The sequence below is a fragment of the Mesoplodon mirus genome (genome assembly GCF_964341445.2).
Source record: "Mesoplodon mirus genome assembly, chromosome: 10".
Lineage (NCBI taxonomy): Eukaryota > Metazoa > Chordata > Mammalia > Artiodactyla > Ziphiidae > Mesoplodon > Mesoplodon mirus.
Window position 1 is genome coordinate 45,067,392 of NC_138986.1, and position 72,089 is coordinate 45,139,480.

Below are 72,089 nucleotides of genomic sequence, written 5' to 3' on the forward strand. Positions count from 1 at the left end.
GCTAATATTTATAACAAATGTATCTGTTTGCCTTTTTATATTTATTTTCTCAACCCAATGTATTAAACTCTGATGAGAAAGATCATAGTACACACAGATGCCCAATAAATATTTGTTGTATGAATGGTAGATAGATAGATACATACATATATACATACCAAATGAACAGAATTGAGGTATTAATAGCTGATATACCACAATTTCTCTGTGAATTAAAAATCAAATTCAATTGCTTTTGCTAGAGACCCTTAAAAAAGATTTTCAAGTTTTGTTAGGGGCCGAATTAGCAGTATCAGATGAAGTTTTCAGATGAAGCTAAGATTTGAAGGCTAAATAAGATTTAGCTACATGAAGTTAAGAGGGAGGGTGTTTACAAACATAGGAAAAGGTTGACCAGAGGTTTTGAAATACAGTCAAGAAACTCTTGGTACCACAGTCCTGTTTACCGCCTAGTGGAAGAGTTGCCCTGCTATTTTATTTTTATTATTACTGTTGTTGTTATATTTGTTTCAATGATTTTCATTTAAGATAAGTGAGTCAGAAGAAGAAACAATTTATGAAGGGTAGCCTGTTTTTCTATTTTGCTTTAAAAATTTTTAAACAAATACACAGAAGATCTTAGTTTTTATCAATAATGTGCTACCCTATCCCTTAACTCCCCAAAAGGAATCACTTGAAAAACCAAACAAAAAACTTTTTTAGACTTTCTGGTGATCATCCATTACTCTAATATAATTTGATCCCTATTTCTGGATCTGCTACCTTTAAATTATCTCTTGACTTCAATCTACTCATCCATCTCTTAAAATTATATCACTATTCTAATTTCTCTACTGATCTGTGCAACCACAAATGATGGACTTATATCTTCATTACATGTCACATCAAACACAGGCAGAATCTTTTGACCCCAGCTTTATTAAAAGAAGCATTAACTTGCATCATCCCTGCCTCCTTTTATGGATCAGTCTCTAACCACTGTAATTTTGTTTTGACACTGCCAGAGATAATAACATTTACATTTTGTCTGGTAATGATAATAAGGGTTTCCTTGCCTTGTCATTAGTTTGATCTTAAAAATTAAAAATCAATGTAAGGGAGATATATTTTATAAATAACTCACCATCCATTCTGCTCTGTCAGTAATCTAGTGGTCCTCACCCCTGCAGCCTTTCTACTGTGGGAGAAAGAGAAGGGCAAATTTCACCAGAAGAAGAGAAAGAAATTACACCTGGGAAGTTCCCATCAGGAAAGAAAATAAAATATAAACTTCTTCCAGGTTAGGAGGAAACTAAAGCAATATTGATAAATATTCAGGTAGTAATCCACAGCATCTGAATTATCACCCCTTTCACTCCCCCTGCACCCTCCACATTTCTCTAGATGTCAAATTCCAGGTTCAGAAGTTTATAAAAACAAACAGGTTTAATAGAAACCTTTTTTTCCCCCTCAAATGTATATTGAAAATCCTGTTCTGTTTTTCATGTACATGCTCCATGAATATTTCTCTCATTTCCAAAATACAGCTGTAGACAATTTCAAGCCCCTTAGAGAAGTACTAGATTCCACATGGTACTGGTGTTGCCATTTACTAGACATGACAAATAAACTACCTAAGCTGGAAGTCTGAAGGGAGATCCACAGAGCTCTGCCCTCTTTCTGCTTAGCCTCAGGTCAGGAAAATACTATTTTTGTTCATCAACTGTTCAGTAGGAGTATACACAGTGTTAGGTGATAAAAAGAAGAGAGATGAACCAAAACAGCATTATCAGAGAGCTAGATGAAAAAAGTGAAGACATAGAAAGTATTACTGATATATTTAACAAGTTTAATTGAAAGGTTTATATTGTAAGTTTTGTTACCTATAAAAAGTAAACATACTTTCTTTGCTAGTACCCACTGACTGCTAATTTTTTTTAAAATCAGCTTTCAGACAATACATGAAACATCAGTAAGCACAAAAAAATCTATTTTGTAGGCCATGTTATTTAAATTAAATGTATTAAAACTAGCAGTTGATGATAAAACTTTATTTTTATTTTTTTGTTTGTTTGTTTGTTTTTGCAGTACACGGGCCTCTCACTGTTGTGGCCTCTCCCATTGCGGAGCACAGGCTCCGGACACACAGGCTCAGCAGCCATGGCTCACAGGCCCAGCCGCTCCTCAGCATATGGGATCTTCCTGGACCGGGGCACGAACCCATGTCCCCTGCATCGGCAGGTGGACTCTCAACCACTGCGTCACCAGGGAAGCCCAAAACTTTATTTTTAATACTGAACGGGAAGGGGAAAAATCATACTCCTTGAAACAACCCCACAGTCTACGAAGAAATCAAAATTGGCATTTACTAAGATTATTTAGAGAAGATGATTTTTTAAACACTACTCATCATTATTTATGAGATATAGTGAAAGCAAATTTATAGTTTTAAATATTTTAATTAATGGAGAATAAAAAATAAATCAATTGAACATTCAATGTAAACTAGAAAGAAAACAATAAAACAAAAATAAAATCAGAAATAATTAGGAGATCAAATCAGCAATCAGTAAATTAGAGAACATTTTATCAATAATTAAATCTAAGACCAAGTTCTATAAAAATTACAGAATATACTAATTTTGGCAAATATAGTTAAGAAAAATGGAGAGAAAATCGAATAAATGATATCCAGAATATATAAATGACTATATATGTATAGACATGGCAGATATTTTCAAAGGTATGAGAATGCTATATATATAATTGTGATAGTAACTTTGAAAAACCTCTGTGAAATGGATAAATACCAGAGAAACTATAAAAAGTCCAAATTGACTAAAGAATTAATAGAAAACTTAAATAGTTGTAGAGTAATAAACATGTAAAATTTTAGAAAAAATTTTTAACGATCTGCCTCCAAAAATAACATCTGGCCCTGACTTATTTGCATAATTTCTAAGAATGTGATTATAAATAATTCCTTTCCTACTGATAGTGTTCCAAAGCATTAAAAAATCCTTGTTTACAAAACTAGCCCAAACTCAAGTCAAAAGCTTGACAAACTTAATAAATGCAGAGATTAACTATAATACAATCTCAATTATATTGGGTTGAACTCTATAAAACTGCTGATAGATATACTTTACCTACAATTATGGCAAATTAATAAAGTGTAACATAATTAAATACAAATTCAAAAATCCTAATTAAATTACTAACAAATAAATCCAGCAGCACAAAGTATAATACATGGTATTCCTTTGTCCATAGACAAACATTCAGATTTTTAAATAATTTTAAGTATATCTTGAATATACACAGGATTTATTTTGTTTTGTCAAACAGTATTTTTTTCTTTTTAGAAGTGCATGTAACACATTAGAGTTTCCTAATATGACAGATATGTCTGGTTTTAATTCTATCACATTGTACACAATCTTTCAATTTGTGGTCTGTATTTTCTTCATCTTGTTTCATTTTGGTATTCCTTATGATAGTTTTATGGTGTTTACTTTTTGTCCTAAAGCCTAACCTTACAAATATAACTTTTTTTTTTTTGTGGTACGCGGGCCTCTCACTGTTGTGACCTCTCCCGTTGCAGAGCACAGGCTCTGGATGTGCAGGCTCAGCGGCCATGGCTCATGGGCCCAGCCGCTCCACGGCATGCGGGATCTTCCCAGAATGGGGCACGAACCCGTGTCCCCTGCATCGGCAAGGGGATTTTCAACCACTGCGCCACCAGGGAAGCCCCAAATATAACATTTTATGATGCCCAATTCTTTAATTGTTGAGAGTATCTGTTGAATCCTTACTGTTAGCAATGATGAAATTAAAATATTCTCATTTCCAATCTCTCATAATTTTTACTACTCAGTAGTTTTTGATTAGTCTCTTTGTATATTTGAATATTCTTATATTTCTATATCATATTTTGTATTTAAAGTATATATTTCAAACTTCAGGGGTAAAAGCTAAAATCAGCATGTTTATATTTCGCCCACACTTTCCTTTTTTCCCTTCTAACTACAAATATATATATATGTACATAATATATTTATAGTGCATATAGTATATATGCATATATCAATATTTTCAGGCTGTATAACATAGTCTATTCCATAACCAAATTTATCACATTTATTTTAGTTTTAGTAGTTAAATGGGTTCATTGTTTACCATGTTTTTTGACCATGGTTTTTGTTTTAAGTCATCTCTTATTTAGTTATATTTCTTCCCCTCACAGTTTTATCAAGAAGAAGAATAAAATGTTATCCAAATGTATATAACTGTTTACATTCTAAGGGCAAAAATCAAATTCTATCTTCATGTATTACACTAAAATGAATTTCAGGCTATTATACTAAAGAGATAAATATAAAAACAAAAAGTTTAATAAATCTTGAAAGAAAATATAGATCAATATTTATTGGGCCCATACATTTCATAGATTTCATAAAATCTATGACAATAAGACAATGGTAAAACTTGTAAGATATTATTATATAAAATTAAAAAAAAACTTTTCCATGTCAGATATTACTTAAACAATTTCAAAAAACAGAGAAAACTGAAATTAAAATATTTACAACAAATACAGATTTAAACTAATGTTTAGAACCTTATAAATAATTGATTCTTATGTTGAGATGTCTTATTGTTAAGATCTTCATTTAAGAGGTCACTTATTCAAGGTTTTAAAGGTCTTAAATAGGTAAAGAAATACATTTCAGACATTACAGATGGAAGGTATAGTTTGAAAAAAGAAAACTACAGCTGGAGTATTTGAAAGAATTTGGAAGGAGATAAAAGACCATAAAAGACTGCCATTGAAAATGGGATAATTTAGAAGTAAGTATGAATATACTCATTAGCTGATTAAAGAATCATTAGAATAGTAATCTGGGTATATTTTGATTTTCAAAACTTACCTAATTCTCCAAGATTTTTATTTTTTTCCTATATTCAAGATTTGAATATTGCCTTGTAAATCTGATTCCCAAAACCAAGCTCATCCAGTTTCTTACAGACCTTCTCCTAGGAGCCATCCATAAAGCTGAATAATATCCTCATTTACTAAACATCTAAACTCAAATTAAAAATATGTGTTAGGATATTCTCCCTGCAATCTTTTCTCCTGAATAAGTACTGGAGGAGAGCATTTTCCAAATAATTACCTTGATAAGATAAATAAGAATAACATAGATTTTCATCCATTCTATTAAAAAAGAATGATGCCCTTTCTGGCTGAGAATCCACTGCCCCAACCATGAAGACACAAGGCAGTTTTCAACCAAATGAAAGAAAAGTAGGAAAGGAAACAGAGCTTGAAAAGTTTCATTACACAGATGCTGATTATCTGAAAGTGCCTAGGGTCAACAGAACCTACTGGCCTGCAATAGCTGAAGATGGAGTGGTTTAATTTGTGGAAAACTATTACACTGTCCATATTGCAAAGGCAAAACCTACTGCCAACAATGGAAAATTCTGCAGGCCATGGCCCTAGCTACTGTTCAGAATACAGTCTGTCACCTAAATAGCGTGTATGACCTTGGGTTACCATCCGTCTTCCTAACCGGCAAGTGGCCCCACTATGAAAAGTGAAACCTTAAAAATAAACATGGATGATGTATTTTATCTGTAGGCAGAAGTGGACACCAAATATCAAACTCTACAACTCTAACATCTACATCTAACATCTAATGTCTACAAAGGGCTTTCCACTCTGGCTTCCTATGTTATAATAATGGAACATTACCTCAAAACTGCAAAATCTTTTAAAGCTTATCCTCTTCTGGGAAGCAATCACTCTTATTTTCTCACAATGAATTTAACATTCATAATAAAGAACGTTTAATTATAGCAGCAGTAACCCATTTGGAATAGAAGTTTGATATCTACCTTTTTTTTTTTATGACAAGCTAGAGCTTCTTGAAGATGTATATTTTTTCTTCCAGAAGATTCAAACAATTCCTCAAATTAGTTTGAATCTTCCGTTAGGATAAAGGTACTTATATAGGTTTGGGAGAAATGGCACTTATATAGTGGCTTCAATTTTACTTTGCCAGATAATGATATAAACCGCAACACATCAGAGAGGATAATGAGCTTCTAGAGCTTTTACCGAAACCTCATGAGCTTAAATCAGATCTCACTGTCTCTAACTCACATCCGAACATTCCACTGGACGTGCAGAAAACTGCTTAAAGACAAAGATGTATGGTTTTGAGGTTTTAAAATCCTTATAATATAGACACATATCACACAGATTTTGACAAGCCTCCCTGGATACCAAAGATGAGCTGTCACTCCCATAGAAAACAAGCTCCAATTACCAATTTCACCAGTAATGTATCTAGCTTATGAAAACATTAACCCAATTCTGTGCATAGCAGTTGAATTCCCACCCCGTCCCCCTCCCGGGGGACTAAAAACTCCCAGAAATGAAAGTTTCTTATGAAAAGCAAAGTAATACTTTTCTATAGCACATTATTTTTAAAATTTTAAGTTATTTTTAGTGATCTAAATGATTCCTATTTTTCACTCATCTTTCCACCCAATCAAAAAAACAAAAAAAATTAAGGGCTTCCCTGGTGGCACAGTGGTCGAGAGTCTGCCTGCCGATGCAGGGGACATGGGTTCGTGCCCTGGTCTGGGAAGATCCCACATGTCGCGGAGCGGCTGGGCCCGTGAGCCATGGCCGCTGGGCCTGCACGTCCAGAGCCTGTGCTCCGCAACGGGAGAGGCCACAACAGTGAGAGGCCCGCATACCGCAAAAAAAAAAAAAAAAAAATTTATATCAGCTTCCTAAACAAAATTTTATGGTAAAACAAGCAACAGAAAACAAACCAGAAGTAAACAAAACCAATCAAACATACACATTAAAAAATGGCAAGAGAGATCACTACATTAAATTGTCACTGTTATACATTTTCAGCAACAAAATTTAGATATTAAGTACCTTTCTGATTCTGAAAAAACACTAACATTGAGATATTTTTATGTACTGTGAAATGTGGGGATTTTTTTCCCCATATTCTTTCAAATGGAGAAATAAAAGGAGAACACAACACACTTTAAAAATGCACCCTGATTTAAGAAAAAGTAACTCAAATGTCAGTTATTGACTTTTGTTTCAGGAGACGGTGTTATCTGCACCAAAATTCCAGGAATTAAAACAGTACCCTCCTAAACAAGACCCTCATAAAACATTAATAGACAGCCCACAGAGGTGTCCAAAGACAGTTTCAAAGAATATAGCTCAGACTATCTAGGATCTCCAAAAAGAGCATCAGATCTGAGAACTAACTCTTTATTGAGGAGAACCTTAATAATCGAGAACCTCAAAACAGTTTGTGCCTAGCCAGGACCAGCTACATAATTCTCTGGGCTTAGTGCAAAATAAACATGTGAGGCCCCCTGTTCAAACACCAAAACACAAAGTTATTTCTTTTTTTCTACTCTCTCTCTCTCAACTTGCCTTGGTTTTTTATTTGCTATTTAAAGTTGAACTTCTTTCACCATAAGGATACTCCCCGGAAGAGAAGACCTTCATAGGAGCCCAGGACCCAGCTGGTGATTTAGCACACTGGACACATGTGCCCAATCACTGCCCTCTCCATGTCTGTACCCAGCCTGCTCCAGGAGTGGAGGGTGAGGGTGGCAGTGGTCCCTGGGAAGGAGCAGTGAGCAGGTGGCTGAGAAGCTGCCACAAGGGCATGGGAGGTATAGGAGCCACAACCCTGTATGAGCTGGGAATCTAGGTCCCCAGCACCAGTGCTTCATTGTCCCATGGGACTCCATGGACAGAACGCAAATCCCAAAATATAATTATTAAGATTTTTGAGATAGTGACCACAGGTATTAAACCTTAAGCCCCTCCTGAGTGTGTGACCTTGTGAGACTGCATTGTTCACGGTCCCAAAAAATCAGCTCTATGTCCAGCCCTAGACCAGAATTTCTCAACCTCAGTGCTATTGACGTTTGGGGCCAGATGATTCCTTTTCGTGAGGAGTTGTTCTATGCATTGCAGGAAGTTTAGCTGCATCCCTCCTGTCTTACCCGGTAGTGTCTCTAGGCACAGTTAAATGTCCCCTGGGGAACAAAATTGTGCCTGGTTGAGAACAAAAGCCTTAGATGAATATCTAGCTATACAAACCCAGGGTGACAACTATGTACTTCTCATATTCCCCTATTGATAGGCAGATAAGGGAGAGATTACAAGATGCACAACTACCTTACGATAATCATTTAGCAGTTACCAGTTAAAGAAAAAGAAGGCATCAAAAGATGGATTGTATCACAGTCTTTAGGTGCTCCGGGCTGACTCCCTACCAGGCCATCTCCTGCCTAGGGCAAGAAGCAGGGGACTCAGCCTTGCAGGAGTGCTTAGGAGATAAGCTCAAAGGACACATTTAACATTCTTCCAACAGAAGGCATACAGTCTAGTTACTATTCTATCCATCTCCTATTTCCTCTGAGATAAGCAATTCTCCCCAAAGTTGTAAGTCTCTTGGGAATTGTTGCTTGGGCTTTGAAGGCTTTGTGGAGTTGACAGCTGTAAAGGAAGATCAGACAGCTGTGAGAGCACCACTGGGTCACTGCCCAGGATGCACAGGATCAGATAAAAGCTGTTTTCTCCTATCAACTTCTGTGGTTGACATACTGATTTTTAGTATATTTTTATATGTTTATTTTCATTGGATCTTCCTAATTTTAAGTAGCCAAGCCCTAGTATATTAGTTGGCTTAATATAATTGGTCAGCAGCTTCTTTACCATCTTGACTCCCTCTTTAATACCTTCCCAGTTCCCGTTCCATTCCTCCCTACCTTCATCCCTGCCTTCCACCCCTCCCAGAGACCCTCTCCACTTAGCAACTCTAGCAACTCTTCTTCCTTCAGGACCAAATCAGGTCCTATTACCTGAGGAAGGGGAAGTGGGTGTTATGGGGAGCAAGTACAACAGAGTCCACAAAACCTCCATTCCAGTCCTGGTCCTGCCATTTTCCTACAAGAGCTGACAGCTGACAAGGATGTACTCAGTGTCACGTGATTCGTACTGCCTTGTCTTTCTCCATGATGTGTCCATGCCAACTGCTTATGCCCACATCTGTTGAACTTCTCTTACTCATCCAGATCCAATGCAGCTTCCTCTCTGAACCTTCTCTGACCATTCCATTCCTCAATAATCACAGCTTTCTCAATTTCATGAGCACACATGGTTTGTACAGTATATGGGGCATATTGCCTGGCACATAGCAGTCAGTCAGTTACCATATTTATTTTAAAATCACCTCACATTTTAAGACAGCATTACCTGTTACAATTTTTTTTGTCATTCTTTCAACAATATTACAACTCTGAGACCAGAAGCTATCTTCCCTCTGCTAAATGAAGAGTGGATAAATTAATACATAATTAGTCACGACTAGAACTCTATTTCTCTTGATCTGTTTCCTTCTCAAACTGAAACAGTTATTACCAAGGAGCTTTTACTCTCTATTCTTATAATCTGTATTAGTCCCTAAACTCAGCTCTTCCCAGGTTCTCTAGATATTTTCCCCAAAGAAGAAATTGAGAATATTGACATTTTCTCACTGCTTCCTACCAAACTACCAAACTACTGACAATTTATCAGCTTTCAGATTGTGTTATATTGGCTAAATAACCATCCTACTGGGGCTATGCCTCTATGTTTATAGTCTAAGTAGCACCTGACAGGCAATAAATATTGTGATTATTATTGTAACAAAACGGGCACAGTTCCTTATGCTCTTACCACAGAATTAATGCACATAAAAGAATTGTTTCTGTCCAACGAGGAGCAAACTTAGAACAATTTTTTGCTATAGGTATTCAGATAAATCTGAATTGCATAAATGATTAATAAAAATGTTTGATTAATGCACTTTCCCCTATATCATAAGAAGGTAAGTATTTACTATAAACATGTCTAAAAAAGTATGCATAGGAAAAATTTATGATGTAATGTAAGTATAAAAGAATTCAAAAATATATTGATAGAGATGTGATTTAAGCTGCATAAACACGGAAGGGAGATGGAAAGAAATTTAAATGTTATAATTAAAATGATTGTCTCTGAATGAGAGAGGTGCCAGCGAGGTTTTCTTTTCTGCTCTTATATGCTTTTCTGTATTTTCTAAAGTTTTATTCAATAATGATTTGTTTTGTTATCAGAAAAACATAAGCAAATCTAACACATGTGAAAAGTCATGACTAACAGAAGAAGGAATGGGAATTTTCTTTTGGTCTCAAAAATATTCTTGAATCCCCAAAGCTAAGGACCATAAATGCTAAGGACTCCTGTATAAAAGGATTTCCAGACACATTTTTAGGACTTGCTCAGAGTGAGCAGAACAGTTCTGCTAGTGAGCAAATATCACCACCACACAACATCCCCACTACCCTAGCCCAGCTTGGGAAAGATGACTACAATAGTTGTTCAGTATTTCAGATTTGTCTGCTCAGGGGTTCAGTGATGTGACTTCCTCCTATCCTTACTTAAATCAAGCAAAAGAACCACCCCCAGAGAACACAGGTGCTGGCAAAGAAGAGGAGAATGGGATCTCATTTTTCAGTTGGATATATATTTACACACTGGATTTGCTTCCCTGTGTTTTCTGCCCATCTAAGCAAAATCAAAGAAGCTGCAGAGATGGCAAGAAGAATAAAGAGAACAGCTGTTGATTTGCCTGAATTCCTTCTCTTTGGCAAGACAGCAGTAGGCGAGATCCCCATAGTTCAAGTGGATGCTACAAAATATGGAACTTGAGCTGCTTGCCACGCAAAGACCCTGACTACAAAACATGTTACAGGATGGATTACCAGGATTTCTCACGGAAAGAAGTTGGGAACACATCGGGACACAGTAGACATTCCCGTGTGAAGACCTGTGAGGGACTTTGATGTTAATTAGCCGGAAGAAGATCACCACAGTAGCAATTAAATGAAAGAATTTTGCCTCCTCCATCCATCTTCCAGGCTCTAATTCTATGAAGGAGAAATAGGGACTCAGAATGGCCTGTTAAATACATTATCTTTCTAAACATAAAGATAGATACATAATGGTTAGATATATAAATGGTTATTTCTTGCAGAGAAACAACATTATACCTAAACTTAGGGGCTTAAAAGAGCAACTACTGTGTTATCTTATCATTTTTTCTGTATTCTAAAATTCTATATTTTAAATGCTATATATAAAATACTGTATCCTAAAATCCAAAATATACTGAATTTCAAAATCCATCTGGCTTCAAGAGTTGTGGATAAGAAATTATGGACCAGTTTGGGATCTTTAAGTCACATCTTTTTAAAAGATATGTTCCATATCTACTATAGATAAGAACATACCAGAGAAAACCCTTCCTTTACCATTCTTTTTGGCAGATGGTTTTCTATTAATTATTTTTCATAATTCATGTTTGTAAGCACCCATTCTACATGTTCTCAGGCATAAAGACAAACAAAAAATGTTCTGTTACTGGTAAGTTCACAGGTCAAGAGCTAAAAAGCAAAGCCTCTGGACAACATATGTCTCCTCAAAAAGCCCTATATAAAGGAAGCATAGTTTTTCTAGGTCACAGCAGAGCCTTTGCTATGTAACACGCTTATGATCTTACAAAAGCATGAATACATTGGACGTTATTTGTTGCCTCATAGAATCAATTGTCTCTTTAAACTGAAGGTAGAACAACATAAGATGAATCAGCTGAGCTAGTAAAAAGTAAAATAACAAGAGTGAAGAAAAATAATGAACAGTTATGGTTCAAGACTGGCAAAATAGTGAGGGAGTAGTCAACCTATGTGGTGCTAATTAAAATCCTTATTTTATTGGAGTATTTGTCATCTCTACACATCAAAGAATAAGTTATGTCTCAAAGGAAATGTTCAACAGATATAGTCAAACTTGGCCAGAAGGAAGAGGAAGTTACTACAGTTAATATAGGCCAGTTTTAATTATGAATATATTTTGATTCTTGCAACACTTGTTGACCTAACTTTGATCACTCTAAAAGAAGTATAAGATATGTAAGATATGCATTTATAAGATATGTTACTTATGCGGTATGATTTGGCCTTTTTTCAGCTTTGTCTGATTGTTCCAGGGATTAATATTAGAATATCACCCAGTCTTTTAAAATTAAGACTAAATATACAAAAAAATCTTTCAAGTGAAGTGATTTTATATAACTAAGACCTACTAAATGAGACTGTAAATGCTGGAAGGGAAGGCCTTGCTATGCTAGTTTATTTTTCTTTTAATGGGAAGAACTTATTTATAATAGATTCTGGGATTTAAAAATTATATTAAACATATAACTAAATTCTCTTAGTAAAGTGGATATTTCAATTAGGGAATATTAGAGAAAAGAAGAAATGAAACAAGCAGCAAAATGACCAAATAGCAGGAATCTTTATGTGTCAATGAAAGACAGACAAGATGGGCTGAAAGAAGAGCAGTCGTGACAGAGTCTATCCAGAACAGATGGACCAGGGAAAGTCCACCTGCACCAGCAGCTTCAGAGGAAACTGATACCCCACTGGATTTTGAATATAGTGTGTTTTAAGCTTCCACTCTTATAGGCACTCAGCAGGAAAGAATTGCCATCAATTCATTCCAATCAGTGTCTCATTCTGGCATGGCTGAAATCTGCCCAATATGGAGGTCCAAAATTTGTAAATAAATGGTTTCAAGATTACACGGGGGTAACATGCAGTGTGAGAACCACGGAATTGTCAGAAATTCATTGAACAAGTAGATTAGGCTTGAAAAAGCTAAATATCATATGGAAGTACCTGCGAAGAGAATACATTTTCAATCCTGAAATAGATTTTTTCCTTCTTGCTTTGTCTCCCATGTCCAAGAAAGAACGTGCTCAAAGGTGCTTGTCAAAGTTTATACTTTAATGAATGCAGAGCAGCCAGGCTTGAAAACGAATTTCTGGATGTGATCCTGGAAGCCTAGTGTGTCGTTCTAATCATATGAGTGGCAGCCAGAAACTTTGGGTTTATCATCTCTTTTGACAAGAACCCATCAATGTGCATTACCTTCTTGCCATCCTGCCTTCATTTCTATCTGTAAGAATACTGTAGTAGACACTATTAGCACAAAAATTACCATTATGCATAATGAGTGCATGAGGGGACATCCAAGTTACTAGAAAGAAATTACTTTTTGGACTGTGAATTTCCTATCATATCTTGGGGACAAATTACAAATGCAAAGATATGACCCCTTATGAGATGCCTGGCATGTTCTCCAGTGTATGTTTAGTCTTTCCTCCTTCAGCCTGCTATCAGAACCAAACTGTAATCAAGGAGACTCAGGTAAGTGGCATTTATTCACTCATCCAATCATGGCTTCTTGACAAATGACAGACTCAATTTTTTTTTTTTTCTTGCAGTTCGCAGGCCTCTCACTGTTGTGGCCTCTCCCGTTGTGGAGCATAGGCTCCGGACACACAGGCTCAGCGGCCATGGCTCACGGGCCTAGCTGCTCTGTGGCATGTGGGATCCTCCCGGACCGGGGCACGAACCCGTGTCCCCTGCACTGGCAGCCAGACTCTCAACCACTGCGCCACCAGGGAAGCCCTGACAGACTCAATTTTATTCCAACAAAGGAAAAGTATGGAAAAGTGTTTAATATGATTGATAGACAATTTATTCCCTCTCTCTTTGCTTTTCAGTAGTCAACACTTTCCATATTATATAAACGTCAGAACTGGCCATTCCTAATGTGAATAAATTATTTCCTATTTCTTAAAATTGTACATTAAGAAAAAATGTTGTTTATGTAATTTTCTTCTATTTCATTAAAATAGTTCTGTACTCTTAAATATTGATATATTATCATAATCAATAATGAACACAATGCCCTAATAAAATATTGCCCTATTAAGTTATTTTAAAATACAGTTTACTTTAGATTCATATAGAAAATCAATTAACAAATTTTTTATTAAAGTAAGTTAAAATATAATGTTCTCTATAGCAAATAAATACAAGAGAGAGAGAAAAAAAGATACAATAAACATTTCTGTGTCATCAAGTGGAAACAAGATAAAAATCTCCTTTTTAGAACTTCCAAGAAGTATGCCCTACCAAAATTAACCCAGAGGTTTTAAGGGGTATTTCTGAATGCCTGGTCCTTCAGAGATGTGGATGATCCCCAGTTGTGCCATGTTCCCAGTGCACTACTAGCAACCCCTCAATAACCCTTCCTCTTTTTGATATCGTAACTCTGAAAGTTGTATTTTATATATACCACTGATGCCAGATTATTTAGACTAGACTAGAACAAATAAACATGTTGCCAAATACCTATATCACTTCATCACCTAAAACAACCAACACAGAAGACTCATATATTGCTAGAATTCTGGTTACTGAATGGTGAAAAATACAAACAGGCATCATACTCACAAGAAGCAATGCTCATGAGGGAATGGAGTTCAAATGGAAAACTTTGTTTAAAGTATTAATAAGTACTCTAATTTCATGTGTGAATATTTGGTTGATGAAATAATATTTTTAGATTACAAATAAATACAAGTATAAAATAAATGTATGTTCATTTTCTATAAAAATCAGTAGGTATAAATCCTCCTTTCTTCATGTGAATGTTTCCAGGCTACATAAATTAGGGTCTATAATCTTTTCAACATGTTTCACAGTCAGTACACTCTTCCAAAAATGAAATTCGCCCAAAATATTGGATGAATAAACAAATTCTAGAATCACTGAGCTTTGACACTCAAATCCTAGTATTTGGTTTCATTCTCATTGCATGCAACAGGGTCCTGGCAGGAAACATCTGACACACTTAGATAGGTTAACTGAGAAAAGTTTGATAAGGAGACGTTTATGTGTGTGGGTAGGTTTCAGGGAAATGGACAGGCAGGGCTGGCTTCAGGGGTGTGCCATCTCTAGTGCTGCATAGGTCCTCACACTTAAGTGCCCTGTGTCTGGTGTAATGTTCTACTGTTGTCATCTTGAAATTCTTAATATTTTTTGAACAAAGGCCCCCATATTTTCATCTGCACTGGGCCCCACAAATTATGTAGTCATTCCTGTCAATAGGAAATAGTGAAGGACCTAAAGGATTCTGCTCCAGATTTCCTTCTGACTCAAGACTGCAATATCAACTCTTCCTTGGGTCTCCAGCCTGCTGCTGACCTGCTCTGAAGATTCTGGACTTGCCAGTCCCCACAATCATGTGAGCAATTCCTTAAATAAAAAATCTAAATAGACAGATATAGAGAGATATATGGATGGATGAATGGACAGACAGATGTAGACAAAGAGAGATATACAGACTTATCTATATCAACACCTCTATCTAACTATCATCTATCTATCTATCTATCTATCTATCTATCTCCATGACAGTTTACTCTCTCTAGTTTCTTGTTCCTTCTTCTTGTTCCTTTAGGGTTATAAATGATAAAGTTTCTTTTTTATATAGTAAGAGAAAGAGAGGCATCCAGGGGAATAAATACCCCACACCTAAGCTTTCTCCACCCTGAAATTTCCCTCTTGGATTCTCTCTTTGCCCTAAGCTGACTGAAAGCCAAAGGACAAAAGAATTTGTTTATGTGGCCCACAAATGCCAGCCTCTTGAAGCACAGAGCAAGATGGAAAAAAGTGGTAATGAATCTAGAGGGCAAAATTATAATACTCATCATCCTAAAATAGTTTTATGATTGTAAAATTCTAAATACAGCTCCCAGTTGATGCAGTACATAGCTTCAGTATAACGGTTGATCTATTATATTCACCTTCTTTTAACTTCATGAGATAGTTGTTATACCCTCTTCACATATGAGAAAACAGAGACTTAAAAAATGTAAGTAATGTGTCCAAAATCATACAGCTAGTAAATGACAGAGCTGGGATTCAAGTATTAATCTGTCTGATCCCAGAAACAGTGGTCTTGGCTACTTTCTAAACTGATGTGGGTATTTTTCTCTGGTGCACTCCTGTCTTCAATACACCCCTTCACACAAAATATTCAATTTATTCCCAATAGCTCCCTTGTATCATATGAACAATATATATCCTACTCCTACAATCTTATTTGACCAGCTTATTCTCTTAGCAGAGGAGGAGGTTGCGAAAAGCTGACCTAAACTGAAGAGACAGAAGAAAAATAAAATAAAATAAAACTAAAGGGGACCAGGAGAAGAACCAGGACCTCTAGACTGTCTTCAAGGATAAACTAAGATTTTACTGCTGGAAATTAATGAATTTACCAAAAGAAAAGAGCAGACTACTAAGTAAATCAAAAGCCAGTTCTTTGCAGAGAAATTACATGCTAGGTAAATTATTAGCTACCTTCTCAAAAAATAAAAATGAAAGCTCAAGAAAAATAGATAAAAATGAGAATGTGGAAATAACCAAAGTCAAAGGGAATTAAAGTAATTATAGGATTTGTTTATATGTATACAAAAAAATTGAAAATCAGAGTTAAATAGATTTTTTCTGTGAAAATATAAATATGCTCATTGTCTTAATGAAAATTTTAATGAATTATTATTTCCAAACATATATCAAGCAATTGTACAGATTAAGTCTTTCAAATGTATGTGGGAAGAAAGGAGAAAATCTCTGTCTCTTGTTTCACCTGTGAACTGCCTGGGTTCAAAACCTATCTTCAACTAGCTTTACTAGAGTTTCCTAACCTCTTTGTGCCTCCATATTATAAGTTGCAAAACGAGGATGCTAACAGTATTTCCTTCATAGGTCTATCATGAGGGTATTTGTAAAGCATTTAGAACAGTACCTGGTACACAGTGATATATAAATTTTTGCTAAATAAAATAACAAAATATTTAACAAATACAATCATTTTTTTAAAACCACTTATCTACAAATATTAATATAAGCATTATAAATAAATATTAGCAAAGCTATTTAATCAAAGCAATAAATGAACAATATACAATGAAAAACAGATTATATATCAGGAATGCAGTGATAATAGTCTAGTAATACAATTTACTAAATTTAAATATTAAATCATATAATCAATTCCATGGATGTTGAAAAGCATTTAATAAAAGCTTCATATTTATTCTAGATGAAAACTCCTAATAAAACATGAAGAATAGACACAATTTTATATATGAATGTATAAATAAATTTAGCATCATTTTAAGGGTCAAATAATAAAAGTAAAATTAGGAACAAGAGAAAGATGTTGTCTTATTTGGTGTTATTCTAGAGATGTGGGCTGATGGAATTAGAATTGAGAAAAAATCAATATGTATAAAATCTTAAAATCGATCTGCATAATGATCATAATTTAGAAATTATATAATGGTATAAAAAGTACCCAATAGAGTCAACTGGGAAAGTGTTACCAAAAAGAGAAAAAAGGCTACAAACACAAAGGAGAAAAAGACATTTAATTGTCTTAACTTTTGTAAACTACTGATTAAAGGACAGTTGGGGTGGGGAACTTAGGTAACTGTAGCAAAGTGACTCCAATGATGTCTCTTCTATTTATTTCCAAAGCCACATTCTGCTGGAGAAGTTTTCCAAATCTCCTGACCAGAGCAATAGGAAGCAAAAAATAATAGGGCAGAAAATCTAGACTCTCCTTCCAGCTTTGCAAACCAGTTATTTGACCACAAAGAAGTTAGAAATTGAACCTCTCCAGGATTCAAAACTCCTCATCTGAAGGTAAGGAAGTGAAGGCACGATGATATGGGTTCTCACATTCCATTTCATATAGATGTAGGAGAGAGAAGACCCATCTTTTCAACATTCCAAAGCTCAGCAAACCATTTGGGTCAGCAATGGAAGCCTACTGTAAGAATAATCATAATGTCTTCATTGAGTAGGGAAGATATGAGGCTAAAAAATATTTAGCAAAATATTGATAATGGTTGAAGCTGAGCAATAGGTAAATGGAGGTTCATTATACTCGTCTCATCATTTTTTGTTTACATTTTAAATGTTTCATCAGCTCTTATGATAAGGGTTCTTATCACAAAGTGATAATAATAATGATAATAATAATAAAAGAAAAAGGGTAGGAGAAAGCTTTTGGAAGAGATGGCTATGTTTGTGGCATAGATTGTGATGATGATTTCACAAATGCATACTTATCTCCAAACTCATCTAGTTGTAACACATTAAATACATATGGCTTTTTCTATGTCAATCATACCTCAAAAGTGGTTTTAAAAATGCTTCATTATAAAAAGTTTTTAGAAACCAAAATTATGTCAAAAAATGTTCCTCTCTCTAATTACCACTCACATAGAGGAAAAAGATTTAAACAATTTTAAAAAGAACAAGTAAAAATCACACTACAGGTAGGTAACACTTTTCAAAAGTTCTCAAAAAGACTCTGGAGAAATAGACATTGTTCACAGAAGAACTCCCTTTGAACTGAGAAAAAACTAATCTAGGTAGAATTAATGCTTTTTAAAGATCAAATTGTCTACATTTTAAAGTGTCCAGAGGAAATAGAAGTAATAATATATTCCTTATATTTCCTTTATACTAATAATCATATTTTTAAGAAAAGTGAGGCTGAAAAGTTATTTTGGTATAATTATAATCAATATAAATTCTAATATTGTGAACTTCATGCTTGCAAACAGAATTTTTTGCTACCATGAATTGTTTTCCAATTTTAAACTGTCTGGATTCATAAGATAACTTTTGGCTGGATATCATGAATTCCTATATTAAGCAAAGAAAAAAAAAGAAGGAATACATATACAGGAAAAAAAAGGTAGGGTCTTTTTCTTTTTTTCTTATTCCTATATTGTTAGGCACTTTACATAAAGTATATCAAAAACAGTCTTTAATCTCATATTTAAGATCAATATAAGAACAAACGTTTGTTGAGAACCTCCTATATTTCCCAAATTCTGTAAGGGTCTATGGAAACTGAAAAGGATGAAAAATGGTTCTTTTCTATGAGAAGCTTATGATCTGGCTGGAGGGAACAACACAACCATAGCTGAAACAATTTGAGAATAGTTCTGTGCTAGAACATGTAGTACTTATGGTAACAGAATGTAGTCTCAGAGCAGAAAAGTGGGGAGTAAGGTCAGTGAGAGAATGGCAAGTGTGGTCTTAGGATATAGCACTTGAGCTAGGCCTGGAAAAGTAAGTGGATCTGAGTGGGCTAAAGGGAAAGGAGGGAGGGGAATGATATTCAGATAGAAGGTAAAGAGTCTGATTTGGGCAGTGTACTGTGGAAATTGTCCAATCTGTAAGTCTAGAATGTTTGGAATGTGAAATGAGATTTTATAACAAGATTCAGCTCATATTATGAGTTAGTCTTTATAATTTAAAAGGAGGTTATGAGGAACATTAGAGCTTAGACACTGGAGTCAACTTGATGTAGGAGTTACATGAAACTTCTTTAAATTCTTAAGCTGTGAAGTAACATGAGGAAAAATAATTTGGTACTCTCTGCCAACTGGATTTAAAGAAAGAAAATCTTAGAGTCAGAGAGATTTGCCTGGGGTCTGTTGTAGCACTCCAGATGATAGAGGGTATAGTGGTTTTAAAATGTGTCCACAAATTCTTTAATATTCCTCCTTTCAAGAGGTAGAGCCTAATTCCCCTCTCTTTTGAGTCAGCTAGACTTAATGATACTCTAAGTGTATTCTAATCAATAGAATACAGTAGAAGTGACAGTACATCACTTCTGAGACTACATCATAAAATGACTGAGTATTCATTCTTGCTTCCTTTTTCAGAGTAGTTAGCTGTCATGTCACGAGCAGCCCTTTGGAGGCCAGCTAGATAAAGAAGCCTCTATCCAACAGCCATGTGAATGATCCTTCTTGAAGCATACTTTCCAACCCCAGTCAAGCATTCAGATGACTACAGCTCCTGCCAATATCCTGACTACAACTTCATGAGTGACTCTGAACCAGAACCAACTAGCTAAGCCACACCCAGGTTCCCAACATTTGGAAATTATATGAGATAATAAGTATTTATTCTTTTAAGCAACTAAGTTTTGGGTAATTTGCTATGCCATAATAGAAACCAATAAAAGAATGAGCTGACAATAAATTGGTTGGTTTTCTGTCACTGTTTGCTTTGGTTTCTAAATTTTTTTTTTTTTTTAGGGAGGAAGAGAAATATGTGTAGTATGTAAGACTTTGACCATTTCAAGTAAAAAGAAAAAAATTCAAATGACTTCTGTAATACAGTAACTTTGGTGAAGTTGGAGGACAGCCTCATTTTAACCTAAAGGGCATATTGTTAAGATCATCACATTCTGGAATATGGTCATAGTTTTGACATTTAAAGACAAAGAGAGATCAGGCACTGAAAAACAAAATCAGGTGATCAATGTAAGTTCCAGAAAAAGAAAAACAAAAACAAAACTCAGCTACAATGGGAGAAACACTCTGAAGAAAGTATGTAAATTTGTCCTTGCTCTGGGGCTCCAGTCCAAAATCTGAAAACATACATGGGAAATAAATTAATAGTCAGATGTGAATTTGGCAAGGATAGGAGTAAAGCAGACATGTCTGATTGAAATGGTGATAGAAACTGAAACTTCAAAATAGACAGGCTGGGGACTTCCCTGGTGGTGCAGTGGTTAAGAATCCACCTGCCAATGCAGGGGACACGGGTTTGAGCCCTGGTCCACGAAGATGCCACATACCGCAAAGTAACTAAGCCCGTGTGCCACAACTATTGAGCCCACGTGTCACAACTACTGACATCCTGAGCCTAGAGCCCATGCTCCGCAACAAGAGAAGCCACGGCAATAAGAAGCCCGTGCACCACAACGAAGAGTAGCCCCCCTCGGCCCAACTAGAGAAAGCCCATGCGCAGCAACCTAGACCCAACACGACCAAAAATAAATAAAGAAATAAAATTGATTCTTTAAAAAGAAAAAAAATAGAGGCTGGCTGCTTTGTGTGACCTCTTCTCTTTGTATTTATTAGCTAAGGTTTCTTTGTCCTAGTCAGTATTGAAAAAATACTTATAATCATGTGTGTCAGTTTCTTAACTGACATGCCCAACAGTATGTAACTTATTTATATTAAGTATCTTTTATGTTGGTTGTTTCTTGATGATATACTATACACCCTAATTCTATTAATAAATAGTCTCAAAAACTAATGGTAGGTAATTTTACTCCTGGAATTAGCACCATGCACTGAGTGTGATATTTTTTTCCCACCTCTATCAAAAGAAAAATAATGCTTTTTATGATATTTGTATGTGTGTATTCTGCAAAATAGACTCAATGGAATTGGGAAATATAGTCAATGGACAGAGTTTGATTTTAAGATCTAGTCTTTCTGCCTTAGTGTCTACAATAGCATAAAAATTTGTACCTTCAAAATAGAAGAATGGTGATATTACTGACAGAAATAAAATAGTTGATATTACAGCCAATTTTAAATGGAAGTAAAGTTGAGCGAAATTTGTTTTCCCCAAAGAGTGTTTCTCAGTATAGTAATACAGTAAGTTAATAGAAATTGTTCATAAATAGACTCTGTAGTCAGAATATATGAGTAGCAAGATCCTGGCAAACACATTTTGGTATGTGACAGACTTGATGATCTTCATGTTAATTTTCATTGCTTGAAACCTATGATAAATTCAGTTAAGTCATACAGATGGAAATAGCAAGAGCACAAGTTGAATCATGAACCTCTAAATAACAGTTTAAACAATACCACAGTGCTCTAAAAAGTTGTAATTATCTTTACTGCACTGATTTTAAAATGAATAAAAACCAAGACACTTTGTGAAATGGATCCATATGTTTCTCCCTACATTCTCTCTAATAAAATTGAATCCCCAAATGAAAATAGCTGAAAGGCATTATCTTATTATTAATCCAATTATATATTAATATATATATATTAATCCAATATGTATATATTAATATTATATATTAATCCAATAATGTGCAAACAGCTTCCTTGTGCCTAGACAAATACAAGTTGTCTGGATTGTGATTATTTTAATGATTCAATAAGTAGGAAAAATTAGAGGGTTAATAGAGTCAGTAGGCAAATGTGACTCTTGCTGTAACAGTCATTTCCCAATATTCTCAGGATATAAAAAGAAAGGCAGTTTTCGTATCTTCCATGGTAAATAATCCTACTAATTAGAAAAGCAATACCCATCACTGCATGCAATAAGCTAAACGAAAGATGAGACATTTGAAATTATAGCAAATGATTAGAAAAAGGCCTCAGGATGAGAAGTAAGATCCAATGTGCCCTGGTGATATATATAATGGAATAATGTGGCTATAAAATGTTCCACCCACTAAATGTCGAAGCATCTGTATTCTATTCAAAATAGTTCCAAATAGTATACAAAAAACACTCTGGGAGATGTGAAGGTAGGGTTGAAGGAATGCTTTCCATCATTGGGCCAAGTAAGAGTGAAGATCGGATTTTATTTAAAACTTTGCTCTGTTCCCGTGATTTTTTTTTGAGTTTCAGTCATGGCAGAAGTAAGTATTTAAAAAGTCACAGTATGGTATTTCCCTTCCTTTGTGAAGTTGAAAGTTCTCTTATAAACATCTAAAATTTCTACTTTTTTCAAATAATTATGGTAATGGAGACCTCTGCAAACTATTTGTAGAGCAACAATTTGGCATGTCCCATACTAATACACAACTTTTACAACTGGTTCTCAAGTTCATTTTTATCCTTATATAAACAATTGGTAGGGTTTTCAGATAAAATGTATGACACCTGGATAAATTTGAACTTTAGATAAACAACACTTTTTTGTTATAAGTATTTCCCCAATATTGCATAGAACATACTTATGTGACAAAAATATTTTTTTATTTATCTTAAATTTGAATTTAATAGTGTCATGTATTTTCCTTTGACAAATACGGTAACACTAACAACTGGCAATGATTTTTACAAATTAATTGAAAAATTAGGGAGTGTAAATAGGATTAATAATATTAGATTAAGTGAAGAGATGAGTAACAGAGTATCAGAAAAAGTATTTTCACTGAATTCTAATAGACAGTAAAATAGCTTTCCCCCCCAAAAAGGAATTTACATGATTGTGAAGTAAATCTTAAAGTATATTGTACAGTTTCCAATTAGGTTAATATAAACTCATTATCTATGTGGTACCTTTCAAATAGGTAGCTCAATTACTTTTTTATAATTCCTTTATTGAGTATAATTCACACACCATAAAATTCACCATATTAAGGTGTGCAATTTAGTGGTTTTAGTATATTTACAAAGTTGTGCAACCATCACCACAATAAATTTCAGCACATTTTCATCATCCCTAAAAGAAAAATAATGCCCACTAGCAGTCACACTCCATTCCTTATACCTGCCCCCAAGCCCAAGGCAAACAATCTTCTTTCTATCCCTATAGATTTGCTTATTCTGGACAATGTATATTAATGGGATCATATGATATGTGGACTTCTGTGGCTTGATTCTTTCATTAGCATATCTTAAAGGATCATCCATGTTGTAGAATGTACCATATCTTATTTCTTTCTATTGTTGAACAATATTTTATTGTATGGATATACCACATTTTATTTATCCATTCATCAGTTAATGGATATTTGGTTGTTTCCAATTTTTAGCAATTGCTAATAATGCTGCCATAAAATTTGCATTTCCATGTTTGTGTGGACCAGTGTTTTCTCTTCAGTTGATACCTAGGAGTGAAATTGCCAGGTCATATTGTAACTCTACAACTGTTCCTTTGAGGAACTGCCAAATTTATTTTCCAAAATGACTGGACCATTTTACATTCCCAGCAGCAGTGTACAGGGTTCCAATTACTCCTCATACTTTCCAACATTTTTTATTATCTCTCTTTTTGTTTATAACCAACCTAATTGGTATGAAATTGTATCTCACTGAGTTTTGATTTGTGTTTCCCTAATGGTTAATGATGTTGAACATTTTTTCATGTGCTTATTAGACATTTGTATATATTTGCTGGAAAATGTCAATTAAAATCTTTTGCCCATTTATTAATTGGGTTGTTTGTCCTTTTATTATTGAGCTTTGTAAGGAAACAGTTTCTCCCTGAGAGACACCAGAAAAAAAAAAAATCTTCCAAACCATTTTAGATCTTTGTGGGAACACATAGGCTGAGGTCTCCGACTCCATCACCCAGGTGATGTCATTGTCTCCTGCAACCTTAATGAATTTATTTATTACTTCTACGGGTTTTTTTTGGTTGTTGTTGAGTCTTTAGAGTTTTCCACATATATGATCATGCCATCTGAAAACAGAGATAATTTTGCTTCTTTTCTGACCTGAATGCATTTTATTTATTTTTCTTGTCTAACTGCTCCAGCTAGGGCCTCAAGTACCATGCTGAATAGAAGTGGTGAGAGCAGGCATCCTTAGCTTGTAACAGATGTTAGAGAAAAAGCTTTTATTTTTTCCCCATGGATTATTATGTTTGCTGTAGACTTTCCTTGTATAGCCATGCAAGCTGTCAAAAATATAGTAAAAGAAACAGCCAAGGAATCAAAAAGGTACACCAGAAAATATCTATTTAAATACAAAAGTAATAGAGGAATAGAAGGAAAAAAGACATAAAATATGGAAAAAACAAATAGCAAAATGGTGAACAAAAATTGTACTTTATCAGTAATTACATTAATTTAAATGGACTAAACAGTTCAATCAAAAGACAGGGATTGGCACATTTCATAAAAAAAAATCCAAATACATGCTGGAGTACAAGAGACATACTTTAGATTCAAAGACAAAATAGGTGGAAAGTAAAAGGAAAGAAAAAGGAAAAAGATAGCTCTGTAAGGTCTGCATCTAAATTCATTTATTTGCATTTAATATCCAACTGTTCCAGCACCACTTGTTGAAAAGGCTATCTTTGCTCCAATGCATTTATTGCCTTTGCTCCTTTGTCCAAGATTAGTTGATTGTATTTATCTGGGTCTACTTCTGGATTTTCTGTTCTGTTCCATTTATCTATTTTCCTATGCTTTCTTTAGTACCACACTGTCTTCTTTTCTGTAGCTTTACAGAAAGTCATGAAGTCAGGTAGTGTCAGTTTTTCAACTTTGTTCTTTTCCTTCAGTATTTTGCTGGCTATTCCAGGTACTCTGCCTCTCCACATAAAGTTTAGAAACAGTTTTTCTATATCCACTAAATAACTTGGGATTTTAATTGGGATTGCATTGAATCTATATATCAAGTTGGGAAAAACTGAAATATTGACAATATTGAGTCTTTTTATCCATAAATATGGAACATTTCTCCATTTATTTATTTCTTCTTTTAGCTCATTCATCAGAGTTCTGTAGTTTTCCTCATATGATCTTGTACATATTTTGTTAGATTGTATATGCATTTCACTTTTGTGTGTGCTAATATAAATGGTATTATGTGTTTAATTTCATATTCCTCTTGCTTACTTATGGTATATAGGAATGTGATTGACTTTGGTATATTAACCTTGTAGCCTGCAACCTTGCTATAATCACTCATTACTTTCAGGAGTTATTTTGTCAACTCTTTTGGATTTTTCTGCATAGGTGATTCTTTTGGATCTTTTGCAAAAAGACAATTTTGTTTCTTCCTTCCCAATCTATATACTATTTTTTCCTTTTCTTGTTTCTTGCATTAGCTAGAACTTTGAGTAAAATGTTGAAAGGGAGCAGTGAGAAGGGACATCCATGTTGTGTAATTGATCTTGGTGGGAAAGCTTTGAGTTTCTCACCATTAAGTACAATGTTAGTTGTTTTTTGTCGATATTCTTTCATCAAGTTGAGGAAACTTCCCTATTTTCCTAGTTTATTGCGAGTTTTTATAATGAATTGGTGTTGGATTTTGTCAAATGGTTTTCTGTATCTATTAATATGATTATGTAATTTTTCTTTCTTAGCCTGTGATGTGGTGGATAACATTAATTGATTTTTCAATGTTAGACCAGCTTTCCATGCCTGGGATAAATCCCACTTTATGGTGGTGTATACAGCTGACCTTGAACAACACAAGATTGTATTGCACAGGACCACTTATATGCAGATTTTTTACAAAAGATATATGGAAACAAATTTTGGAGATTTGCGATAATTTGAAAAAGCTCAGATAAACCATATAGCCTGGAAATATGGAAAAATTAAGAAAATTTTAGGTATGTCATGAATGCATAAAATGTACAGATAGACTTTTTTATTATTTACTACCATAAAATATATACAAATCTAATACAAAATGTTGAAATTCATCAAAACTTACACACACATTTACAGATCATACATGGTATCATTCGCAGTGGAGAGAAATGTAAACAAGTGTAAAGATGCAGTATTGAATTATAACTGCACAAAATTAACTCTGGTACATATTGTACTACAGTAATAATTTTGTAGCCACCTCCTGTTACTATTGTGGTGAACTCAAATGTTGTGAGTATCTGCTTAAATCACTTTGCAATGCTAATCATCTTTTTGTGAACAGTTTCTCTCCAGGAAACTGCCTATCACAGTAAAAATGCATATCTTGTGGTTCTCACGTATTTTTCATTGTGTTTAGTGCAATACCATAAACCTTGAATAATTCTGTGGGACCCATATGAAGTGCCACTAGTGATGCTGGAAGGGCTCCTAGGAAGCAAAATCATGACATTATAAGAAAAAGTTGAATGGCTTGATATGTATTGTAGATTGAGGTCTATGGCTGTGGTTGCCCACCATTTCAAGATAAATGAATCCTATGTAAGGACCATTTTTATAAAAAAAGAAAAGGAATTTCATGAAGCCATCACTGCAGCTATGCCAGCAGGTACAAAAAGCTTGCCTTTTTGGGAAATAACCTTTTATCTCATATTGAAAATGCAGTTTTTATGTGGGTGCAGGATTGCTATAAGAAAGGTATTCCTATAGACTCTAATACGATTTGAGAAAAGGCGAAGTCATTGTATAACAATTTAAAGCAAAAGGAAGGTGAAGGGTATAAAGCCAGAGAACTGAGTGCCAACAAAGAATGGTTTGATAATTTTAGAAAGAGGTTTAGCTTAGAAAATGTCAAGATAACAGGAGAAGCAGCCTCTGCCAACCAGAAGACAGCAGGTGAGTTCCCAGACACCATTAAGAAAATTATTGAGGGCTTCCTTGGTGGTGCTGTGGTTAAGAATCTGCCTGCCAATGCAGGGGACATGGGTTCGAGCCCTGGTCTGGGAAGATCCCACATGCCGCGGAGCAACTAAGCCCATGCACTGCAACTACTGAGCCTGCGCTCTAGAGCCCATGTGCGACAATTACTGAAGCCCACGTGCCTGCTCGCCACAACTAGAGAAAGCCTGTGCGCAGCAACGAAGACCCAATGCAGCCATAAACAAACAAACAAATAAATAAATAAAAAGAAAATTATTTAGGAGAAAGGATATCTGCCTGAATAGGTTTGTAATGCAGACGAAAGCGCCCTATTTTGAAAAAAAAGAAATAGTGCAACAAAAGACATTTATTAGTAAGGAAGAGAAGTGAGCAACAGGATTTAAGGCAGGAAGTGATAGGCTAACTCTACTGTTTTGTGCAAATGCAGTCCAATTTATAATCAAGACTACCCTTATCTATAAAATTGCTTACACCAGAGCCTGGAAAGGAAAAGATAAACACGAGCTACCAGTCCTTTGGTTGTGCAACAAGAAGGCCTGGACAACAAGAACCCTTTTTCTGGATTGGTTCCATCGATGCTTTGTCCCTGAAGTCAGGAATACCTTGCCAGTAAGGGAGTGCCTTTTAAAGTTCTTTTGGTAATGAACAATGGCCCTGGCCACGCAGAACTGCATGAGTTAAACACTGAAGGCATAAAAGTGGTCTACTTTCCTTCAAACATAAAGTTTCTAATTCAGTATCCAGATCACAGGATCATAAAGACCTTAAGGGCTCATTACACAGAGTATTTTATGGAAAGCACTGTCAACACTATGGAAGAGAATCCTGACAGAGAGAACATCATGAAAGTCTGGAAGGATTATATCATTGGGGATGCTAATGTTGTTACAGAAAAAACAGTGAAAGCCATCAAGTCCAAAACAATAAAGTCTGCTGGAGAAAACTGTGTCCAGATGTTGTGTAATGATTTCACAGGATTCTTGACAGCCAATCAGGGAAATCTTGAAAGAGATTGTGGATATGAAAAAAAAAAAAAGGGTGGGTGGCTGAAAGGTTTCAAGATATGGATCTTGGAGAAATTCAAAAGCTAAAAGACACCACATCAGAGGAACTAAACAGAAGAAAACTTGATGAAGATGAGTGTTTCTAAACCAGTGCCAGATGATGAGGAAGAAGAGGTTAGAAGAAGCAGTGCCAAAAACCAAACTGACATTAGACAACCTGGCAGAAAGAAGGGTTCCAATTACTCAAGAATGCTTTTGACTTCCTTTACAACGTAGACCCTTCGATGATGCAGGCACTGGAACTAAAGCAAACCAAACGGTGGAAAAAGGATTGGTACTGGGGTGGGGGAGGGTTGGAGAGAGAGAAATTAGGAGTTTGGGATTAACATATACATACTACTATATATAAAGTAGATAACCAACCAGGACCTACTGTATAGCACAGGGAACTCTACTCAATATTTTGTAATAAACTATAAGGGGAAAGAACCTGAGAAAGAATATATATATATGACTGAATCACTCTATTGTACACCTGAAACTAACATGATATTGTAAATCAACTATACTTCAATTAAAAAAATAAAAACAAAGATAAAAAGCTAAAAAAAAAAAAAAAAGGATTGGTACCATATAGAAACATTTTGGGGCTTCCCTGGTGGCGCAGTGGTTGAGAGTCCGCCTACCGGTGCAGGGGACACGGGTTCGTGCCCAGGTCCGGGAGGATCCCACATGCGGCAGAGCGGCTGGGCCCGTGAGCCATGGCCGCTGAGCCTGCGCGTCCGGAGCCTGTGCTCCGCAACGGGAGAAGCCACAACAGTGAGAGGCCCACATACCGCAATAAATAAATAAATAAATAAATCCTTAAAAAATATTTTAATCCTTGTATGATGGCTGGAACTGGCAAGTAACGTGGGTCTCATTTAAATTGAAAATAAACAGGGAGAAGGACTTAAAGATTTATGTGACATATCCCAGAATTTTCAGTAGCATGTGGAAAAATTAGCTGTAAATATCTAAAAGTTCAGATATTTATTTTTATTTTGCTTCAGTAATTTGCTTCAGAAATTTCTTCAGAAATTTTCTCTGGATTTTGCACATTGGAAATGGGATCTATCTCAGTAAGACTGAAGAAAACTACAAAAATATTTTTGGAGGAAATCTCAGTTTACTATTTCAGATTCTTATTGCTCCTTTATGATGACAATGGGCTGCACAGTTGTGACAGCACATTTTGAACAGTTAGAAAGCAATGACAATGATTTTATGAAGTACAATAACTAAATTTTCTATAAGAGAAGCAGGCATTTTTCCAAGTTTTCCATAAACAGTTTCCAACAATTTTCACTCTGTGGAAATTGAGGATGCACTATAGTATGCAACGGTTTTAGAGTTCATTTTACTCTTGATGATACATTCAGTTTTGCTGTAACTTGAGGTAGTACCTTTCTACACAGGTTAAATTGTGAGGAAATATATAAATCCTGAAATAAATATGGCACTATATCTTAAAAAAAGATACCTGAAATTTACTTGTAGCAGTGAACATAAGAATGTTTTCAGCTTGTGAGTTATTGTTAAATGATGAAATAGGTTTATCTGAATTAGGAGGGAAAGTTGTAACTTCAGATGTGAACAGGTGTCTCAGAGACATGTGGAAACTGGTGGATATTTGAGATCTGCATATGTGTGTCTGTTTTTTTCCTTCACAACTCCATTCAGCTGAGTGCACATTTTGCATTCACCTAGTGTTTCTTGTGGGGGAAACTGTACATAGGCAAATGTGGAATTCATGTTCTGCTCCAATTATTTCTTAATATATCAATTGCTTTGGAACAAATTTGAGTTTCAAAACAAACATCATAACAGAGCTAACCGTATCTGAAAACTTCTACATTAAAAAAAAAAAAGCGGTTGATTGCAGATCCATTGTAGATATATTCTTGAGTAAGGAGACTGAGCAAATAAGCCCATCTTTTATAGTTGGCAATCCAGGGGCTGTTTGGAAGTCATTTGAACTGACACAGTTGAGGTGGCAAAGATATGTTATGGATCTGTTGAAGAAACTGAAAATGTGCTGCATGAGAGAACAGCTACAGCATTTGTAAGCCTCGGAGAAAAACACTTGCCCTTGCCCAGTCAGCTTTACAATACAGCCATTCTTGTACTCCATTAAGCCCTGGGTTATATATATATATATATATATATATATATATATATATAACCTAAACATTGATAAAGTCTTTTTTCCTTGTGCTAAGGTAAATATAGATAGCTATTATTTAAATTATTTCTTGGAGAATAATTTAAGGAAAGCTGATTTCATTTCATGCCACCTGCCTGTCTCACTAGTTAATATGTTCCTCTGTACATAAGTTACATGAAAACAGAACCAAAACTTTAAGGGTATCTAACTGCAGAGTGTCCATGATGTCTTCATTTGCATAATTTCATATTCTTGAAGATTTTATTTACAGAAGTAAATATGAAAGGGGGGGTATAAGATTGATATGAGGATGTTATGCTTTAAAATTGTTCCTTTTTTCATAAATAGAATATTTATTTTTAAGTCTTTGGCATAACATCATTCAAATGTTTCTTCATTTCTGTCCTATCTTACATATAGTTTTGTGTCTTACTCAGTAAGTCATATCTTACTTCAGTATTTTTTTAAATCTTTTTGTTATTGGTATTTGAATAAAGGTATGAGATATTTATTACTTTCAATTATTCCTATGGTCCTTTGACTAAATGTTTGCAAGCTGCATTCAAGTCTAAGTCCTTGAATATTTGATACTTTTAAATGAGACTTAAAGAAGGTATTATATTTTCTGTATTTTATTTATATTTTTCTATTTATTATATATAATTTATCTATATATTATAAATATATAATGTCTATAATTTTGTAATATATTTAATTATTTATACAAGATATATATACAATTTGGAAGAGGTGAGCCACAGGTATTTTTCAAGGATTTTTACAGTGACATCTTTACAATTTAATACATAAAAAGCAAAACTTCAGAGATTATAGAATGTGCCTGCTATCTAAACAAACAGGAAAAATGTTTTTTAAAACTTTGGTTAGATTTTAATGGTTTCTATACCAAGAATCATGCTATTGCCCCCTTGGTTCCTTGAAATTTGGAGTGAAAGAAGTAATTTCATGGTACTAGGTGTTAGAAGCTGCCAGATGTACCCACCATTCAGTCTTTCTTTTCTTGACTAAACTTCAGGCAAAGAGAATTATCCAAATTCTATTCCTTAATCATTACTGGGAAAATTTCAGCCCAAGTATTAGACTTGTAGGTAAAATTGCAGGTGCAGGCATTCTTTGGGTGTTTTGTTCCCTTCTGTAGCCCATGATTATAGCTGGCCTTGGACTTTGCTCCCTCATATTAGAATAGGTTAAATTATGCTATCAAGTAGCCTAACAATGAACTCATGGCCCTAGCATAATAGCACTATAGTTCCTCACATGTCCTGAATGTAAATTGGATTTCCAACAGAAGTTTCCTTCTTAAAAACAAGATTTTACCTTATCAGCCTTTTAAGTTTTCTTTAACTCATACCTCATCTACTAATTTTAGGAGTTCATTTCAAATTGTTAGTTCTTATACCATCCCTATATCCTACTTTGGTAATATTCAGATATTTTTGCCTAAAGAACTTCAAAGGTATATTTTGTCCATAATTTTAGTATTTTTAGATAAATTCAGAACTCGGAATTTTACAATATTAATCTTAATTTACAGTAAATGATTTTATTTTATCTAAAATTATTATTTACAGACAACTAACTCAAGGATTAAAACAGAGCTATGCTCATCACCTTAGGCTTCATGCAAAGATCTCAGTTCAAAAGCACTCAAATTCCCTAATTCTGTATTAAGATTTTTATTTACATAACAAACTCAAGGGATATATGAAATCAAATTCAAGTGAATTACCAAACGAATGAACTTCACCATAATACAGTAATTATTAAGCTGGTTAAATTATTCCATTAAAAATAGTTAAACAATAAAACCTGGTATGAAACTAGTCACCTAAAACAGAATCTACCTAAAATTCTCACACTGACAACATCAGAGTATTCCATGACACTCTCAATATCTACACGGAGCACATTCTGGCAGAATCTCACACTGACAGAAATTTTATCTGAAACTGATTACTAATTTCATAACCAAACATTGGGTGTAACTCTTTATTAGAAGCTGCATGCTCACAGGTACTAGAAATTTTTTTCTGAAATAAAGCTTAATATACTTAAGTCTGATTTTATTCTAGCATTGATATTTTGACAAAAGATAAACAAAAAATATTTCTTTCCAAACACTGTTTCAGGACATATTAGTCACGCAGTTTATTTACTAAAATTCAGATTTTATTGTCGTTTTCCTGAAACATTATTTGTATTATTTCATGTTTCTTTGTATCAAATATTTCTGATACTTCTTACATGAAAGAGTCAATAAAACTTGGCACCACCAGCATTACCCTTCTTCCTAAATTATGTTTGCATTTCTCAAGTTCTAGGTTACTGCCTATTCTATCCAGTCATTCATTCACTTATTCATCCATGTTTTAAAACAAGTATTTATTTAGTATCTACCATGTATGAGATAAATGTTATAGGTGTGAAAAATCAGGAAGACTAAGCCACTAATTTCAAGATGCTCAGAAGAGAAAGGGGAGAAAGACAAGTAAAAAGAAGATAAAGATACATATGATACATGTTAAAATAAGCCTAAACATAAGAAACTATGAATTTCCTGGAGTAAATTACACTGGGCTAAGTCCTGTAGTATTAATAGGAGTTAGCCATGTGGAAAGCAAAGGGGTACTGGGGGAAAGTACCAGGAATTTAAAGGACAATCAGTACATGAAGGTGAATGATGAGTGAGAAAAGTAGCACAGGAAGATGGGATAAGGGAAGTGATGAGCAAGGAGGCTGGAAAAATGCCGAGATAAGACCAAGAAGCATGTGCCCAAAGTCCAATGAGTCACCAAGAATTTCAAGAAGTGTCTTCATTAAATCTTTAGTTTAGAAAATTATAAAAGTACAGAAGACAATCTGAAATATAACACTAGTAAATTGTGGATATAATTAGGAGGCTGTTTCAATCATCCAGAGCAAAAATATTATGAGAAGCTGAACTAAGAGAGTGAAGTGGGAATAGGGACAACAAACAGACTTTAGCAATATCACAGAGATGATTTGTATTTGACTTGTAGCTCATTTAGAGATAAGCGATGGAGTAGCGAGTCCAGGTTGGCTTTCAAGATTCTGCTTTTAACATTAAAAGCACATTAGACATACATGAAAAGGAGCAAATTTAGACAAGAAGAAAATCAGTGTGGTTTCTACGTGCAGTTTTGGGTGTCTATCTTATATATGTTTAGAGAGTTGGACATGCTGATTTGAAGCTAAGAGAAAATTGGATTAGTGATATAGATTTGGGAGTAATTTGCCCAAAAATGGTAATTTCAGACTTGGGAAGAGGTGACCAGGAAAGTTGAGATTCAAAAGTTGCCACGCAGGTTTTTTGAGTCAGTAGGGTGTTTATTAAATATCTGCATTTAAGCATTCTTTTATGGGGCAGGTCCTCTCTAACTGTCCCAGCTCTCACCAGGAACCATCAAGGTAAACATAGTACAGCCTGCTCTACTCCCTTGTGTTAACCAGCTTGGCCCCTAAAGGCAATTGATTGCAAAACCCAAGGTAGATAACAGAAGAAAGGATTGATCTCAGAAAAATATCAACATTTCTGGACAGATGAAGATAATCACGTGAATGATAGTGAAAGGGATCTACAGAGAAAGAAAAGAAGATTCAGAATAACTTTACTTGTATTGGTATTCTTCAACTGATTTTCTCCCCAATTGCTGTGTCTATTCTCATATATATTTAATTTACTAAATAAAGAAAATACCTCCTATTTTTCTCAATATTAGGGATATCCTCCCACATTTTTTTCACTAATGGTTCCAAGTTATTTAGGAAAATCATAGAATAAGATTTGAGATACCAAGATTTTAGTGTAGTGTTCTCCTTCATTTTGTTTGTTCCCCTCTTTCTTTTTTTATTTTGGAGAGTACCTATTATTAAGGTGCCTGACATATAGAAGTTTCTAAAAACATGTTTATTCTTTTCTTCACATAGCATAATTTTTTTTGCATAAAGTTGGGAATGCAAATGTGTTTAGTAACACCCTCTACCTCATTAATGGCAAATTTTTATAAAACTGAAGGAAAATTAAAAGGAGAAAGGGCTGGAATAGAGAGATAATCATTGTTTATTCTTGAGAGGCAGTTTAAACTGAATTTTTTTACTAGAAAGGAAAAATTTGTGGGAGAATTTTAGTGAGGAAGAACTAGCCCCATCTGATATTAAAATGTATGGTGAAATAACAGAAGCTACTTGGACTGGAGAGAGAACATATAAATTAACAGAATAAAATAAAAAGCTCAGAAATAAATCCATATATATATATATATATATACACACACACACACATACATATCCCTAACATACAAATATGACATTTAAGGACAGGGAAGTTGCAAAGGTTTCAGGAACCTAATAAAGTTTCCAGTTATTGTTATTGGACTAAAATTCTTGCTATTATTAGATAGTGCTATAAACTTCCCATTATCTTTCTGTATGTATCCCTAAATAATGTACAAATAACGAAAAATACCATTACATAAACATTTTAAAACTGGAATTATAAAAGGCACCATTTACATGGTGAAAATGTAAATAAAGTACTGGATGAATAATTTTTAGTACTAGTTTTTAGAAGAAACATGGGATTAGTTAACCACAATTAATAGTTTCTATGAATAAATGACAAAAAACATATAACCCAAAAGAATATGGGCAAGGAAAATAGACAACTTGAATAAGAAAAATATTGAAAGTTTGCTTAATCTCATATTAAAGGAAATACAAATTCAAATAATGAATTATGTTCTTCTGCCCAACACCTGGACAAAAGAGAAAAGATTGATTGCATTTATTAATCATTTATCTTGAAGAAATGCCATTTGTATACTGTTTTGGTGGAGGATAAAGTAGTTCAACTTTTTGGAAATCATTTCAACAGTATTTATTACAAATCAAAATTTTCAAACTGTTAGATTCAATTTCCATTTCTATGTAACCATCCTAAAGAAATACGTGTGCATATACATAGAGGCATGTATAAAAAATGCAAATGAAACATTGTTCATAATACTGGGAAAAAAATCTCCATCAGTACGGATATAGTTAAAGAGTACCAGCATACTATGGAATATTACCTGGCAATTAAACAACTGAAACTGGAATTCTTTAGGACACGTGAAGAAGGAGAAGCAGTGAGGTTGAACTGATGATTGTGGTGGGCTTTTTTGGGTTTGGGTTGTCATTATTAAGATCAGTGTTTCTCATTGGAAGTTCACAAAAAAAACCAGATAGAATCACATGGTATCTGGGGTAGGACTCAGGAATCTGCATTTTGACATTTTATTCTTTTTTAAAAAAAATTTATTAAGCATATTTTACACATCATATGATTCACTCCAGTGTACAACTCAATGATTTTTAGAAATTTTAACAACTTGTGACACCATCACCATAAATCAGTTTTACAGCATTTTCATCACCCCAATAAGATCCCTCACATCTTTTTACTGTTAACTCAATGCCCACCCCTGCCTCAGACAACCATTAATCTACTATCTGTCTCTATCTATTTGCCTTTTTTGGACATTTCATTTAAATGGAATCACACAGCATGTCTCAAACTTTAACATGCATAGAAATCACCTGGGAATCTTGTTAAAATGCAGATTGAGCAGGTCTGGAGTGAGGCCTTAAAATCTGCAGTTCTAACGAGTTCTCAAATGATGCTGAAGCTGCTGGTCCATGGACCACATTTCCTGGGGCAGGACCCTAGGATGCTTCTGATTCTTACACACAGAAAATTTTGAGGACCACTGTTGCATATCTGTCTGCACTTTGTTAACAATGAATATTTGTTCCTGTCTTATAGCTATCTTTTTTTTTAAGAAGAAAGTTATATAATAGGAAGTTTATAGCACTATCTAATAATAGCAAGAATTTTAGTCCAATAACAATAACTGAAAACTTTATTAGGCTCCTGACACCTTTGCAACTTCTCTGTCCTTAAATGTCATATTTGCATTGTCTTTTATTTTCTAGAGAGAGATTAGTCAAAAATATGAGTATTATCTTGATCAACAGAAAAATGGAGAGCCAGCCTCATGGGGATATGAGTCTCAGGAAATGAAGAAAAATATTTAAAAGGAAAAGATCATCAAATTCCTGGGGCCTATGGGAAAAGTGCACAGATGGACAACCAAGAAAGGATGGAGGTAGGACTCAGGCTGTTCCCAACTCTTAATACTACAAATAAATACAAAAGGTATTTTACTTATTTGCATTCTCTATTGACAAGTTTATTTTTAGTGCCTGCCCTTAAATTTTTTTTTTTTTTTTTTTTTTTCTTTTTGCGGTATGCGGGCCTCTCACTGTTGTGGCCTCTCCCGTTGCGGAGCACAGGCTCCGGATGCGCAGGCCCAGCGGCCATGGCTCACGGGCCCAGCCGCTCCGCGGCATATGGGATCCTCCCAGACCGGGGCACGAACCCGTATCCCCTGCATCGGCAGGCGGACTCTCAACCACTGCGCCACCAGGGAGACCCTGCCCTTAAATTTTTTTCTCCAATTTATTTATGTTTTCAGACTGATATTTTCTATACGTTGTATAACATAAACTCCTAAGGCAGCACTTTTCTAATATTATGTACATCTATTCGGGGCCTGAAGAATGCATCACTAGTTATATTAGCATTTAGTTTCTCTCTGAGGAATATTCTATTGTGAATACAAATAAAGAACAATAATAGATGCCCAGAACATTCTTATCTTTATTGTGAATTCTTGGTTGAGTAAATCTAAATTATGTAATTTAAATCCAAGGCAATCAACTTTATTTAACATGTACTTACCGTACCCCAGTGTTCTTCTCCCGCTTATTTTCAATACTACCAACTATTAAGTCTCTGTATGAAGAAAAGCTGTGGTTTGGGTAATCCAAAGCAATAGTTAAATCTAAATAATTGGTTTTGAAATGTTTTATAAAATTCTGTTGCTTCTGTTTGCTTGAGTTTCCAAACCCCAGAAGTTAGGTACAAGGAATGCTGGGACTATAAGAGGTATCTGAGTAATATCAGAAAGAAAGGAATAGGATATGTATTTCTATTTTCCACTGCTTTTTGTATTCCTGCAAGTATATATTTTCTCATATTGAACATTATTCACTTTATACAACAATAAAACATCTTTTGACCTGAAATTTTATAATATAAGGAATCTGTCATTTCTCTAATAACCTTAAGAGGTAAATTGTTTTTTCTTAGAAAAATTGTTTGACCATGTATTATCACTTGTACAAATATACCTAAGAAAAACTATGGAAAGCAGAAAAATCTTTACATTTGAAGATGCTCATCATGTTATTTATAAAAGAAAATATTGAAAATAACCTAAATCCTGGTTAATATGCAAATAATTACATAATTATGGAACATTTGCTTGAGTAAATAAGCCAAAACTTAAAAAATAGTATTTATGGTAAATTTCAACATGCACTGCCTACAATAACTATATTCATTAATTTATTCATGTATTTAGCAAATGTCTTTAGCATGTGCTAGACATTATATAATAAAAAAGTATTTATATGATGTTTTTAAAAGCAGCATGCAAAATTATAAATCATATATTATTGAAACCATTTTAGTACCACAACAAAAATTATGAACATAAAAATATCAGAAGTTAGTAACTGTAAAACATTAATTTTGAACTTCCAATTTTCTGTATATTTAATATTACTATACTGATTTTTACAAAAACAGCTTTAAAAATTCAAGAAATAGGTAGAGCCTGAAAACCCTGACTTATAAAAATTAGTGACAAAAGAATTAAAATACACTCTGTAGGCTTTTATGTATATAAAAAATGCACTGTCTTACTCAGTTCTCTATTCTCTTTATGCATAACAGAGCTTGTCTACTCTAGTTATTTGCTATTTCAGTATCAGCGATAACCAGGGTCAAAGGGCTCCCAGTCTTTGAAAAGGTACTGTATAACAGATTAGTTATAGGGTATCAGTAAATTGGATCTAAATGCAAGGCATTTCTCACAACATGTCTCAATGTCGCTTTTCAGATTCTCCCTTGTAACTTCAGTAGCAGCACATGTAGAAAGCTAGCTTAGCCTAAAGAAAAAAACCTTTTCAACTGGTATTTATTTTTATGTCCAAAGTAAAAAATTTCAGAGGTTGACTCACTGGTTGGCTGCATTAATCCCAAACCAAATGAAGTTTCTATATAGTCATATACATAAGTTTCCCTCAGCAGGATTCCTAAACCTTTTGCAGAATATATCTGAATTTTCTGGCCACAAGACAACGGTAGGAAAAACAGTGCACTGTGGAATAATTAATTTAATCAAAATGTGTGTTTTCTGCTAAATATTCTCCTATTTAAGAAGCTGTGAAGACCATCTGTGATGGTTGATTTTATGTGTCAATTTTGGCTGGGCTGCGGTACAAATTTTTTTTTTTTTTTTTTTTTTTTTGCGGTACGCGGGCCTCTCACTGTTGTGGCCTCTCCCGTTGTGGAGCACAGGCTCCGGACGCACAGGCTCAGTGACCATGGCTCACGGGCCCAGCCGCTCCGCGGCATGTGGGATCTTCCCTGACCGGGGCACGAACCCGTGTCCCCTGCATCAGCAGGCGGACTCTCAACCACTGTGCCACCAGGGAAGCCCGGTACCAAATATTTGATCAAACACCATTCTACATATTTCTGTGAAGGTATTTCTGGGATGGAATAATATTTAAATCAGTAACCTTGAGTAAAGCAGACTGCCCTCCATTATGTGAGTGGAACTCATGCAATCAGTTGAAGGACTTGAGAAAAAGATTCATCTCCCTCAAGAGAGATTTCTGCTGGCAGACTGCCTTTGGATTCATAATGCAACTCTTCCCTGCTTCTCTAGCCTGCTGATCTACTCTGCATATTTTGGACTTGCTGGTATCCACAATCATGTGAGACAATGAGACAATTCCTTAAAATAAATTTTTCTCTCTCTCCCCACCCTTCTCTTATACACATGCACACGCATACACACACACACACACACACACTCACACATGCTATTAGTTTTGTTCCTCTGGAGAACCTTGACTAATACATTATCTTATGTGTCTTCTTTCTCTCTCTCTCTCTCTCCCCCTCCCCTTCTTTTACACACACACACACACACACACACACACACACACACACACACACATGCTCACACATGCTATTAGTTCTGCTTCTCTGGAGAATACTAACACTTTATCTTATGTGTCTTCTTTGTCACATTGTCTATTATCAACACCCAGTGTACTGGCCTCTTTCTTAAGTGTCGTCATTACACAAAGTTGCTTGTGGAATATAAAATAATTAATCATGTTATAAATTCAGAGAAAATTCTCTTGTAATTCAGCTAGTGAATCGGGTCCTAGTTCAGGTGTCTCCCCCATCCACCCCTTTTTGATACACTGGCCAATAAGAGGATACTTTGGATTCTAAGGCTAGGGAAGATCACCATATCATTAAAACCATAAATAACTTAGGTTTTACAAACAAGTTTGGGAGTTTAAGTACAGTCTAGCTATATCACAGAAATGGATGTTTATATTATTAATTGACAATATTTACCAGGTGAAGGAAGTACCTTTCAGTATACTAGGTTAAACAAGTAAATCCTAATGGTTTTATAGAATTTTACCTCAGATTCAACGTCACAGATTTTTTTATAAGCTTTGCATTTGCTGTGAACTCATTTTTAGGACTCCCAGTCTATCACAACAAAAGGCTTCCTGTCTAGAAAGCCTTGTGGTTAAGACTGGCACATTTTTTTCAGTGTTTTGCCTGACACCAAAGATGACATCTTAAGTAATTTTACATTTAAAGAAAAAATAACCTGTAAGAGCAAAATTGCTCCAATCGAATAAGAAAATATTTTTCTACCAAGAGTCCTTATACATAGCTCTTACATCAGCACAAAAGATAATATTTCAAAATGGAAAAACCAAATCAAAATCAATATGTCCAACTGACACTAAAATGAGCTCAAAATTAAACTCCAGGTTTAAGGGTTTCATTGACTGGATAGGATCTTGGACATACCCAAGGAAGGAAATGTTGTATCAGTAATGTTTCCCAGTTTTTTCTCAGTTGTTTTTTTCTTTTCTTTTCTTTTTTTAGCTATTACTAGCAGCCACAGTTCACCATGACAAAACTTTACAGACGCAAAAAGTACACATCACATTTAAAGGTTTTGTGATATACCAACTATACTGTAGAGCTTATTCAGAGATATGTGGTGATGGAATTATCTGCACAGCTTTCTTATGAACTTCATATCTTAAGGTTGTAAAACAGGCCTCCCTAAGCTACTGGAAAAAAAAAATAATACACAGAAAACTGGGTGAGATATCCGTGTCCTCAGCTGCAGGGATTAAGATAGCTAAATAAAGAGGAGGATAAGTATGTGTAAGAGTTAAATGGATAGAGACAGACAGCAACTTCATATGAAAAAGTATGGCACATCTGGACAGGACCATATCAGCTGTAGTAAACGATGCTCTGGTGTGTAACAGGAAGTCATTCAATGTCTTCAAATATAACTCCAAGATACTGCACAGAACTAACCTGTGGTAAGTTGGAGAAATTATCCAAACTCAAGTGTACCTATACAGTAAAATGAACAGAAGTCAAGAATCTGCTAATAACTGGAGTCACAAATAAAGTGAGAACAGAAACATGGTTTAGACAAGAGGAAGAAATGTCAGTCATGTGAGAATATGAACCACCTAGCAGCAGTGAAAAAAGAAACTGCTGGCAGCTTGCACTTCCAGTAGTTCATAGGGAAGTTAAACAGGACTCAAAGCCATTATAGCTACTCAATTCTGGATTGTTCTTGAAGGGAGGATGGAACCAAGGGGCAGTGACCTAAGGTACACGTATTTAATTCACCTTATTTTCTAAATAGCAAAATGATGTATATTACCAGAATATTGACTCAGATACTTCTACAGTCTACATTTTCACAATTCATCAATAAAGAAGACTAGTAAAATTCTTATTTCTCTGAGAAAATACAATCAACAATAAACTTTATTTGAAAGAATAATTCTAAATATAGCCCTAGTGTTAAACCATAATTGTCAGCCCCTCCTTGAATGTAGTTATCTCCTTAAAAACAAAATATTCTAAAACATGCCACAAAAGTTTAGCACCTAAATAACCTTCTCTCTTGGCTTTCATATATGCACATCTCTAGATTTCTCCTTGTCTTGATGTCACCTCAACTTCTGTGGCAAGATTCTCAGTTATTCAGACTATTTAAATAATCAGGTTTCTCAGTGTTAAGTATTGGGCTCTCTTCTCTTCAAATTCTACACTCTATCTGTATATTATTTGTTAATTCTTATGCTTTCTATTCAGTTACCATCTGATGGCCAATGACTCCCATATCTCCATTCCAATTATGTTGCTTATTTAATGCATATATAGAGAGAGAGGCTAGATGTCAATTTGGATGGCTCACAAGAATTTCAAACTTCTGAATATTCAAATATTTGAAAACATGAATTATTAATCTCATTCTGTAAAACTTGTTTCTTCCCAGTCTTTGTTGTATTATTAAAGGGCATTTCCTAGCCTTGTCTTTTCCCTCTTTATCATTCTCTATGTTCAGTTTACTACCAAATCCTCCGGATTCTACTTCCAAAAGGATATATGTGATTCTCTTCATTTTCACTGTCTCCACCTTAATTCCATTCATCATTACTCCTTACCTGGATCGCCGCAAAGGGCTTCTAATGGGTCTCCCTGCTTCACCTTTATTTTCACTCTAATTCTTTCCCACACATATACTAACATGATCTTCCCAAAACCTAACCTGGATCACGTCACTCTCCAGCACAAAATCCTTCCAGGCTCCATTGTATTATGATTAATATCTAAAATCCTCATCATGGCCTAGAGAATCTTTTCAGATTCATCTGATGCCACAGTTCTTCCATCTTCACTTCCACTGACCTGTGTCCATTGATCTCTCAACTCCTGACTCATTAGGTGTCTCTCGGTTCTTCTCTGTTCAGCTCACAAAGGTGCAGTTTCCTCTAACCAAATTATTCTTTTTTCTTCCCTGTCTCCTGTCATATGATTCTCATTAACTCTTAGTATCTACCACATCACATATTCCTCTGAGAAGATTTCCTTAAGTACTTAACCAAAGTTAGAATCCCCATTATACTCTCCCATTGCATACAGTGCTTTCTTAGGAAAGCTTTATGCTATATAATCATATATTGGAGTAATTGTGTATTTAATGTTTTCCTTTCCCATTACACCCAGGAGAATGGGGTCAAAATAGTTTTATTTAGTATTATATATTCAGTATGCAGTCAATAAATGTCTCATGTTAAATAAAATCTAGATTTTATTCTGTTCTATTCCAATATGAAATATTCATAGTAACACTGCTACAAGTTGTTTTCCTCAAAATGCTTTCTGTTAAATTTATAAACTCAATATGACTTATAACTTTGTCAACAGTTGTTTAAAAATGCTTTATAAATAATCTTTCTTGTTCCATGAAGGAATTCTTGAAAACTCCCAGTCATAGGACTTAAGAGTACTGGCTATATATATTATAAATATATATATTGCTTAGAAGTCACTTTTTTTTTCTTTAAATAAGTTATTTACCCTTAATTTGAGTGTAAAATCTTTGAGGACTTTTCCCTCTATATGTAAATTATATTGCATTTTTTCAAGCAGGTAGACCCTCATACTGCCAATTTTTTTTTTCTATTTATAATTATACGGAGTTGGCATGTGTTACATCATTAAATTTGTAGAATCATTTGTATTTTCCAAAGTGTTCTTAGCATGCAGATGATCAGGTTTGCAGAAGATAGGATACCTCACTAGAAAAATATTTACAAAGAAAAAAAATAACTATGCAGTATTGGCATAGCCACCTATTCCAGAAACTAAAGTAAAACAATTTGATTTTAATATTATTTTAGAGAGTTAGATGTTTGTGTAAGTTTGAGTCATGTTGTTTTGCTTTTACTCTCACCAATTCCAGTGTAATTTTGCTCTCTCAAGTTAGGTTTTCTATTAAAAGTCTGAAACTGTACCTTACTTCCTCTGACCAGTAGTTTGCTCCCCCTGGTGGTCTTGCTAAGTTCAAACTGTTAACAAAATACAGATACTTAATTTATAATTTGGCTTTCTTTTCTTGATGTTTTCAAAGACTGACATCTCAGCACCCTATTTCTGGGGGAGTAGGAGATGTCACTAAACTTACTGGCAAGAAATGCTGTCCGTTGGTTTGGAGGGGTAATCCCAGTATCTCTAGTTCAAAAATTTCTCATTATAATCCCTAAATCAAACCATTTTTATAAGAATTTAACATTAAGAAGCATGGTGACAGGATGATAATTATAAGCTTATTATAAAGATCTATCAAGATAGACCAATATCTAGAAATACTGTGGGGCAGGGGCTGGGAGGTGGCAGGGGGGAAGGCAAAGACTTCCTGCTTGGGAAAAATCTTTCATCTGAGACTATAACATTATTTCCTATTTCACTGAATATCATTACAACGTAAGGAGTTTCTTTTGAAATCACTGAATGTTTCTGATATAAAAGAGATACAGGTTGAAAAGGAATTGGATTAAGGAAAGTAGCACTTACTTGAATCCAGTCTTCTGAAATAAGGTAGAGCATTAAAAATAAATGGCCACATTTCTAAAGACCATTAAAAATAAATGGCCTTTTCTAATTTGACATCACGTAAATACTTCAAACATTTAATGGTGGCAGAGTACAAGCTAAATTCTGAGACAAATGCTGAAACAGTATATTTGTGTCAAAATGTCATATTGGCTTCCAAGTTAAGAAGCCTTCAGTGAAATGCTCTCAGACAAAGGAGAAGGGAGCTATCTTCAGCTGAATGTACGCATGCTCCCAAGCTGTACTTGAAATGTTTTACTCTGGGCTCAGAATGCTGAAGAAGGCATTCAGAAGAAAATCTACAATATTTTTTCCTCAGATGTCTTATCTTGAAGACTTTTTGCATTTTTTAAGCCTCCTTATCTGTCAGAGCCAGTGAAGAGATGGATTCACTCCAGTAAGTTTTGAAAAAGCTACTGGCTATTAAGAATAATGAATGAAAAGAGAAAACAGAAAGGGAGCTGAGAACAAGGCGGGGAAGAGAGTTGAGCATTTACATCTGAAGTATAAAGGTCTTTAGAAAGTTTTTGGCTTAGCAATATTGTTTACATAACAAACACTTGCGAAGATTTAGAACTCCTTGGAATCATAAGGATTTAGGTGATTTTAGGAACTTTTCATTCAACCACTATTCAGTGCAGACTTATATTAATGCTACTGGATTTATCCCATCAACATTAGCTGCTTATGGACTAGTAGGTACTGTAACTGTGCAGAAATAATAACTAGTAACTGCGGCGTATTAAGAACCCTCTGGAGAAATCATCTGTGACATTCTTTTGTAAGATCAGGGCATCTATGAAGCTTTTCTGTATTGATTTTGAGATATTGGAGAATCTGAAAGGGGGTTAAACCTTTTCCATTTATGGTAGCCCTAATCTTAATAGAGGGCCAGCTGGTCCCCTGTAAAGCTCTCTGTTACATTTAGCATGAGGCTTTGTTGTACATAGTTCTCTTAAGCCAATTAAAACTTGACATTTTGTACACCCTGTAATTAAAATGCAAATGAAGGGATGAATTTTATTTTCAAAAACAGATTACACGGGTTAATTAAAATGAAAACTTACCTAGACCCAGGTTTACAGATAAATAGTGTTTTCAAAGAGCCTACTAACATGGCAGAATATGAATTCTGAGCCTGTGCTCTACATAATAGAAAGATCCATTATCTACATGTCAAAGCAAGGGAAGGAAGTCCCAGAGACTGAAAAATATAATTATTAGGTAGACTCTTTAAAGTAATGGTATAGAGAAAGCAATTCACCAGTTTCTATTTGAAATTAACTTTTCTATGGTTCCATTTTGCCTCAGACTTAGAAAATGCTAGCTTTAAAAAGCACATAGCCTTCAGATGGTATGGATAATGAAAATTACCACAATGAATGCATTTATGAAAACCATAAACCTTTGTGCACTTACTCTATTTTTATCTGTCCACTTGAGTAATTAAAGGGGAGCTTCTGGACACACTAGGGACATTTGGGTCACAATTCAAACATATAACCTCCCTCTCTCAGAGGAAAGGTGAACAAAGCTAAGAAAAGCAAACACTTTAGAAATGACCTTGCATTATTCTTGTTGCTACTGCAAGAAGATGCAATTCTAAGGGCGATGATGGAAAGGAATAAAATGCAACATTCATTTTCCACACTGAAAAGCCACAAAATGCTTTGTTATTGGTTTTTCTAAGGAAGGATTTTCTAGTCTTTGCCACTTAATCATAGCTGAACTCCTTGCACATACAAAACACGTCATATTTAATTTTTAGCAATTAGGAAGATGGATACCTTGTAGATGTTAAAAGCAGCAAAGACAAAGAAACAATTATATAATATTTGTGGCATAAGAAATAAAATACTCCTAGATATCATTGATCAAATACAATAATTATTTTAAAAACTGAAATACATGACACCAAACTGAAAATTTGGGGCATAGATAATTAACATGGGGTTAGAAAAGGTCACCTTAGCTACCGTGAAACTGAAACTATTGCCACAATTTAAATTAGGCCATTAGAAACTGAGTGTGGGAGTTGAACCAGCATCCACAGCATGATATAGCACCCTGGAACATCTCATTAAATACTTCAAATTGATGAAGTGCTTTAACATCCTTATGTTTTTATTTACTGATTTAAATTCAGTCCTACAGAGCAGAAAAGGAGATAGAGTACAGCTTAGAACCTAAAGGAGAACTAGAAGGGAGGAGATATTTTACTGGATTCTTTAGAATATATTTGTTTCTTATGCAAGTCGCTTCAGTGGGCTTCCAGGGCATGGCTTTTCTCAAAAGAAAACGAAGACTGCAGATTTTTCTCTCATTTAGACACTGACCCCTTCATTTTCTTATGCCTTTTTAAGAACCAAATCCCTAATTTCTCTTACCTTTATTCTACAATTTGGACATAACAAGATATTAAAGTCCTGGGCTTCCATGGTGGCGCAGTGGTTGAGAATCCGCCTGCCAATGCAGGGGACACGGGTTCGAGCCCTGGTCTGGGAAGATCCCACATGCCGCGGAGCAACTGGGCCCGTGAGCCACAATTACTGAGCCTGCGCGTCTGGAGCCTGTGCTCCGCAACAAGAGAGGCTGCGATAGTGAGAGGCCTGCACATGGCGATGAAGAGTGGCCCCCGCTTGCCACAACTAGAGAAAGCCCTCGCACAGAAACGAAGACCCAACACAGCCATAAATAAAATAAATAAATTAAAAAAAAAAAGATATTAAAGTCCTAAGATAATACAATCTGTCTGCTTTTTGCTTCTAAAATAACAAATGAATTTTCCAAAGATACTGCTTACCATTTTCATTATATTCTTAGTGTGTTAGTCGTTCTTTAGTGTTTTTGTTATCTTGTTCACACACACACACACACACACACACACTATTTTTAATGTTTTACTTTCTGGAAAAGTTTTCCCCTGAGCCTTATAAACATTTTTAAGCATCCCAAGAGTCTTTACTTTCAAGTACGTGGTTATTGGCTCCCTCTCTCTTTGTAAGACTGAACCCCTTTCTTTGAATCTTTTAGTTCACTCTTTTTTCCCCCTCATAATTTTAATCATGTAGTTCCAGAAGGCTTTTGCTATGGGACATCAGGATCTGGCTAAATGTGGGGTCTCTGCATGGCAAGCTAATAGACCCTGGTTATTTAGGAAACTCAGCCCTTTCCTCTCCTCTGAGGACATAACAGGAACTCACAGGCCCAATGCAGAGCACGCTTCAACAGCAGAAAGGAAATGATTGTGCCCATGGGGCTGCTCATGCTCTTTCACTCCCCAGCTGCTAGTCAAGTCCTTTAAAGAAGCTGATGGGCAGCAACACATGAGTGTTACCAGGGGATATTCCATCAGCCCTGGAAAAAAGCAAACCGCCCCTTTGGGATAAATAGAGACTGTCACCACAGAGCCAGGCTTTTCCCTCATTTACTTTCTCTCCTTTGTGACTGCATATCCAGTTCTCAGAAACAGTTTGTTTCTCTTTCTAAGACTTTCTTTCAGTCCACCCCAGGGAAGATTCCCTGTTTACATCTTGCTCCAGCTTTAGGAAAGGCTACTTTCCTTGGTTATCAGCTACCATCTCAACAGGGAATCAGGAATCAATACCATGGATCATTACTCTAAGAACTAGTTTAGAGTTTCCTGGCTCATTCTGAAGGAGTAAACGTTTTTCCACCCACCAAAAACTGATACAATTACAAAGAAGGGATATGTCCCAGGAACTCAATTATCTTTCCTCTCCAACCTTAGTCTAGAATTTTCCAGGAGCGTTATAATGAATTCTCCCTGACAATCTGCTGGAGCTCTGAAGGACAGTCCATCCGCCTACATCATGGATTATCTGACTCAACCTGGAACCTGGTCCCTTAGAAATGCTGAAATAGCAACAGAGATACATGGAACTTTGAGATACAGCAAAACACCACACTTAACATCCTGTCACCCTTAATCAGAACCCAGTGTTCTGTTCACTCTCGTTTCCATAGTTTCATGCTTTGTTTCCTACTTAGACTTCACTGATCTTCTCCTCCCAAAACTTTATATATTCCTTCTAAAATCCCTGTTCCATGGCAAACAAAGCAAAGCAAAGCAAAACAACACAGAACAAACAAACAAACAAAAAACACTCTTTTACATCCCTTCATCAAACATTCCCTTCAGTTCCTTGCTTTTGCTAAAAATAGTCTTCTCCTTTCCACTAAGCCCAGCTCTCTGAAATGGAGACTGTGAAGTCACAGGGTCAGGATGTTCATGTCAGGAGGGATGTCAGCATTCTGCTAGCCTAGCTCCACCCCATCCATGGACTGGCACTTAGAACCCTAACTCCTCACCCCCATGGAGAGAGCCTGCCTCCTCTGACATCATGCCATTCAACTCTACAATCCAGAATCATGCACAAGCCTCTGGGTCATTTTCCCACATTTATCAAAGGATTTAGTGCCATGATTGTGGGCCTCCCCTCCACTCAACTTCTTGTCAATACTCTCCCATGCAGGTGACTAGTTCAAGTGCTTGCTTCATAGTTTCTGGAGCTTTTTGACTCTGGTGAACTTTATATTCACCTTGCTGCAGGCCCTCAAACCCAAAACTACATCTGGGATCTTGTAATCACATGGAACTACTCCATCTCTGAAGTTTTCAGCTGTAAATTCTCATTTGTTCTAATACCTATCCTTCCATTTTCTCACTTATTTATTCCTATTACAACTATAATTGAAGCCCATAAGCCTCTAGTTGCTTATCTCTATACCTTTCCTCAATCTATGGACAAACTCCATATTCCTTCCTATCCAATCTAGAGCCACCAACTTGAATGCATCTTTTGTTAACAACATCTGCTTCCTTTCTCCTTTAAACTCCTGCCATCCCTACTCTGAAAAATCTCCAACCTGGATCTGGAACATCCCACCTCCTCTACTCTCACACCAGAGCTGCCAAAATGAGATTGGAGACAACCACAGAGCTGTGCACATTGGGCCACAACAAAGTCCAAGTCTTGAACCTCAGCTTGGTACCTTACATTGCATGGCAGTCTTTCCAGTTAGCTCCCTTGTACAAGTACCAGCTATTACAAGTATTCTCAATCCTTGTATCCCGATGCATCCCCATGTTTTAAAATTAACTTTTTATGAAAGCATAAAATGATATAACAAAAAATGCACATAAGTTTACATCTTGATGGGTTTTCAAAAATTTAATACACCTGTGTAATCTGGCAGTCTAACCAGGAAACCAAACATTATCAGCAACCCTGAAGCCCTGCTGGGCTCCCTTTTGCGCCATTCACCTGACTTTAAACAATACAGGTTATTTTGCTTTTTAAAAAATTTCCTTGTTTCCTTTCTTTTTCCTTTTTTTTTAATGAATATACCATAGTACATTAATCTATTATAGTATAGGCACACATTTGCTATGCTTCTAGTTTTGGGGTATTAAAAATAATGCTGTTGGGCTTCTCTGGTGGCACAGTGGTTGAGAATCTGCCTGTTAATGCAGGGGACACGGGTTCGAGCCCTGGTCTGGGAAGATCCCATATGCCGCGGAGCAACTAGGCCCGTGAGCCACAACTACTGAGCCTGCGCATCTGGAGCCTGTGCTCCGCAACAAGAGAGGTTGCAATAGTGAGAGGCCCGCGCACCGCGATGAAGAGTGGCCCCTGCTTACCACAACTAGAGAAAGCCCTCGCACAGAAACGAAGACCCAACACAGCAAAAATAAATTAATTAATTAATAAATTCCTACCCCCAACATCTTCTTTAAAAAAAAAGAATCCGCCTGCCAATGCTGGGGACACGGGTTTGAGAAAAAAAAATAATAATGCTGTTATAAAAATTCTAGTACATTTTTTGGGGTGAACACAGTTGTGCACTTCTGATGATGGATGTATACATAGGAGTGGAATTATTAGATTACATGGCCTGCCTATGTTCAGCTCTACTAGAAGTGCCAAACCACTTTTCAAATTGAGTGCACCACTCTATACTCTTATGCAGAACTTGACCTCATGAATTACCTTTCAGTAAGAAAAAACAAATAACAAAAAAGTAAACAAATAAACTAAATAATTATAGGTTGTGGCAAGTGCTATAAAGGATATAAACAATTAATGGGATAGATAGTGCTTGGGAGATTAAAAGTGAGCTACTTCTGCGATGAGGAAAGAGCACTCTGTGGCAATGACATTTGAACTTGGACTTATCAGGAAGAGATTCCCATAGGAAGAGCCAGGAAAAGCACATGCTAGGCAAAAAGAAAAGCAAATATAAAAGCTCTCAGACAGGAAAGAGTTTGGTACGTTCATGGTACACAAAAAAGGCAAGAGACCCATTTGGCTGATAGATTATAAGAAAGAAAGGGAGGGGCACACATTCTGAGATGAGTTGGGAAAGGTGAACAAGGATCAGTTCGTGCATGGCCTTCTAGACTACTGGCTGGAGTTTGCTTTTAACTTTATATTCAGTGGAATGCTCCAGGAAGTCTGAAGCTGGGAATGAGTGGGGGGGGGGGCAGGTGAAGCGGGGGAGGATTGACACCATCTGATTACTTTTCATTCTGGCAGCCACATGAAGAACAGACTGTATACCGACAAGAGTAGGAACTGGAGCATCCATTAGTAAGGTGACCACATGTCTTAGGACCCTTAAATTTTTGTCTAATGTTCCACTTGAACATAATAGCATCCTTTATCAATCTCAAAAACGCTTTCAGTTAGGAAGTTAAGCATATGATCACTGTAACCATTAAGGGACTTCAGGAGGAGTATACAAGATAGATACTGTTGGCCTGAATCGGGTTGTTGGTGTTCGAGAAAGTAAGAAGTGATTCAATTGAAGACCTATTTTGAAGGTAGCATTGAAGGATATATTTATGAGTTGCATACGGGAGATAAGGGAAAGGCACAGACTGAGCAAGATTTCTAGATTTTTGCCCGAAATTTATGGGGGTACCATTTCTTAGATAGGGACATCTGAAGTATGAGAAAGATAAATCTACCCAATTGACTGAGAAATCAGAACAGGAGAGATGGAAGAAAAAACAGAAAGTAAAATTGCCAAAATAAATATTTACTTTTTTTTAATAAATTTATTTATTTTTGGCTGCATCGGGTCTTCATTGCTGCATGCGGGCTTTCTCTAGTTGCAGCAAGTGGGGGCTACTCTTCATTGCGGTGCACGGGCTTCTCATCGTGGTGACTTCTCTTGTTGCGGAGCACGGGCTCTAGGCACATGGGCTTCAGTAGTTGTGGCTCACGGGCTCAGTAGTTGTGGCTCACGGGCTCTAGAGCGCAGGCTCAGTAGTTGTGGCGCACGGGCTTTGTTGCTCCGTGGCATGTGGGATCTTCCTGGACCAGGGCTCGAACCTGTCTCCCCTGCATTGGCAGGCAGATTCTTAACCACTGCACCACCAGGGAAGCCCAAATATTTATTTCTTTTCTTCTTCTGTTAGTAGAAGAAAGACTGTCTTTAACCTGAAGTATAATCCTTCCACTTGTTCTCTAAATCTTCTCCCCTTCCTTTTTTATTTGCCTCACACTCCCAGTTATCCCTGCTTCAATTTTACCTTTTCCATCTTATTCACTCTTTCTGAAAATCTATAGATGTGAACAACTATTCATCTTTAAAAAAAAAAAAAAAAAAAAAAAGAACAAGTAAGCAAACCCCCAACACTCCCTGAACCCTACATCCTTTTTTTCACTACCACAGCTCCTGGGACTTTCAGAGCCAAATTTCTGAAAGTGGTAACCTACAGTCAAGATCACCCTTTCCTTGCCTCCCATTTCCATGAAATCACTGGCACTATGATTTCCATCCTCATCATTTTGATTAAAATCTCTCCCACCAGTTACCTCCACAGGGCAAATAAATGAATACTTCTGATTCTTCGTTTATTTGACTTTCAGAATCCTTTATCACTTTTTGGATACTGTCTCGTACATTTTTCCTACCCTTCCATAAAATTAATATTCTTCAGAAATCTATTTAGTCCAGTTTTCTTCTCATTTTAAAAGGTATTCCAGGACTTCCCTGGTGGTTCAGTGGTTAAGACTCTGCACTTCCAATGCAGGGGACACGGGTCTGATCCCTGGTCAGGGAACTGAGATCCCACATGCCACACGGCATGGCCTAAAAATAAATAAAGAAAGTCCTCCAAAAGATTCCACTCGGTTCTTATACTCACCTCAAAAGGGTGATAAGGGCTTCCCTGGTGGCGCAGTGGTTGAGAGTCCGCCTGCCGATGCAGAGGACACAGGTTTGTGCCCTGGTCCGGGAAGATCCCACATGCCGCGGAGCAGCTGGGCCTGTGAGCCATGGCCACTGAGCCTGCGCGTCTGGAGCCTGTGCTCCACAACGGGAGAGGCCACAACAGTGAGAAGCCCGCGTACCGCAAAAAAAAAAAAAAAAAAGGGTGATAAATATATTTACTGTCTTGATTGTGGTAATGTTTCCACGGATGGACACAGAAAGCAAAGCTTATCAAATTATACACTTCAAATGTGTGAAATTTATTGTAAATAAAGCTGCTTAAGAATTTGTCCCTTAGTTTGAATGAATCTTGGCAGAAAATCCATTAAAAGAGAAGACTTGTTCCCATAACACTCTTGCTATGGTGGATATTTTCTGATCTCCAGTGGGACATACCTGCCATGTGAGTTAAATCTTATATCACCTGCTATTTATTGCTCAGATGTTGACAATATGTTCCTAAAGGAAAAATTCAATAAAATTAACTTGAGTGACTTTTCAGGTATAAATCTAGTTATGATTTTTCAGATATAGGTCTGGTGTGAAGCTTTCTGAATGGGTAATTTTTTTTTCTCATGAATGCCTTAGGTACAGGTCTCATGTTTTGTCTGAACACTCTAGCCTATCTTACCTCAGAAGAACAAAGACTGAGTTAGCTCTATGTCTATTTTCTTTCTGGGCCTCCAAAGTTACTACAGCTTATTTCCAGAGTATTATAGTATGCTAGAGAGTACCCCCATTATAAAGTAATATACGATAGTTCCTAGAGCAGCAATTGCTTGCCTTTGGAGGAAGTGTAATCTCTGCCACCAAGACTCAGTTTTTCCCTCCTAAGATCACTCTCTGAAACTCCAACTCACTTTGCTAGGCAGCAATCATCAGGCCTAGTGTTTCATCATTACTGTAGTGTGGATTCCAGAGAGAGAGCCCCAGATATTAGCTTTGCCGAACGTTTTAGGATAAAACAATCTGTTTGCAGCCCCAGAGGTTCTACACCCCCCTTGCTAGGTGGGATACTGGTAAACTGAGACTACAACCTGTGGGATAGAGCAAATGCATCTCTTTTCCTCAAGCTTGACCTAAAATAAAACCTAGAACATAGTCTCCAAGACCTGCCACTCTGAAATGCCCCGTAGCATCCAGTTAATGCTGCTCAAGACTAAAGGCAAGGAGATGTTATCAGTCCACACTTAGAAGAAGATTCTATACGTATACCTCTGATCATTATCTATGGTGAGCCATTTCAGCAGTAAAAACTTACATTTAGAAATGAAGCCTCAGACTTAGCTGTCAGGTTTCTAATAGGAACTATCCCTGGGAATTTTTCCCTGGAGTTTGGATATAGTACCCTAAGCTCTCCAAATTGACTTCAGTGGTATTATGAAAATGTTTTGGGGGGTGGTGAGGGAAAGTCAATACTGGAGTGTTATTAGTCAATAATTCAAGATCACTGTCAGACATTCCCTGTCTCTTATCTGATCCTTAGATTTACTTTTGGGTATGTATATTAATAAATATTCACTTAACATTAGCACCTTCTATTTTGCCTAAACCAGCCCTAGTCGAATTTGTCCAGGATAATGCCAAATTGACTAGCTCTAATAGTAGACTCCAAACTTCTTTGATCAAATACTCATATCATTAACAATTAATTAAAATATAAAAAATAAAATAGCCATGCATGATCAGAATCTACATATGCATTCCTTTTCTTTAAAAGTGATACGTGTGTGTACTACTATTCTAAGCCAATATTTCAAGGCATAAAATATGCTTAAGATTAGGTTTATTGCTAAATATAGTACATAAATTTATATTTCAAATAGTTTTCTTAATAATTTTATAATTTCAAAGAATTTAGCTGACTTTATCAGACCTGATTAGATCTTCATTGATCTTGCCTTGACATGTGGCTGGCAAAAAAACTCACATATACTAGTAGCAGAAATTTCAGCTCTAACATTCTTAGGGGGTGGAGAGGAGGGTTGTTTGCTTCTACTTAAAAACATTATCCTCAACCGAGGGTTATTCTGCAGGGTTCATTTTGATCCACTTATTCATTTCCACAAGTTAAGTGTAGTTAAAACTAGATAATATAATCCATATAACAACTTAGTGAGACACAACTAAACTACACAGCCTTACAAAATGCTGAAAGCAAACATCTACTTGGTTTTATGCAAACTCCACTCTTCCGCCAGATACCTTACGGATTCTTCATGAAACTGCAAATATGACACAATGACCTAGTGAAGATTCCAGTGCCTATTCACATTTCATATATCAACAAGACAATTTTTATTTCATCTTCAGGAAAAAATATAAATATCAGTGCTAATATTTTCTTCACACTCTTCAAAGGGCCATCCATGTATCTAATGGTGTCCTCACCAAAATTTAGAGACCACTGATTTACACATGAGTGCTTAAGCCATAATTCCTATTGGTTCTATCTTCTCTGTATATTTCAACAGTGCAGGCAAGATCTCTTCCACCACAATAATGTGTATTTATTTTAATCACAATTAAGTAAAAGATTATATCTCTTTTTTTCTTAGTCTGTATATTTAACTACACCTCATTAAGATCTTAAAAATTCTACAACTCTTTTTTATATAAAAAAAGATAATTTTTAATTTTAACTTTATGCTATGACAGTATTTAATTACTACATTCAATATTAGTGAATAAAGCTAAGTTTAACTTAGGAAATCCTTCAAACAAACACTAATATACAAGTGGTATCGACATCTCACAGCCAACAATCCAGGCCCCCAGCTAGTTCTATTTGATGGACACCCACTTAGTTTCACCCTCAATAGCAAACTATCTATCTATATGCTCAAGAGATGCAATGATTGTTGTTTTACTACCATTATCTAAAGGAATAAAATATGAATCCCATTTTTATATATTCCTGCCCTCTAAGAACATTAATATTTAAACATTATTAAATATTCAATAGTTTAATTTCACAGCTAGATATTTAGAAAAAGTCACTGAATCTTAGACATGCATAGTATTGAATAGACAATACCTGTAAAAGCACTATCTATGAATAGAGCAAAATAATCTAAAATTGGACACTCCACTTCAGCAATAATTGCATGAGTGAAACATGGAATTAATTCCATTTATTTAATGAGTGGCCTCTATGTTTAGAACAGGCTAGAGGATCCTGTTATGAATCATGAAGTTGACTGAAGGACTAATTAAAAAAAAGAAATATATGATAAGGACAAGCACTAAATACAAAGATGAGGAAAAATAAATGTATGAAAGTAAAGGGGATAGGGAATTTCCCTGAGAAAATTAGAGGAAATAAACAAATACTCCTTTTCTCAGTAAATAAAAGCTCTGGCATTCAGAACTCAGCTTGTCCCAGAATAACATCTTGATTATCTTTCTAAAATTCTAATTTATGACTCCTGGATTGTCATCTTTTTTAGAAAATAACTTCTACTTAAGATTCAACACATTTTTGTTAAGTAAATGAAAATGAATAAATTAGAAAAAAATGGGTATCTGATATAAAGGGGACAATTTTTGTTTTGCACTAATACAAACTTGCATTACTTCTTTTGTTATTGTCCAAAATATTAAGATTATATTGTACATAATTTTACATGGTCTCTAGTACTGTGAGGAAAAAATTGTTTTTAAAATGTTATGTAAAGCAATTATACTCCAATAAAGATGTTAAAAGAAAGAAAGAAAGAAAGAAAGAAAGAAAGAAAGAAAGAAAGAAAGAAAGAAAGAAAGAAAGAAAGTCAACCAAAACAAGTCATAAAAATGCTATTTTTACCAAGGGAGGAAAAGTTTCCACAGGAAAATAAAAGTGAAATTTATAATCATCATTTAAGAAAAAATGTTAAACATACAGTTGATGTTGCTACTTACGGAGCAATGTGGTTAATATTAGGGTTAGGGTTTGGGTTGGGATTGGGTTAAGAGAAATAATGTTCATAATCTATATAATATATGCTCAATGTTTTGGGGTTATTTGTAATTATTGTTGGACTAATGTGACAGCAAACATTTTGCAAACAGCCCACAGCAGGCCTTAGATTGTTTATGTTTTATGAGCAGCTTTTCTGACTGAAGAATTAACTTAATAATAATTTTTGAAAATTAGAACATTCTACAGAGTAAAAAGAATACAATAAGTCTACCCACAGTCAAGATTAATATCTTGGTAGGTTTCAAGCATGTCTTCTCTGAGATATATACATTTGTCACATGAAATTACATTCCACAATATGTACCAGATGTAGTTGCATCCTATTTTTTTTTATTTAACTCCCCTATTACAAATATTTCTCCATTCATTAAATACTCCCTAAAACCATGACTTAAACATTTTTATAATATTCCATTCTATACTTGTACTGTAATTTATAAAGCCTTTCTCATTTTTGTGGATATTTACATTATATCTGATCAAACCCCACATATTTTGAAAAATTCCTAAACATGGAATTTCTGGTCCTAAGGTTATTTAAAACTCCTGCTGCAATTTTCCAACTGTCCTTGCAGAAAGGTTCTTATACCCAAGCTAGTATTGCATAAAAGAAACTCCCATTTTACTATAGATAGTCTTACATGCACTAGATATTATGCTACTAACTGTCACTTCATGGGAGATTAAATAGTATTACATTTTACTTTTATTTTATTTTTCTTGTAAACTACTAATTAACATGCTTTTACATGTTTGCTTTTATAGATAATTCTTGACTTTACTGTATATGTTCCTTTCTGAATTTTCTACTGGTGCCATAATTTTCTAACTGATTTTAAGAACATATGTCTTTACATATTAAGGATGATACTGCTATATTTAATATATATGTTTTGAATATTTCCCCGTTTATTTTTTCTAATGTTTTGAACCTCAAAGTTTAAATCGTTATTCAATCTTTATTCTTTATTTTTCTCATGCCATTTATTCTGCTGTTTTTGTTCTTAGAAAGTTCTCCATTCTGAAACTATATAAATATGTATCTAAATGTCCATCTTGTTGTTACAGTTTTGTTTTCTTATACTTTGTCATTTAATCCATCTGAAATAATTTGATTCAGGGTATAAGAAAAAAACTTTATTTTTTATTCTGGAACAATTGTTCCAGCACCAGAGAGTGAATCGACATTTTCATTCAATAAGGACTCCCTACTCACAGTGAGCCAGCCTCTGCCCTAGGCACTGAATCATTCCTCCTTTGCTGCATTGGTCATAGTCAACCTTTTTAAACTATGCTGTATCACTTCTTGTGCCAGGAACATATTATTTTAAGTATTGTCTATTTACAATTCACTTGAATATGTAGAGAGGCAGCTCCTCTTCAGATGTCCCTACCTATTCGGTTTGTCTGTAAACTTTGGGAGAATGTGTGGGGCTGGATGAGGACAGTAATCTTTTAAATTTCATCATTCAATTATGTGTGGTTTTAATTTTAATAACATAGGTTACTTTTACAACTTTACTTTTTTACTGCTTTATCACTTTTTAACTACTTCAACAAGTTTAATATTCCTCCCATTATTCTGTTTAGAATCACATCATATGAATGAATATGAAAATGATTAATGTATCTAATGTATCTACTTTCACAATATTCAATTTCCCATTTAAGAATATATTTTGTCTCTTTGTTTAGCCATTTAATTTCATCCTCATGATTGTTTGTAATAGTTTTCACAATGGCTTTGTGTGTTTCTTTTTTATAATTCAAGTGTTAGATTATTGGAAATGCAATATTTAAAAATTACTTTTGCAACTATTTTTGGCTACTATATTGAATTCTATTGTTTGTATATTTATTTGTAACGATTTTCTTTTAAAAACAATATTTCTAATTTATTTTTAGTAGAATCCCTTGATTTATACTTCTTTTTTCTGAGAATGCTGTGATTGTGTTTCCTCTTTTTTTAACAGTACTCTTATCCCAGAACAATGCTAATAGTAATGTCAGTGCCTCCTGGTCTTGTTTTGATTTTAATAGGAATGCCTCTGCTGTTTCAAGGTTAAGTATAATGTTGTCTGTTGACTTCAATAGATAGCCTTTATTATAAGTGATAACTATCTTTCCATTACTATCTTTCTATAATTTTAAAATAAAAATTTATTGTTATAAACTGTAAAATTTCCTTTCTGATTCTTTTAAAAATAGTGTTTTTTCCCTCTGACTTATTGATTGCCAAAACTTATTGATTGTCCAAACTTTTTTATTTTGCTATAATAAGCCCCACCTGGGTATCTGGGTATGTTTGATGAAAAGATCTGAAATATAAATGGTTTGTAGTTTCGTCTTTTGTGCTTTCTTCTACAGGTGTCAGTTTGTAGATTATCATGGTTTAATAAGTGATACATTTTCAAATAGGATTTTTTGGGGGAGAATGGAATGGATTATACAAGAAGAGAATTACCAGTTATTTGAAAACTGAAAAGAATATATTAATTAAACTGATTGGGTTTAAAGACTTTGGGAAGTAATTCTTTCACTTTTTGTTTCCAGTTTTTCATGGGCTTAGTCAATAATATCTAACAATTTTACATTGCATTTATTTGTTGCTGTGCTATATAAATGGGGTTCCAGGTAAATCTTATTGCATTTGATATTCAATACAACATAATGAATCAAGTGTATGTGGTTGTTTCCCCATTAAAGATAAAAATAGTAGCTCAAACAGGCTTGACTTGTTCGATGTCACAGTGGTGTAACAAGCAGCAATCAAGGTTAAAATCCCAAATAATTCAGAGGCCAGTTTTCTTTTGAGCACACTATCTTGCCTCTTACTCTAACTTTTAAATGGCCCCATGGGTCACCTTAATTTATCCCTCCAATGCAACTTAAGACTTATCTTCCTATGTTTTCCTTGAGACAGACTCCCATCACTTCATTTATCACACTGAATTGACCAATATGTCCTTAATGTTGCTTCTGTTTGACTAAACTTGAGACAGGTTTCTTCCTGCCCTGACCTCCCTTTTCTTAGAGCATTTACTTTAGAAAACAGTTATAAATGCTGTCTTTGTGAGATGTAAGTATTCTCCCAGCCTCTTGCCAATTTTACAACCCAGGAAGGTCCTACTCAAGGACCTAGGAGCCATCCCCTGGAAAGGTAATCATCAAGAAAGATAGCACCTTTATCTTCCAGTGTCTGTGTGACACAGGAGCGGAAGCTTCTAAGATAAGCACCAATTAGCAAACACAGAAGGCCCAATTTCATTGACCAATCTCTTCTTTAGTATCCTCCTGTAGTTTTCACTAGCTGACCCCAGTGCTTTAAAACTCTCCTCTCTATTGTCTGAGTGGAGTAGAGTTCAATCTCTCTCCCGTGTTAACAATAGTCTTGAATAAAGTATTCCTTGTCCATTTAACTCTGTCAGGTACCATTTTTCTTTTACAGTATTAAAATATATCTATTTATTTGGTAGTTTTCCACTCTGTTCTTTGACGTTCTTAGAAGCTATACTGGGTTTCAATCCTGTTTTTAATTCCTAACACAACAAAAGTACCTAAATATACGAGGTATTTAATAAATGTTGATTGAATACATGGAATATGTTTGAATGAATAAATGAATGACTGAATGAATGGGCTGCAGGAAGGCAATTTGTGGTCCAGAGTCCCTGTCCCCATTATAAGTATAGCCCTCTCAATTTTTTTTAAATAACATTTGGAAGTGCTGACCCATAGCAGATGCCTCCTGCTATGCAAAGACAGAAAATTAACAAGTGACTGCTCTGTAAGTGGTACTTCTTCTAAGGAGATCCAGATATTGTTAAGGGGGTGATCTCATCCTTCTAATTTAAATCCATCCTCCATTTTTCCCAAGGATCGCTAATTGAAATAATGCTGTCAGGCCTGTGCCCCAAGAATAATAAGTTAAATGAGTGTTTTGTTGGAATACAGCAGCTCCATAATGCTTTGTTTCAATGAGAGAGTTTGATTTCACCACCAACATTCACCTTTCCTCAGATATCAGAAGATCAGAGAGACTTTCTGTTATCAGCTTAAGGAATAGGCATGTAGTTTGGCAAAAGTATAAAGTAGGTGAATAGCAATGCCTTCTTCAGCCCCTTTCTTTTAAAAACTGTCTTCTGAGATGTTGATGTAATTGAACTTCTTTATTAATGAAGGTCAGCTCACTAGATTTCCTATCATGATGCAGCTTGATATAGCAGCTTTTCTACATCACTAGTAGCCAAGGTCTTGCCATTTCTTTTTGCTATCTTATCATGTTTGTTTTAATTCCTTATGTTTTTCATTGTTTTATATAGCCAGCCAATATGTACATTGTTTGTAATTGTGTCTGTTTGCCAAGTCATACTCCTTCATTCAGACTGAACCAACCTCACTTTTGTTTTAGTTCAACTTCTCTTTGTAGGGTATGTGCATTTCCACCACCCCCCTTCCCAGAAGTTCAGGCTGTTTACCTTTAAGGGAAGTAGACTCAGCAGGGGCCCAGCCAAGGGACCCTTCTCTTCTGCCCATGTCACCTGTAACTTTGCCTCCAGGTGCTTCCTTACCATTCCTTGTATTGATGTTTCCTTTATAACACTTAGCACAATCGGCAATTATGTGTTTATTCCTGTGTTTATTTGTTCAACGTATGTCCTTTCCATTAGACTGAAAACTATGATTATAGGCCACATCTTTTTACTGACTGCTGTATCCTGGCACAAATACCTCTTGACTACGAAATGGTAATCTCAAAGGAGCTAGGTCACGACTGAGAGAGGTAACCCGCATGTGTTGGGTGGAGAGTTCATAAAAGGCCAGCAGTCCAAAGCAGAGCCCATGCCTGAAACTCTGACAAGGTCTTCCATCTCCCTCTACCAGGAAAGGAGGAATACAAGGCCTGTCACCAGCATCCCACCCACAAGCTGCCATCAGTTCTTTAAAATACTTGAAACTGTACAGTCAAAATTGCTACCATTTAGGAATATAGCATTTATTGGGCATCTATAACATCTTGATAACTTTCTATAGAGCAAATCATTTTAGCAGCAGTGTTTGTAATTTTTGAAAATCTTTTCTAAAAATCCAGAAAATCTAACTTCTAAAAATAAACAACCATATATTTATTTATGAACTGTCTAGGCCTAGAGCCGGGGGAGCAACTAGGGCCAACTAAGTCCACTTTCCATCCTGGGACTGTTCTCCTCTGCCCACTTCACCTGTGACTGCCTTCAGGTGCTCCTCTATCACTCGTCATTTTGCATTTTTCTAACACAAGGTACACATTTCAAGTAAAGTATTGCAAGAAGGAAACGAAAAGGTGAGAGGTGTCCTAGAATGCTGCCTAATATTAAAATATTTACCTGAAGGTATAAAAGCCAGAATGGCAAATTATGCCACTCTGTTGATCTGATATTTTTAATTGGACAGTGGTGAGAATAGCTGTGGGCTGACATAATTAGTGGTTAGAACACAGGTCTGAATTAGTGCCTTAGCTCCATAACTTAGTAATTATACACACTATAAGCAATTTTATTCACCATTTTTAGAACTGTTTTTTATGACATATAAAATAACACAGTATTATCTTTTTAAAAGCCAAGGATATAATATTTGTAAAGTGCCTAATGCAGTGCCAGGCACATTATTAGTGCTCAGTAAATGACGATGATGTGATGAAGGTAATATTAGTGATGACAAAGAACACGTAACTGACACCTTCATATACTGAATAACTTAAAGTTTTGTTATAAACCACATAAGCCATAAATACATCCCTCAGTTTTTAATTTTAAACTGTTATATTTGGCAGAAAAACATGTATACATACTACCCTTCAATCACTCTAAACTATTATTCTCTCCTCACACCTGTTTTCCTCCCATCAATAGTCTCTTGTTTTTGTTGTTCTGTGGTAAGATCCTGTATTATCCTGGGTTGGAGGATAGGATAGGGGCAGGGAGGTATCAGGAAGGCTGACCACTGTCAGAAGAACTATCAACCCAAGATGTTTGATGCCTTTTCTCTGGAGACCTGGGTTCCAGTCTGGGCTCTACTACCAGTTAATGATATAACCTTGGGCAAGTGACAACCTGTCTAGGCTTAGCTCCTCATTTGTAAAATGAAGGGATTGGCAAAGAGTCCATTCTAAAGCTCCTTCCATTTCTACAAGGACTATGATTAGTCCCTATCACTCTAGGCAACATCTTACTGTCTTAGCTAATAAGGTCACGTATGTTCAGGCTATCAATGGTTACATTTAGTAACCATCATTTTGCAGAGGTATCACAATCCTCTATTGATGTTCTCCTGATCAGTTTGAATGAGTGCTATTAGTAGAAATGTTCTCCCTAAAAATGTACCAGGTAATAAACTTGTAGTTTAACCCACACAATCATTAGCAAGTTATTCCCAAGAGTTCAATAAAAAATATTTCTTTAGGCACACTCCTATCTTTGTAGGTATCACCTAGGTTAATCCTGACATCAATGGCCATCATTATCCTCACCAATTACTATGAATAGTGATCACAACAGACACAAGCTTCCTTAGGACATCCAGAAATTACGCACCTTAGCCTCTAAGAAGAAAAACCAAGAGAAATAAAATAGCTCTTTACATAATTCCTATGTTTTTCTCTTATTTTCCTTTGTTAAGAGTATTAGGAAGTGGGGCACTTTATCCTTCCACTTAATTTTGAGTGTTGAATTTAATGATTTTTTTAATTATGTAATTTGTACAAACAGTTTTTTTACTCAATTTTTTGTTATTTATTTCTCTTCCAGAATCATATTTCTAGGCTTTAGTAACTTTGTCTTACTTGGTCTCAGCAGGATTTAAACACACACACACACACACACAAAAAAAAAACACACATACACACACAAACACTCAGTTGTTTTCCTTTCTTTGTAATGCACATCTCTTTACAGGACTTGACTTCATCAGATTCTTTAGAAATGCTTACTACATGTGACACAATAACCCTATAGATAAATGTCCTGAATAGATAGCATAATTAAATTAAACATTGGAGGCCAATTTTCTTCACCTTGTGGTGCTGGTAGCTGGATCAGAGTATTTACATTCACATTTTAATTCATTAATCTAGGAATCAATGTATGACCTGAGGCAACAAGTAAATAGCTTGCCAAAACTAAGCCTGGGCAGGTGGCAACATTGATCCAGACTGCAATTTCCCAAGACCCCTGGAAATATCTGGCGCAAGAGTCTGACAAACAGTCACAAAGGAGTCAGGGCCCTGCCCACGACAGCTCTCTGATCCCTGTGACATCGCTTATCTTCTCTCCCAACTCAAGGCACTGAGTTTCCTGAATTTTCCATAAAAACTATACATGTTATTAACAAGTCCTGGTTTCTCTGGGACACCATGGATCAAGCAAATCATATTTCCATTCAATTTACCCAGGCCACGACAAATATGCCCTCTCCTTTCTCAGTAATTCCAGTAACATATCCCTGTAACTTTGTGAAAGATTTTCTTTCTGTTTTTCTTTTTTAATTCTGCCTCACTTATTTGTCACTATCTATTCTTTGGAACTCTTGAGATTTTATAATTTATTCTTTTTTTTTTTGAGAAAAATTCCCAAAACATCTTAAGATGTCAAATATTTCTTTTAGGTAAAACCTTCAGGGCCTTGGCTTCACAGCAGATGGCAACACAATGCAGTGGTATTGTGTTTGGCCAGTGAGTTTCCATATTTAAAGCAGCGGTATTGTTCCTGGTAAGCACTCAGATGAATGTACTGAATCTCTCTGCTATTAAATTTTTGTGCTCCTTGGTCAATAGCACACTTCTGCACGTGTTTGCCTTGTCTTTTGTTCATGTCTTTTCCTGTAACTCACAACCTGAAAGCCATATTCTTTTCTTTCTATTGCCTGACTTTTTACCTTGCAGGTTGTGTTTGCTCCTGATGTTCCAGTGGACATTTAGTAACCATCAAATAGTCCATTTGAAGGTGCTATTTGCAGTTTCTATATGTTCATTTGAATAGATCCCATCTTTATCATTTCTTTCATTTCCCCCAATCCTTAATTAATGAAGGATAGTTAATTAACTGCAATGACTTAGTTGCCTTGCTTATTTCATTCTCACATCTAATGCACATGGCCCTAATAGTTCTCTGATCAATTTATAACCTTGATCAAAATCTGACAGTCCCAAATCAAATAAGCTTGTTTTCCACTATTGCCCAACAAGCCACTTCCACTTCACTCAGGTTGCCTCTTCCTTTTTCATTGAACACTCAGTGCTCATTTCTAGCTCTGCTGCTTGGCCTGCCTGAACCACTTTGTCCTTTCCATGGATAACCTGTATCTCTGTCAGCCTCCGTGTCCTTGCAGCCATTCTGCCTACAGCAGCCCACATAGTCACTCTCCTTTGTACCTTCGCAGCACTTCAATCAGGCCTTACAGCCTAATACACATCAAATACACTTTTGTACTGTTCCAACTAGATTGCAAGCTCTCTGCCTACACTCTCTCTGAAGGTGCCTTAATGCCATCTATGACCCCACACAGTAAAGATTTTGATTGAACTTTATCAGTGGGCCACTTGGTATTACATCTTATCTTCTACAGTCTTGAAATACAAAACCTCTTCTTAAAATTAATATGTCCAGTTTTTCCCTATTAAAACATAGCATAAAATACATGAAAAATATAAACTATAATAATAATCTCCATTTTCCAAATACTCATATAATATCTATTGTTAGTATGTTGATATATTTCTTTCCGGTCTTTTACAGATAGAGAAATAGAAAAGCCACATACTTATGTCTTTAATTATCTGAAAATGTGTATTTCCATTTTATTTTTTCCACTTAGTCAAACATGAAGATTTTCATGATGACTTTGTATAGCCTTCAGAAGCATGATCATATACTTATATAATCATCTAATCACTCTCACATTATTGGACATTTATATTTAGTCTAATATTCTAATTTTTTAATACTATCAGTAATTCTGTTATGAACACACTTCACATAAATGTGTGTGTTTCTGATTATTTCCTTAGAACAGACTCCTGAAGTGGAATTGCTAGATCAAAGTGTAGGAATTACTTTAAGACATTTGATTAATATTGATAATTTGGCAGGGTTATAGTGTCCTCTTGATTTCTGTTTGATTCATTATTCATTCTCTTATCAAATTCATTAATTCTACCAACGTTTGTTGAGTATGGGTATCTGCTACTTGCTGAAGAGATCCTGAAGCCAACTTCAGTCCAGTGCTGCTGTTGCTACAATGAGGGGAAACCCCTCCAGGATTACAGTGACAGACTGTCTTGTCAGTCTATGTGCCATTATGTTTTACTCTTTTAAAATGATGTGATTTTCGTGGCTTCACTTTACACTCAAGTGATTTCAAGAGACTTATCAGAGGTCCTTTTACCGTGTCCCACTAGATTAAACCCGAATAAAAGGCAACTTAATGGTACTCACTCTTTTTCTAATTTCTACCCCTCAATATAAAACAACAACCATTTTGCCAGCACCATTGCAATCCAAGTTGGAATGTTTCATACCTATGGAGAAGTTCTGTAGCTTCTCCATAATGTTTCTCTCGTGCAATGGTGTCCTTTGATTTGAGCTATGAAACTGAATAAACTTCACAGTTTACTTAAAAATGTAGACTATCGGGAATTCCTTGGTGGTCCAGTGGCTGGGACTCTGTGCTTTCACTGTCGAGGGCCTGGGATTAATCCCTGGCTAGGGAACTAAAATCCCACTGGCCATGCTGCGTGGCAGAAAAAAAAAAAAAATGTAGACTATCACAGAGGTATGGAATTTTACTCCTAGATTTTACTCTTATGACCTAGCTCTGGCAGGCTAAGCCATTATCTTCTACTGTGAACACTCCAGAAAGAGAAAAGTCATATAACCAATGAGAGTAGTCAGAAAATAAAAACTAAAAGGCAGAGGAAAACTGAATGAAGCATTGGAGAATCAATCTTTTAGCTGGTGCCGATAAACAGAAAGGAGATATCTATCTGGCTCCTAGATCGGCTCCTTGCCCCTAGCCTAGCAGATAGGTCAGGAGGGAATATCTGAGTCACATGCAAGGTCAGGAGGGTATTTGTTCAGCCTATTCCTCACTATCATTTTCTTTTGCCTTTAATTTCCTTACTCTTGCTCCTTTTGCCTTGCTCCTTTTCCTCTTTCATATGTGATTTTCATCCTTTATTTCACCTCAGGATTGCCTGATCTGAAACACGATTACTTTAAGTTTGTTCAACTTCTTTAAATCATTCAGAGACAGTTTCATATTTGCATTTCTATTTCTGGAGTCGAGAGAGTGCTTCCAAATTCCCCCCATTGTTCTTCAGAACCACCTTTTTCTTATCACATTTCTAATCAAATTTTAGTCTTAAAATACCTGTCATTTCTTATAGACTTTGGAAGTTTTTGGTGTTCTGAAAGAAGTGGTTGAGGAGGCTTTTTAAAATTATTATTTGTAAAATAAAATAAAACTATAGTTTGAGAGAATAGTTTGACTTATCCCAATGGCTTTATTCTATTAATTGTAATCATCAAGGACAAACTTTACATTGTTTTCACTGTCTCTCTTTTTTTTTAAGTTTGCTAATAGGGTTGAATTTCATTAGTCACAGAATGGTTTTAAATAACTTCGTCTAAGATCCTTTGGATGAATTCAGAAACACACATTTACATGAACTTTAGATTAATGCATTTGTATCATTTTCACCAGTGTCAGCAACTTGTGGAAGATCATGCTTGATTACCCTACTTCCTCTCAGATTCTTCAGGTGTATGATTCAGGGAGGGAAGCCGAATATGTGCTGGCAACACTCATCTGACCTGAGCCTCTTGGTTCCTCCATAGCTACCACCTAAACCTTCCTTTCCCATAGTCCCCACTGGCTGAGAAACTGGGCTGTGGACCCCTCAACTCCTTAAGGGAGACTCTCCCCATCCTCACCCATATTTAGGCCCCATCCAAAGGGCTAGGTTATGGCCCAGGTGTCCAACCTCAGTTTTCATCCTATTGCCTTCTCAGTACTTCTTTGTAGGACTGTAGCTCTGCTCATCTGCTAGTCTTCTGGCCCAGATCCGGGTCTTGTATTCCACTATCCCTGTCTACTCCCAAGTGTCCTGTCATAGAGTGAAAATCACAGTGCAAATCAAAGAGTGAAACCACCTTTTGCTTTTTGGTCATTTCCTCAGCAGGTCTTCTTTAGACACCCTATTTATAGACGATGTCCTCCAGAAATGACTCACAAGTCCAATACTGTGTATGGATGCGTGTTTCCTTTATGAAGCTTATTACAACTTAGAGTCATGATATTTATTATCTGGAAATGTGGCTTTTGTCCACCTCTATGGAAGCCAGGGATGTACCTGTCTTGTTAGCTTTTTATTATCAAATTTTAAGATAGTGTTATAAACATAGTGAGCACCAAATAAATGCTCACTAAATGAAAAAATGAGCAACACTGACCTGTTGATCATTTTCATGTCAGGCTCTATGCTGCTTTCATCAAAATTACCAACTTATCCTCAACTGTCCTGAGAGTCTCAATATGAACCCAGACATCTCTTATGACATGTACTTCTCTGATTCTAGCACCTACTCAAGGTGCTTGCTCTAAAACCTCAATGCCTCTTCTGAAGTGAATACATGATTACAGAATCAGAAACCTATTTTAGGTATTAGAAATTCTGCAGTTGTCACAAGGATATAACTCAAACAGAGAATGTACTTGGGTAGTGCTCATGTTCTTGTTCTGAATACACATGAGGGGCCATTTCTAGAAATAAGTACTTCTCAGCAGCTTCCTTGTTCTTGCCCTGACTAAATACACACACCACAGCTCTTCAGCCAGCATATGGAGCCCTGCCTCAGCTTCAACTCAGCCATAACCAGGTCTGGTCACATATCAGGAGCTCTAGCCCCTCAGCACTTGAGGTCTAGATTTACCCACTGCTCTCATTCTGGCACCCAGTAGATCTGGAACAAACCAACATTCATTTGCATGCTAACTAAACTGCAGACTTTCTCCCTGACTTCTAGCCTGTATATAAAATATGCACGACCAGATATTTATCCTGAATCCTGATTTACACTCGAGTTTTCTCAACTGGAACTGAAGCAGTCACCAAACCTTAGATCATTTGGCTTTACTAGAACAACTCTGACATGCCATCTGGTTCTTGCCAGCATTCTTTTCCAAGAGCAAGACACACTTCTCCCTGCAGCTGCTAGCTCCAAACCAAAACCACAATGCCACTACCACCTGTCAATCCTGGCACTGCTTGCTCCTCACCCAAGCAGAGCCCACGTGCATGCATCAACCCAGATCAGGTCACGGATGTCAGAGACCTTCAGGTTTGCAGTTTGTATTGTAAGCTTTCAGTCTTCAGAAATGAGACTTTGAGACCAGGAGAGGGCCCTTGCTCTTGTCCCACCCATCCTCTGATTATGATGTCTCCCAAAGAAGCTGCCATCACCTCTGGTATACTCTGAGGCCCTTGAATTATGAATGTGCTCCTCAGAAGAGCACAGGTTAACCACTGCTAACATAAAATCCACCAGAGATAGGTATTTAGTCTGTAGCAAGACTTACATGAGTAGTGACAGTTTCTGAGACACATTCTTTTCTTTTCCATTCTTTAGCTTTAAGGATCTACATTATTTAAAAAATAAGTTAACAATTATCTAAAGACAATATCGAGACTCCAAGAACTATAGTAATCTAGTGCCTTCCTACTCAAAGTGTGGTCCCAGTACCTGAGAACCGGTAGAAATGCAAACTCTCAGGTCCTGACCTAGACCCACTAAGTCAGAAACTGCATTTGTAACAAGGACCTCAGGTGATGTGTATACACAGAAAAAATGATAAACATTGATTAGCAAATATGAGAGAAGTATTCAGATTGCCTCTAAACACAGAGTAATGCTATTTGGCTTGCACTGAAAATTAATCCTTCCTTTGCCTACTAGGCAAGCTTCCATCTATCCTTCAAAATCCTGCTCAAACATTACCCCTTCCATGAAGACTTTTCTGTAAGAAATCCAAGAAAGAGTGGTTTACTCTCATCCTCTCCTTAGCTGATTTATCCTTTTCTTTACACAATGTTATCCATATCAAGAGGTTTTCATAAATAAGTAAAATTAAATAAATCATGTGAGTTCCCCCATAGGTAAAATTATGAACACATAGGTCATAATAATAATAACAGCTTACAGTTTTTGTTTGTTTGTTTGTTTTTTTGCGGTACGCGGGCCTCTCACTGTTGTGGCCTCTCCCATTGTGGAGCACAGGCTCCGGATGCACAGGCTCAGTGGCCATGGCTCACGGGCCCAGCCGCTCCGCGGCATGTGGGATCTTCCCGGACCGGGGCACGAACCCATGTCCCCTGCATCGGCAGGCAGACTCTCAACCACTGCGCCACCAGGGAAGCCCCAGCTTACAGTTTTTGAACACAATGTGCAAACAATGTCCTGACCACTATAAATATATTAATTAATTTAACCCCTAAAAGCTGTTTGAGGTGGATGCTATTATTATTTCCATTTTCAGACTCTGTTAGCTGTAAACTCATCAATTTAGAATAATAACATTGGGAAAGAACCATGGTTCACAAATTACACTGGCTTGTATTTTCTAAAATCTAGAAATAAAATGTAGATTAGAAACTGGCCATCTACTAAATGCTTTAGTTTCCAAAGTTTCATGTTTCTAATGCAATATCAGACATACAGTTGCCTTGAAACCTCATTTTCACATTCAACAAGGAGTTATTTTTTAAATAGATGGTTTAATATTTAAATCCTTATCAGGAATAAAACTAGAATCTCCTATATCACCTCTGCACTTTTGCTTCTCTAATGCATAGTATTAAATGTTACACACACAACGCAGTTAAACGTATGAGCTTGACTGAATTTCTTCAAACCTATCTAGAGAGATGAGATACACCTGGCTGTTCTGCTAACTCTTCTTCACAGGTTACAGTTACACACAGAGAAGACAAATTATAAGCAGGTCCAATTCTGAAACAGCTGTCTCAGGTTTCTGCAAAGCATGGGCTAACACCACAGCATTTGATCTGATCAGAGCCAGGTAAGCTCTGATTGGCTGTTACATAGCAATAAGCATGGCAGGGCACCACCCCTAAGGGACATGCCAGGGCCAAGACTCTTTAGCAGTGCCTCCAAAGGGCCCTTGCAAATTCTCATACACTGCCATTTTCTTCGAGATATTTTATGGGACTGGAATCTCTGACCCCTTAAATTATCTTCATTACACACTTTATTTCAGAGACTTAAAAGAAAAAGGAGAAAGAATTAGAAGGTGAGGGCAAGGTGAATATGTTCATCAACAGTGTGAGGACACCACTTATAGTATTTCCCTGTATTATTCCATATGATTCTGTTTATTGAGGCCATTACATTTGCCAAAGATTGTGTGCTCCCATTCCCCACTCCCCAACTAAATAAAAAATTTAAAATAAAGAGTGCCAGAGTATTAAAAAAAAATCAACCTAATACAGGACATACATTGACCAGTCTAGTGATCTAATATAATAAATGATTTAATACCAGGGGAAAAAAATTCTCTGAGTCAGGAATTACTTTGCATTCAACTGTATTGTATAAGATAATACAGAAGCCAGACAAATTAAGAACCCAGAGGCACTCATTTAAACTGAGAGAAATGTGTCTATCCTTTATCAATCTCATCAGATTTCTAACACTATTTCATAAATATCAAAAGAAAATATAAAGTCATAGGTTGCTAACCTTCAGATGCAACTGAAACATATGATGCCTATGTTTGCAAAATGAAAAACAGAGGTTTGAAAGTTCAGTAAAATATCCTACTAAGTTTATTCACTATTTCTAACTCATCATTTACTACAGAATTACCCACTTGAAGTATTTGAATAAAATTTATATTTCTGGGTCTCTTACACATTTCTAATGCATGTTGAAGTACAAAATTTGGGGAGATTTGAGACCCTCAAACTTCCTTAATCAGTTTTGCACATCTGCAATCTGTTGTCACGCTGCTATTGACATAAACAATGATACTTATTCTGTCAATAAAAACAGCATTGATGCTAAGAAGCATTTTAGAATATTGATCCCCAGAAGTCTCATATAATCTAAAGCCACTGTTTATTATCCATTATCACCCACTGCTAGAAAAACACTTCCCTCTCTCAAATTTCAGACCATTATCTAACTGCTGAGACTGCTGTTGCTGTTATTACAGAGTCAAATGCTTTCAGTATGTGACTCTATAATTGTACTGCAGAGGAAAATTCCATAGAAACTCCACTTCAGTTTTAAAGAACAGGGTGGAATGGGGAGAAAGATTTTCTCTGAGGAAGCTGTCTTACTAGCGTTCCTGGAATAGCCTGGCTTCAATGGATCCACTGTGCTTCCATCTGAACAACCTCTATTGATTCCAGCTGCTGTCTAATTGGCCCATGACTGAGTAACACCCCTGAATGTGTTGCATTTGTATCACCAAAGTAAACAAGGAATCTTCGCCCTGCATAACATTAGTGGCTGCCTGAAGGAAAATGCTCTTAGATATCTGAATGTTTCATCCCCAGATTTCTGGATACCTGTGGCCTTTTGTACAATCTCTATGATTGAATTCCCTGACAAATAGAATCTTAACAGGCCTCTGGTGGGATGCCATACACCACATTTAGACAATTTAATAATGATAATAGTGGTAGTGGTAGAAGTAGTAATCAACACTTGCAGGAAAGTCCAATGAATGGTGTGCAAAAGCTTCAAAGAAATGAATTACTGCCATATATACATATACTGAAAAATTACTTTTAATCCTGTATTCTTCAGTTTAAAAAAAACAGA